The sequence below is a fragment of the Lagenorhynchus albirostris genome, chromosome 9 (assembly GCF_949774975.1).
Source record: "Lagenorhynchus albirostris chromosome 9, mLagAlb1.1, whole genome shotgun sequence".
Taxonomy (NCBI): Eukaryota; Metazoa; Chordata; class Mammalia; order Artiodactyla; family Delphinidae; genus Lagenorhynchus; species Lagenorhynchus albirostris.
This window is the reverse complement of record NC_083103.1, coordinates 14,714,146-14,776,238: the sequence shown is the minus strand read 5'-3', so window position 1 is coordinate 14,776,238 and position 62,093 is coordinate 14,714,146. Positions and strand designations below refer to the sequence as shown.

The 62,093-nt window shown below is 48.5% G+C and overlaps 1 protein-coding gene across 1 annotated transcript; it reads right to left on the bottom strand.

Moving 5' to 3' along the window:
* Positions 1-2,745: 2,745 nt before the first annotated feature.
* Positions 2,746-41,529, bottom strand: SYT13 (synaptotagmin 13). Its single transcript, XM_060157717.1, has 6 exons — positions 41,350-41,529; positions 13,946-14,171; positions 11,195-11,329; positions 9,425-9,726; positions 5,098-5,227; positions 2,746-3,050 (listed from the first exon to the last, which is right to left on the bottom strand). Exons 1-6 carry the CDS (start codon positions 41,527-41,529, stop codon positions 2,746-2,748), a joined length of 1,278 nt encoding a protein of 425 aa, XP_060013700.1.
* Between the last annotated feature and the right edge of the window lie 20,564 nt (positions 41,530-62,093).

Genomic DNA, 62,093 nt, shown 5'->3' with positions numbered 1-62,093 from the left:
CCTTTCAAAAAAAAAAAACCACCAGATGCATTCACACAGACTCAATTACTCTAACGTGGTAGTAAATTGCAAGTGTATCTGGTACAAGGTAAGCTGCTGCAAAGATTAGTGAAGTTTTTTCATCTGGCAGTCTGATATCTCTGGGTAATTTAAAATTCACTGAGATGGAGTTTTGGTGGAAAAGCACAGCTTTTATAATCTCGTCTATCGTTAATTACATTTACATAGTGAGCTATAAATTGTCATTAGGTGAACGGTAATACTCAATGTCATGAATTTCTAGGCCAACTGCTGAGGTGTCTGATGACTTTACCATTGAGAACTCAGCTAGGACTCTGACTTTTATGCCGTTTACATAAAAATGTGTCTTTTCCTGCCTACTCCCCTATCCAGTCTTCATTCATCAATTCATTCAACAAATATTTATTGAGGGTGCATGAGCCAGTTCTATTCTAGGCATTTGGAATATACCAGTGAACACAACAGGCAAAAACCCCTGCAAAATCTGTCTCATTTCTATACAACCTTGTTAAGTGAGGTGATGGCTGACACCTAACATGTTAAGCAGTGACATTTGACTCCCATCACTAAACCTTTGAGATCCAAAGAAATGAATGCCTCATGATAGAATGACTGTGGGTGGAGTTGGTATTCTGGGATTAGGGGCCCCATTAACTCACCTCAAACATCCTTTGGTGTGACTGTAAGGCAGGTGAATGGACTTATAAGGAAGTAGAACCCGTGTCTCCTGAATTTAAGTCTAGAATCCAGACTTTTTTAGATCGGAGTAGAAGATATTACCAAGAAGAGAGTACTGGTCAGCTTACATAGGGAATGTTTTGTTCTGTTTCAGCATGCCAACCAAAAAAGGGAGACCAGAATGGTGAGGGGGTTCTCAAAAACATGTCGTAGGAAACCACTAACAAATGCCTTGTCTAAAAATACTTGGCAGGCTTGGTGGTCAGCCTTAATGGGAGACATTTCCAGTTATGTGAAAGAATTTCCCATTTGAGAGGGATTAGATATTTTTCTGTTTCTTCAGGGGATAGGTGGAAATTATTTCTAAATGCTTTTCTACTTCTGTCCAGAAAGGGAAAAATAATGACAAAACGTTGATATGTCTCTACTCAGATTCTTAGGGAGAGACCAAGAATGATTTGACTTGTTAAAGGACTGAAGGAAAGGAATTCATTTTTAGGTCAGGGGCCTGGGTGACATCTGAAGGAGTTTAGATGTCAGTATTAAAGAGTCCAAATGTAGAATCCATGGTTCTGGAAATGCCTGGGATGACTCTGGCGCTTTCCGGGCATGGTCAGTTGCCAACATGAAGCTTAAAGATGATCTGCTGGCGGCCTCGGAGTTTGTTTCTAGCCAGGGATGCCTATAGCTCTCAAGCACAATTTCATCTATCACATCATTCACAGAGACAGAGCTGCCACGTCACTAGTCCTATTTTATGGATGGTCAACAACAGAACCCAGGAATCCTGGTTCCCAGGCGAAGATTATAACCACTCAGCAAGGCTCATAATATGATTAATGATGTGGACAGCTATTTGGAATAATCAGGTAGTGATTTGAAACCTAGCTGCTCTTTATTTACTAATGAAAGTGATAGGTCCTAAAAACAGAGGGACAGGGGCACATTTGCAAAAGACCTCCTTTCCTTCTCTACCTCCACAGAGCCAGACTAAATTATGTGCCCCAAACTGAACTTCTCCTCAAGTGGCTGGTATACTGAGAAGGGATGCGTTTGACTCAGAGGGTCACTTCGGTGATGCTGGTGGACATGACAACCAGCACCCAATAACTAACGGGGGATCCCACCTATTCCTGGTCAGGGAAGTTCTCCCCAAGTATAATATAAATTGATTTTGAGATGAAACAATACAATTATTCAATAGAAAGCACAAAATTCAGTCCAAGAGCAGGATCTGAAAAGCACAGATGAAAACATTAAGAATTCAAATGATGACATTAAAAACGGAGGCTCCTATATTTTACACGAACAGTTAGGATGTCCAGCATCGACACTGGCAGCCCCAGGGTGTTGGGGGCCTGACGAGGACTGTGAAATCCTGCCTGGGATGTTGTAAAAGGGATCTCTCCAAGTGCGGTGCTCCAACCTTGGCATGCAAACTACTCTGTTTGTTAAAAATGCAGCCTCCTGGGGTGCAGCCGGGATTACGGATTCGGAATGTCTAGAACAGGGCCTGGGAATCTGCTGGTGATTCTCCACGCACTAAGGTTTGAGAACTGCTGGGTTAGTTAGTGCCTGGGGTCAGCAGCACGATGTCATGCTGGCTAAGATTCCATCCGCCCTGACAATCTCTAATTCTTACGAGATGATCCAGGATACACCATTTCTGTCATCCTTTTTGACACACTTATTTTTAAACAGCCACATTCCTTGCATCCATGATTCCCCAGATTAAGCATTCCCTGCATCTGGCCTGACCCCCGGTGCAAAACCTGCACACAGACCGTATACGATAAGCGTCTCTTCAATCACACAGGCAAGCAAGCAAAACGCATTCCTCCTGACCCAAATGTCCCGTCTCCGCCCTGCCCGGCCTTGCTTGTTTTTAAGAAACAGGAGTGTGATGGGAGAGGAAGAGGGTCCTGGTCTTCACACACACATCTGTCTTCTGGTGTCAGAATGCGAAGGGGGCACAAGAGGAGGTCGTGGAGGACAGTGGGGCTGGGAGCGGGCTGCGCCGAGGCGGGTGGCGGCCTGGGCGGCTGGCTACGGGCGCAGCTGGTGCCACATGGCGATCTGCCGGCGCGGGTTCTTCAGCATCTCCTCCCAGTGGCTGCGCTCGGGGCCCGAGGCGTGCAGGCCCAGGCTGCAGCGCCCAAGCGGGCAGCTCTGCCCCTCGGCGCCCTGGCCCAGCACGTCCAGCTCCACACTGGAGGCCCGCAGCAGGTCATCCGGCAGCTCAAACATGATCATCTCGTTCCACACGGGGTTGATCTTGTGCTTGGCGCGTTTCGTCTGCTTCTTCTTCAGCTTCCGAGCCTGGTGCTTCAAGGTCACCTTGACAGAGACATCTGGGGAGAGACAGGGGGACAGAGACAGAGAGAAGGGCCGAGAGTGAGCTTCTGGGGCACGGTGGGGCCTGGGACGATATTCCCTCTTGGGGATGGAGAGACAGGCTCTCTGGCTCAAGATCTGCACTGAGGCACCCTCCCTACCACCCCTCCCCCACCTCATGGGCCATGTATTCACTCAACAGCTATTAAATGCCCAGCATACGGCAGACACTGATCTAGACATGGGGATACGGCAGAAGCTCCTGCCTCAAGTGTGGAGAACAGACCATAGCACAATATATATGGCTGGTCATCAGGCGGCCCATGACTGGGTCACGCTAAGGTACAGCCAGGAAGGTTCGTCATGAGCCCTTCCGAGCGCCTTCACGTCCCACATCAAACCAGGCCCAGGACGATGGCTCAGACGTCCTGAAGCTTCATTTTTTTTTTTTTTTTTTTTTTGTGGTACGCGGGCCTCTCACTGTCGTGGCCTCTCCCGTTGCGGAGCACAGGCTCCGGACGCGCAGGCTCAGCGGCCACGGCTCACGGGTCCAGCCGCTCCGCGGCCTGTGGGATCTTCCCGGACCGGGACACGAACCTGCGTCCCCTGCATTGGCAGGCGGACTCTCAACCACTGCGCCACCAGGGAAGCCCCTGCAGCTTGATTTTAAACTCAGACCAGAAACACTAAGCCATCCCTATGTCTTCATCCCCTCGGTTCTCCGTCCAGGCGTTGTTGTCTGTTCCTAGGATAGCAGGTCTCCGGCTGGTTGGTTGAGTTCTTCTCGTCTGTGCTTCTGCAAGTTTTACTTGAGGATCCCGACCTCATGCGGAGGGTGAGGGCAGCCTGCCTTGACCCCCAGGAGAGCTCTGCACCCCAGGAGACTGGCCAGCAGGCCACTAGACAAGCTTTCTCGTAACATCACGAGGCTCAGGACTCAGACTGTGTTTTCATTAGTCAGGGTTTCCGAAGCCAGTGTGAGCATAATTGTTACTCTGTATTTATTGCTATAATTATCACCCCCAGGTGGTTAGTTTGTTATTTCAGCAGAGATATTTGAGAGATAAAGTGTTGAGCTGTAATTGTCCTGACAGGAGCTATAAAAATTTAAAAAAAAAAACGGAGGAGGAGGCAAAGTATTGTCTGGAAGGGATGAGGAAATTGCAATGAATTCTGACCTTTGGCGCAGGAATCTGTCAGCCAGACCAACTCTTCTGATGTCATTCGCCAAAAATCTCTTGCTCAAAGGTTCTGAATGCAGAGGCAATTCTTTATTTGTTTGCTGCTATAAATATCTATTTATTTATATCCTGCTCTGAGCACTTGGCTCCGGGTCCAGGTATCATAGGGCTGACCAACGTTGCTTTTCTGCTCTGACAAGAGAGGCTGTTTGGTCCTTAAGACTTGGGGCCTGTGCTGGGGTATCCAGAAGGAGAAGCCAAGGCTTCCAGAGTGCTGAAGAGATGTTTATTTGGGTATATGCACAGACGCCACCTTAGCCTGTGCACCCACATGCCGTCTGCTGTCACCCACACTCAGCTGGTGTGGGGATGGCAGGCTGGCAAAGGCTGGGAAGAGAGGGGAGCCTAGGGTGGGTGTGGGGAGTAGAGTGGTGGCTACCTGAAACTGGAGAGGGAGAACCCTGGCTTCCCGACACCGGCCTGGAAGGTGGGTCCAGCCAGGTCCGGTTGATGAGGGCTGGCCTAAGTTTTCCCTACAGCCCAGACACTCCACTCCCTGGCTGCAGTCTGATTCTTGGCTTCCTATGACCCATGCGTAAGGCTGATTCTTCTCGTGATGGGTCTGCAACATAGGGAGCCCCAGGTAGCTCATTCCTGGGCCCCAGTGGGTGGGACTGGCCCAGGAATGAATGCATGTGACTTTAGAGAAGTGAGTGTGTCCTTCCAAATTGGTTTGTATGTTTGGGGTGGAGGACACAGCTGAGGCTGACTCCACAAACGCACTCATGTTCCACATCCCTGCTCACCTGTGCCCACTGCCTCCCAGGTGCCACCCCCCCTCGCAGTGGGAGGGGCCCTAGCTCCCCTCTCACACCTCACTCACCCTTCCCCAGGAGCTCCTTGGACTGATTAGCATGGAGGTTCTTGGCCTTAATCAGCACCAGTAGGAGGCGGTTGGCAGCCGGGAGGTAGCTGATGGAGAGAAGGACCTCTCCCGTTCCTGCAGACGGCTCCTGAAACAGAAGAGGGGATGCAGGAGGTGAGTCTCATTTAGGGATGCCTTCTGACTCCCTCACCATCGCTGAGGCTGGGATCACACTAGCCTTGTATCCAAGGGGCATCCTGGAAAGAATTTACCCATCAGCACTGCTTTCTCCACCCTCGCAGAAGGGAGGAAGGTACAGAGTTCTGTGTAGCATGTGTTTCAATACAAGTTTTTTCATTTGCCACAAAACGTGATTTTCCAAATAGTTTATATTCAAATCCAACGTATAAAACAGATCAAAGAGATGCCATTCAGGATGTGGCAGGGCCAGAGGGCCTGGACCCCCTCTCACCTCCTAGGGCGTCTGTATAGAGCCCTAGGGTTCTAGGGAACAGAGTTTGAGAACCACTGCATTGACTGATCAGGTCCCTGGGGCAGCGGGCTGCTGTAAGACATTACTCTGCTTGAAAAAATAATCCCTTCCAGGCCCTGCAGGGCTGAGAGAGTCAATAATGCGATGTATTAATGCTGAGCAGGGCCTGGCTTGGTCAACAGAATGGCCAACCGTGTCAACAAAAGGCCGGGCCTGTGAGGGGAGGTACCACACCCGAGACACTGGCAGTAACTGATTTGCAGGAGGTGCTGATGCCTCTGGGGAAGCGTCCAGCATGTCCACCTCCCACCGGCAGCTTTACAGAGGGTCTCCACTGAAATTCCTACAAGAGTTTGCTTGGAATTTCAACAAGTCCATTGAGGGACAAAAACGAGTGAAGGAGACACCACAGGAGGCAGGTCACAGCCCAAGGGGAGTGCTAAGAGTATAGACTCTAGAATTGTTTGTCTGGTCTCAGTTCCAATCTTACCATTTACTAGCTGTGTGACCTTAGGCAAGTTATTTCTCTTTCCAAAACTTCCATTTCCTCATCTGTAAAATGGGAACAATAATATCTCCACCCAATGGGGTTGTGAAAATTAAATGAGTAATTATTTAACGGCTTAGAACAGTGCCTGGCACACACGACAGCATCTGTCCCCTTGCTTTGACGATTACCATTAGTTATCAAGAAAGGACAATGACTACTTCTTGAGTTGATTAAGTGGGAACATTGTTTCTGGGTGAATGGGAGCCAGTCTGTGCTTAGGGAGTGAAGCTGGATGGAGTAGCTGGCCAGCCCTCTGCCGGGGTCACACCTTTCATCCAGGAAACATGTCTTCAATAGGACCGGAATGATTCAACTAGCCCTAAGTGGCTAGTTATGTGATGGAATGATTCTGGGAGATGCCAGGAATTTGGTAATGGCATTAAGGGTAGCAGCTAACATGACACACTCTGTGCTGGGTGCAATTACAGTATCTATCCCCCAAGCCTTCGTCTCCACAAAGCCATCCCCAGCACCTAGCACACAGCTGACACACAATACATATTTGTGAGAAGGAAGGGTGAGACGTCCCATTTAATCTTGACAACAAGAGTAAGAGGGATACTGACCTCGTTCCCATTTTAAGCATAAGACCCTGATGCTCAGAGAGGGCCCTTCACTGCCTGAGGTCATGTAGCCAGTAAGTAGCAAAACTGAGCCTTGAACGGGGGTCTGGTTTAATAGCAAAGCCCCAGTCCTAAACCCGTGGTCCTCCAGCATCCTTGGCAGACAGACCTCTCATTTCACAGTAAAGGAACTGAGTTCAGGCATGTGTACTGAGGGGTGGCAGCTGAGCTGGGATGGGCACCAGCCTCCTGATTCAAGATCACGTACTGGAGGTCCACAGTTGTTGGCCTGGGCTGTGGCCACAGGGTGGCCAAGTGAGACAAGCCTGGGCCCATCAGCCCGTGAAGGGCTCGTCACCTCTGTGTAGGGAGCCGCGAGCCCCAGATGAGCCCAGCTGGCTGTGCCGCAGCTGGAGAATTTGAACAGCATCTGCCCCCTCGGCTCTGCTGTTTAAAGTACCTGCTGACAAAAATAACCTGCTTTCTTTCTCCATCTTTTCTCTGTTTTTTCCCGCACGCACCACCCCTGAGTCTTTCTCTTGGGTTCTCAATGAATCATTCCAGCCGCCCTTGGAGTGGGTCACTCTGTGGTCCCTGGTGACGCACATGCCACTTTTGGCTGAGTGTCTTCCGGTGAGAACTGGGGCACCACTGGCACCTCCTTTAACCCATTCTGACCGAGAGAAGAAAACCACGTGGGCTCCAGCAACTGATGGCTCCGCCCACTTCGTTCAAATCGGCCCGCACCCTCCAGCTAGTGGGGGCAAGGGGCTCCCTAGCCTGGCCTTGGGGCTCTCATACACCGAGAGCCCCATCTCAGACTTCTGACTCCACGCCGCCCTCTGAGATTGTTCACATTCGTGGCAAGCAGGCCAGCGGTCCAAGTGGACGTGCGAGTATATTTGCGGAACAGTGACAGCTACGATGAGTGTAACGATCATTAGGATGGATGAGCCGTGAGGGCAGGTCTTTTGTCTTCATCACTGCTGTGTCCCCAGCTCCCAGCACTGTACCTGGCCCATGGTGGGAACCGGGCAAAGTATTTGTGGAATGAATGAATCACTTTTGTTCTTCTAGGGGAAAGGATGGAAACAGGTTAGGTGCCTGGGATTTCTGCCCAGATAGGCTGCATTTCTACGATTGGGAAGCAGCACCAGACTCTCCAAAGCCCTGGGGTGGAGCCCCTCCATCTCCTGAGGAAGCTGGTTTACCAGCTGAACAAACCAAAGTGTCGCGTTCCTCTTCCCCGGGGGGCCCAGGCTGTGCTTCCACACAAGTCCCAAATCACACACCAATTAGAGAGTGTGCTCGGGAACAGCCGGGGTCCAGCTGAGCGTGGCTGTCAGTGTTTATCAATTTGCTGAGGCTGGGAAAGAGAGGAAGATAAGGCGAAGAAGATATCCTAGCAAGAAGTGGAGCAGGTGGGGCGGGAAAGCGTACTCTCCCCTCCCTCGGGGTTCATCAGGAAAGGCGCCGCTGACTGCGTCTCGGGCATTGTCGGACACTTACATCCCACAGCGGCAGGAGGACGACCCGGGATTTCCAACCAGACTGACCTGGCCTCAAGACCGAGCTTGCCAGGTCCCAGGTGGGTGACCCCACGCGGGTCACTGAGCTACTCTAAGCCTCAGTTCTCTTGCCTGTAAATGCCATAGTCCTGGTGTCACTTCCGCCTGGTTGATTAGGGACAGAACTTTGGCAAAGTTCGAAGCATAGCAACTGATAGATGGCAAAAGCTCAAAAAGTAGTGTCTTTGTTAGTATTTTTATTACTCCAGCATGGGAGTCAGCAAACTTTTGCTGACCAGATAGTAACTATCGTAGGCTTTGTAGGCTATACAGTCTCCAGATAAGGCACTGACCAGCTGGTTGAGAGACTGGTTATCCAGAAGGTTCCCTCTTGGCACCATCATGGCAGAGCCTTGGATGAGGCCTGGACCTGGGGGCCTCAATAGCCACACACTATCCTGCAGCCCTGACCTTCCTCGACCCCCCCTTCACTGTCCGGGCCTGTGGGGAATGATGGTTTGCTCTCCAAGGAACCTGTCTCTGAACAGCAAGGCATCTCAGCAGACGCTTGTTTCCCACTCATGGATTCTGCAGCAGCAGAGGGGTGGGGAGAACCGTCCCAGGCTACAACCAACACCCCCTAGCCCTGGTCAGTCCTTCAAAGCCCAGCACAAGCACCACTGCACACCAGGCCTTTTAGAACTCCCCGTCTGAGCGCTTCAGTTAGGTCCCCCTTAGATGCCTTATGTCAGATGTCATCATCATCATAGCCATCATCACCGTCATCGTCATCTGTTCCAACTTCTCCCTCAGGCCTGTACTTCCTACGAGTAGAGGGGCTCTGCCCGGCGCTCCTCTCCCCTGCACTGCCTGGCTCACACTAGGTGCGTGGGGAGTATGAGTGGTTGTAAATGGGGATAATATTGTTAGCACCAGAGCCAATTCACTCACAATGCGATGTTTTCCATGATGGTGAGGCCAGGGGTGGGTGTGTGCGTGGCAAGCTAGAAGCAAAACTAGACACCAGGAATCCCCAGTCCTGAGCTATCAGTCTGCTCCAGCCCCCCACCCTGTTCAAGACTCCACCTTACTTTGATAACCCGCCTCCCTCTCCAGACGCCCGCCCCTAGCCTGGGAAGTTCTCCGAAGTTTGTTCCATGAGCACTGGCCTAGTCCTGCATCCCATGTGCCACTAACAGGTTTTACCTTTCCCGGGGAGAGGCAACCCTACCTTAACTGAAGTCTTCAGCTCGCCCCACTGGGCGGACCCCAGAGGCACCGACACCCCATCCAGGCCCAGGCGCAGCTCCCCGGCCACACTGTGGCGAGAGAAGCGGTCGCAGGTCCTCAGGGTCAGTGTCAGGGTCGCTGTGGGGAGCTCCCCCTCTGCCAGGGGGAGCACGAGGCCTTCCTCCCACGTGGTGTGGAGCTGCCGCTTCTTCAGGGCCGTCTGGGCCTCCACGGAGCCCGTCGTGTTGGCCACGCTGCCCTGGATATAGCAGTCACAGCCTCCGTCATGGTCACTGGTCACAGCTGCAGCCGGGGAGAAAGCAGCCAGATGTAGGACTTAGGAGGACCAGGGGAAGGGAGAAGTAGGGCCCTGCTGTGAGCTGCAGAATCCGCCTTAGTCGTCATGACCTCGGGCGTCTGAAAGACCCCGCCGGGGCTGACGACACTGGCTTCGTGGAATCGCCTTTCAGTAAGACATTTAGAAATGGGAGATCTTCCTCATGACTCTGAGATTTCCCCAAGGCGCCAGGGCCCACAAACTGCTGATGATTTTCATTCGTCTTGCTGCTGATTCCATAATTCGTTTGCTCTCTACATTAAATACTTACCACACAACTACCTGTGACATAAATCGCTTGGCCGCTACCTCATGACTGCTGTCTTGCTTTCTGAACTCTGGTGTTTTTAAGGCTTCCCCGTGTGGAAATTTGCACCTGTGGAGCTTTTAGGACTCGTTCCTCAGTGATCATCTGAGAAGTGGTAGCCGGCGTTACCCAGGCAGAGAAGATGAAGAACTGAGGCCATGTGTCCTAATAGAAAGAGCCCTGCACTGAGCTTCAGGGGAACTGGGCTTAGTCCTGGCCCTGGCACCAGTTAGCTGGAGTGACCTTAGACAAGTCACCTGACGTTGCTAGACTTCAGTTTCCGAACTGTAAAATGGGACTACTGTGCAGCCCAAATGGAAGAAAGTATATGAAACACTAAAAAAAATCTTAAAAGAAGTAAAAACGAAAAACACACCCTCAAAAAAATAAAATTAAGTACAAAAGTCCAGTTTATCCTGTCCCCAGCTTCTAGCTTCCAGGAGCCCCAGAGTGGTGCATTTTTAGCCCCGATTCCTTTGCAAAGTCTTGGCTTTGTTTGCTGATGGTAAAGTGAATTGTCAGGGTAGGGAGACCAGGGACATCCTGACCCTGTAGGAAAGACTACCTAGTTCTAGGACTACAAAAGCTTTGCTGACTATTCAGAATACCCTCTGTGTCTAACACAGGCCCTGTCCAATGTCAAAGGCATCTATGGCAGAGACGACTAGCTGTTCACCAAAACCCATTCCCTTCTTTTAACTGGGCACCTGCTAGGCCACATTTCCCAGCGTCCTTTGCAGTCAGTGGTCATGTGACCAAGTTCCAGCCAATGGGAAGTGAGCAGGCGTGATGCATACCTTACGTAGGATACGGCTTTTAAGGAACAGTTGTGCCCTCTCCCTGTTCTCCCCATCCTTCCACCTGCTAGATACAGATGACAAGGAGGCCTCAGTGGAAGGAGCCCTGTCCCTGAATCACTATTTGGAGGAAAGATGTCCACCAACCAGGAATCTCCACTTTGGACTGGTATATGAGAGAGAGGAAAAACCCCTGTGTGTCTGAGCATCACACACGTCAGGGTCGTGTTTGTTACAGAGTGCTAATCTAGTACCCAGTGCTACCTCCAGCCACAGATGCTCTGGGGAGACAAGCACACAGAAGGCCGTGAAAGTCAGCTAAGAACATACCTTCCAGGTGAGTCACAAATAGTTCCGCCTTTTGCCTGTCGTAGTCCAGACAGTAGTGAAGTTTGGGAGCTTGGTTCCATCTGGCAGCCTTCTCTGGGTTCCAAGTCTCCATGACACAGACATCCTCCACCACACCTGTTAAGAAGGTAAAGCCATTACTCCCACCCACGCTGGGGTCCTGTTTTCCAGATCATGCCTTTTCCATCTCTGCCACAAATCCAAACCCAAAGCTTCCTAACCAGGTGCAAAATCATGGTGGCTGCACCAGGGGACCACCTGTGGTCCCGGGCATTACCATTCAAGGGACCATCACAGCCCAGTGGGCAAGACATGGGCTTTGGCGTCAGACATGAGCTGTTACATAATAGTTATGTGACCCTGGACAAGTTACTTGACTTCTTTGAACCTCAGTTTCCTCATCTTTACAATGGGAATGATAGCGGTTCCTTCTTCCTGGAGTTCCTGTGAGCATTAAATGAAATAAAGTGAGAAAAGTACTTAGCCCAGGGCCTGGCCCCTGGTGAGCTTTCAGCAGGGGAAACTGTCACAGACTGTGTGGTCCTGATCATCCTGTTTCAAGCAAATCATTCCCCAGCCCATCTCCAGCTCCATCTCTCTCACAGAGTCCAATCCCTGCTCCCCAGGAGTTCATGGCTGGAAATAAATGTCAGAGAATTAGTCAGGCAGGAGTAGATACTGGAGGGCAAGGTTGGAGATAGTGGATTTGACTTTAGAGGACGTTCAGTAAATACTTGCTGAATGAATGAATTTAATTCAGAAGTTCTGAAAACTACAAATATTGCTCACTCTGCCCCTCACTTGGACAGGAGCCAAACATCTAAGATTCTCATTAGTCAAGCATAATGAGAATGAAAGGATCCAGCAGCTGAGGAGACTCCACTTGTAGCAAACTGGAATTTAATTTTTTTTTTTGATTTTCAGGACTAATTTAAAGGGCAGAAATATAAAAGAGTATTTAATTTCCAAAATGGTTCATTATTGGGTTCCTGCAAGTAGTGAAGACTCTCCCTGGTGTGTCTAAGCAAGGAATGTGTTGACCAGGATGTGAGCGCAATGTGTAAAGCCAAACAAACACCCACCCAGGCCCCGGGTGGCTTCCAAGGGCAGCACATGGACAGTGTCAGAGGGGGCTTGCCTGGCACCCAGAGCTCTCGGGTCTCAGACTGCTTCAGCCTTCAAAATCAAAACCAAACCGAGACCAAACCAAACCCAGCACCCCTGGGAAATGCAGAACAGCTTCAGCTTCAAAAACCAGGGCCCCGTATATGTATAACTGAGTCACTGTGCTGTACAGCAGGAAGTAACACAACATTGTAAATCAACTATACTTCAATTAAAAAAAAAAAAAAGAATCGGGACCCTGAGCTCTAAAAGGGGCTGATGAGAATCATTGATGGTGGGAGTAGACTGAGTTGCACACATCATGGGGACAGTGTCTAATCGGGCGTCCTCTCCCTCTGCACACCCTGCCTCTGGTCAGTATTTGATGAACCAAACAGCTCTTAGATTTCAGTGGAATCAGAACTTGGTTGTTGCCTTCTGTGGTGGGGAAAGGAATGAAGTACCAGAAAGAGAAAACAAATGGATGTGTTGTGAATTCTTCAAAGTTTCAGACTCTGAAGTACTCTGCTGCTGTCCTTGGTGGAGAGTGGCCAAGCCTGGCTTCACCCCAGCCTCGAGAAGTCTGGGGCTCCCAAGGAGCCCTCCTGTGATTCTGCTTCTGATTCTGATTACCACTCCCAAGGGTCCTCATGCGAATTATTCCCCACCCTCCAAGCTTAAGCTCTCAAGGCCTCAATGGGTTTATTTTAATTTAAAATGTGAGCTGGCAAACCTGGAGGCTAAAAGCCAACCAGGATTCGTTCCTGCCACCAGCACTACCTGTATTTGTTCTTGAAGAAATGCCAGCATAAGCACTGTGGTTCTGGGCTGGGTTGGTGGGGGGGCACCTGTTCACTGGCCAGCGTGGTGCTGGCCCCAGGCCAGAAGATGCCTTAGCCAGTTACGCTGCTTCTGTTTGCACCATCTCCCTCTCCAACCACACAAACCATGTAACGATCCATTCTCCTGGCTGGATTTTTTGTCTCCTTATGAAAGTCTGCATGCTCCCTTGGGTTAGGCGCTGTCTCTGCCTTCATATCTGCCCCAGTGTCCAGCATGGCGCTGTACACAGAAAGGTGTGACATTCTTGATGTTGATGGTGATGAGAAGGAGAATAGAAACAATACTAATGATGATGTTTTGATTACATCCTTGGGCCAGGCTCTGAGTTAAACACTTTCTATGCATTATTATGTTTACACTTTACAACAACCCTACTGGGCAGGTGACAGTATGATCCCATTTTATATACGAGGAAATTGAGGCCCCCAAAAGATTAGCAACGTGACCAGGGTCACACAATGGGTATATAAAAGGGGAGAGATTAAACCCATGACTCTGAAGCCCGTAGTTTGACCGCAGCTCTTTATCCCCTCTCTATAGTGGTGCCCATGTCTAGAAAGGGACTCTCCATTTCCCAGTGGAAAGTTGGAGGCCTTGGGGAGACGCAATGTGGGAACATGCAGGGAATAAAGGGCTAAAGGGCTGTAACTCCAAGGTGCTGTGCCCACTGCTTGCCCAGTGTCCAATGCCACGGACACTGGGGCTGGCCATGCCCACCATCTACAGAGATGCTTTCACCCCTCGCTGAGTACTGCCCATGGAAGAGTGAGGGGCAGAGACCCCTACCATTCTGAGGAAGGACGAACAGCTCCTCTGTGACCTGCCTCTTGAGGCGGCTGTCATTCGGGGCCTGGGGGCTGGCAGGTGCAGCGGGCTCCGCTGTGGTCTTCAGCGTGTAGTCAGCGTAGTTGATGACCTCGGGGGCCGTCACAGCCGGCCTGGGGCCGTAGATATCTGGGAACTTGAGGAGGGCTCGGGGCTGAACGGGCTCTGTGGACTTTTTGACATTGAACTGCACACACAAATCACTCTGATTAGTCCAGGAGAGGATCTCCTGCCTGTTCCCACCCCCAGAAATGACAGTAGATGACCTGAGCTTTCAGGGGAGGCAGAGGGAGGGCTGTGGCTCCTTTCTGCTCTGAGGACCATGACTTGGGAAGGCAAAATGTCACCTCCAAGCACAGCAGAACCCCCAACATCATGAATCACGCCGGGGCCTGCTGAGATGTCAGCCCTGTTCGTCCATCCCCCCTGCATCCATCCCCCATGCACCCTACAGCTGTGCCCCAGGCCTATCACGGTGGCCTTCCCTCCACTGCTCTCATCTGTGCCACCTGCCTCTTTGTTTTCCCTCCTCCTAGTTTTTCTCTCTTATTCCTCCTCCCCCTCCGCTTCTCCACCCAATGGCTCAGAAATGTCTGTGGCCCCACAGACATTTGCAAGACATCCAAACTCCTTGCAGTGACCGATAAGTGCTTGCCCAGCCTGGCCCTGCTCATCTTTCTGACATTGCCCCCAAACCCCTTTCCAGCCACTGAGCAACCTGCTTCTCAAACAGGCTGAACTCTTTCTGGGTTTGGCTTCTGGCCCCCAACTCCTCCCCGCAAACCACTCACCCCCACCTCCACCAGCTTTAAATTAAGTCCCTCCTCCAAGCCTGTCCCTCCTTATCACCACATCCAGCTTTGCTTTACAGCATCTCTCTCACCCTGTATTGTTTTCACCATAGCCTGACCTGTTTGTGGTCAGTCTCTCCCACTAGTATGTGAGCTCCACAAGCACAGGGATTATGTCTTGTCTTGTTCCTGCAGTGTCGGCTCACGGGGAGCACACAATACATACTTGTGGCTAGGGCTGCCATGTTCAGTTGTGTGCTCTGTGCACTGCACAAAGATGTCTGGATGCGGAGCAAGTGGGGGCTGAAATGCAATCTGTGCGCCCCTTGCCCAGCTATGTGCCCTGGGGTAGGGCTGAGTCCACCTGGGGGAAAGTCCATCTTTTCTTTACACAAAGACCCACCTGCTTGTCAAGTCTTAGGTGAGCAAGGCTGCCTCATACAGGAGTGGAATCTCCTATCTTTGCCTCCACTGGGGACTGAGATGTCTCCTACTTGAGGGATTCAAAGTTATTTAACAGGCAGCAATACCGAGGACCCGTCCAGTCCCCAGGAAATTGAGGGTGGACGACCGGATCTAGAGTTTGAGTTGCTGGCGCACTGGCTAGGCAGCCCACAAAACGGCCCTCAGCTTGAGGCAGGTAACAACCCACAGCAGAGCCCCCAAGGAGCTGCCTGCCCTCCATGCTGTCCTGCTGTCCTGCCCCTCCGGCTCTGCCGCCGTTGGAAGGGCTGGCCAGGCGTCAAGGCTGCTCTACCCAGTGGCAGGAGTGACTGAGAGGCTGGGAGGAGTGTGCAGTCCTGGAGGGGGGCGGTGGTTACACTGTTTCAAAGTTCAGGTTTAGTGTGTTTGCTCTCTGTACATTTCACTGCCCCAGGACAACTCCTGGACATTCTTCCCTGGTTGAGACTCGGTCCCCAACCTTCCTGAAGGAGGCTGGAACTTGATGACGGGAGCATTCCTAACTATCCTCATTGACTGGACAATGGACGGAGAGTCCATGAGAAGGTGCGAAAGGGGTGAGAAGCACGAGCCAGCCTCTCCTGAGCACCCACTTCCTGCGGGCACCCTGAGGGCTGCAGCCCCTGCATTGCCTCATGTATCCTTCAGAACTCCCTAAGGGGCTTAGAGAGGATAAAACCCTTCATTCCCCGCTTGGAAACACTGCCCAGTAGGCTATAATGCAGCCCAAGCTAGGACACCTCCATCCGGATCTCTGCTGAGCGCACCTGGCACGCATGAGCTCGAAAAGCACTTCCGACTTCAAAGGACCAAGGTTGCCCTGGACCAGACAGTGCGGGCAGTGACAAGATCAAGCCTAGACCAGCCTGGCCCCAAAGCCCACTGCCCCAGTGGCCCCCAACCTTTCTTCTGCCTTCAAGCCTTTGCCAGGCAGCACCCACCCTTCAGAGACGCTTGTCATTATTACACATTTCGACTAGGCACCCTGGGAGGAGCTGTATGATTTGTAAAGTCAGGCCCCTCTTTGCACCTCCACCACATTGAGAGTGTCGCTGGGCATCCAGGGGCCTGGCTTCTAGTACTGACCCAACCGTCTGAGCTTGAGTAACTTTTGGCAGGTCATTTCACCTCTGAGTTATTGCTCAAGAGGCAACGTGATTTCAAGGCTTGTTTCACTCCCACAAGCCAAGCTACAAAGAGGTGGGAGACTCTGTTGTTTATTTACCGGTACAGGTGAGTTGGGGAGACGATCACAAACAGGAGAGTAAATAACAGTATATTTGGGGCTTCCCTGGTGGCGCAGTGGTTGAGAGTCCGCCTGCCGATGCCGGGGACACGGGTTCGTGCCCGCGGTCCGGGAGGATCCCACATGCCGCGGAGCGGCTGGGCCCGTGAGCCACGGCCGCTGAGCCTGTATGTCTGGAGCCTGTGCTCCACAACGGAAGAGGCCACAACAGTGAGAGGCCCGCGTACCACAAAAAAAAAAAAAAGTATATTTGACAGTTTGGGACTGCCGTACAGAAGCAGGTGGCAGACAGCCTGTGTAAATAACAGGTGGGAGAGAGCAGAGGACACCTGCAGAGGGCAGGCAGAGGAGTCCTGGAGGTCAGGGAGGAGGCAGGGCGTGAGCTAGACCTTGAAGGACAGGGGGTCTGGAAGGCAGAGGGAGGGCTGGGGAGGAAGGCTGGACCCCGGGAGGAGACACACAGAGCAATGGCCGATGTCCCCATGTCTTTTTGTCCTCCACAAAGTGTTGCCTGCCTCTAACATTTCATCCGAGTTATGCTAATTATACTATTTCACAATAAAGAAACGGAGAATGGAGGAAGTTCAAGGTCATACCACTGATGCGCAGTCTATAACCAAGCCTCCAGAGAGTTCTCACTTCCAATTTGTGTCATTTCCACTGCCTTGCAGCTGTTTTTCAAAAAAATAAGTCCTTATTTGTTTTGGATGCTGGCAACTGCAGCATCACGGGGTTCGGGCTGCTAAGACTCCCTCCTGTGCGGCAGCTTCCCACAGCTTCCCGCAGGCCACTGGACCACATCCTCTTCTCAGAGTCACCCTGTTCTGTCACTTCTGCGGCCAGAAGTGAGGCGCTTGGGCTGGTCTAGGGAACACTTTTACATTTACACTCGGTTTCATCTCAGTTCAATCATTTTAGAAAAGGGCTATATTGATTAATTCCCAGTTAGATCAAATTTGGCTGACTTTGCATTTTTAATGGGGAAATAATCACTGGGCTCAGTTTTGAGTGAGGTCCAGTCTGTGTCACCTCAAGTCTCTGCAGAGCCTGAGTTCGAATTCCTCCCTACACAGTGGGTCTCACTTTGTGTGCCCCTGAGAACCTCAGGAGCCTGTAACGGGCTAGGCTTTTCTTGGGTGTCCGTCAGTATCCATTCCCTGCTCCCTCTACCTTCCCTCCAGGTCACCAGTCTTTCTGGGACCCACCCCAGCTCCGGGGCAAGGGTGGGGAGCGGGGTTCTCTTTGGTCTGATTCCAATCGTTCTTGGCATCATCTTGGGAACTGTTTCTGCCCTGGGGAAGCCACCCCAGACAGAATGAAAGGACTTGCTTTGCACGGCACCAGAAGAGATTCTCTCCCCTGCTGAATACGAGGTATGTGGCCCTGCCTCGTGACAGCAAGGTGAGCCGGTCTTAGAACAGAGCCGACAAGGTGGACCACAGAGGAGAGAGACAGAAGGAAGCTATGTCTTTGATGACAGTGTCATTAAACCACCGACTCAACTGAGCCTGAAAGCTGTCCTACCTTTGTACTTCTGGTTACATGAATAATGTTGTTCTTATTGTTGAAGCCCGTTTGGATTGGGGTCTTTGTGAATTGCAGCCCAAAGCATCCTGAACTGATGCAATGCATTTTTTATTGAGCATCACAGGAGATCATGACCTTGGTGTAGAGAAACTCTACCTAGGCTCAAACATCTCCCTGAGACCCTCTGCATCCAGCCAAACGCATCCTCTTTTACTGTTTATCCTCGTCCTGCCTTGGTAAGATCCTGTACGGCAATGGCTGCCTTTAGTGGAGAATGATTTATAGCCCTTGACCAGGCGAGAAGCAGAGTCTGCTGACCACTACATGAACCTCTCCAAGTAGTGAAAGCAGCAGCTGATTACCTATCTCGTTCCCTTGTACAATCTTATTTGTTACGTTTCAAAACCCTGGTTCCACCCCATCTTTCAAATGCGTCTATGTTTCCACTTAAATAGCTTAAACTTCAAAGCCCGAGAAGCAGAAAAGAGGTTTGGGACTTGAGGGAGGGAGCCTGGGAAGGGATTATGGTTGGAGCGGATGAATGCCTGGGAGGAACGAGGTGCTCAGCAGGGCAAAGCCCATGGGAGGACCTGAGTTCAAGCCTTACACCACCAGTGTAGGAGCGGCAAGATTTCAAAGTGGGATTCTCTTTCTAAATGCCCTTTGAACCCAGAAAAGAAGGTCTGGAAATAGAGATGCAGGATGAATCAGGGAAGGTTTCCAGTGGAGGCAAGTGTTCAACGATTAGGGAATGCCCAGCTGTGCTTGGCATTGCAGGTACAGAGATGCGAGAGCCACCCTCATTGGAGCAGCAGCCCCTTCTGATTCGTATCGTTGGCTTCTCCCTCCTCACCTGTCTCCGGGGCCATGAGCCACTTCCTTCTCCCCACGTGGCCAGCTCTGCGTGGACACCGACCAGCTTCACATAGGCACAGCCCCAAAGTGTCTTATGTCACACCCGTGCCACACTCCTCTTGCACCTGCCCTGGACTTCTTTGTGGCTGCTGAGGTGTGAGACACCCAGGGGCACTCTGGGTCCACTCAAGGGCAACCCGGATGTGTCAAGAGTTAAAACTCCGTGGGGGGAATTCGACCACTGTGGGCTCCTCCCTCTTCCTCGCGATTCCTCCCAAACAGTTCAGTGACATTTCAGAAGATGACACCTCGAGATCCAGCGGTCGCCCTGGACACCAGCTGGTGGCCGGCTCAGTAACGCTCCCTGTGCGCCTCCCCCCCCGCTCCCTCCTGCATCCCTGGATGTCACTTGCTGATGAAGAAAAGCCCGGAGGCCTCTGGCAGTCTCAGCTTTCCTGTCATCCAGGCTAAGACAGATGGCATGGGTGGGGAGGGACAAACCTTCATTTAATGAACAAGTATTTATTGATGCCCTACGACAGGCCAGGTCCTACGCTAAGTGTTAGGAACATCGAAGTGAACGAGACAGATGCTGTCCTTTTTCTATGGGGCTTATGTTGATAAAAAGGAAATTAATTATGTAGTTAATGATCTGTAAACAAATGTTTAATCTTACTAGAGATGTTAGGTGACCCCTTTTGTGACATGATTAATTTTTCACCTACAGACTGTTTATTAATTCGGGTTTTCACTCTGGGGCATCCACATTAAAGCATCACAGCAACCAGAAGTTACGGGTGGGGGAAACAGTCCCAGCTGGAAATGGAAACGGATGGCTTTGCCCTTTATACTTGAACTTTAAAGAAAGAGATGGCAGAGTAAGAGAGAGTTGAATATAGAGTTTTCAGACGAGGCCAAACATGGGCCATTGTGGCTGGGGTCTGAGGCTCAGCACAGCAAAGCCCCCCTCAGAGGGGAGCTGGGTCAGAGGACAGGGACCTGACAGCCTCTGTCACTCTGGGCTCTGATACTGGTAATTATGCATACTAACATGTGTACAAGAGTTTGAAATACAGCCTTGTGGTCAGAGTTCATGCTCTAAAACAAGACAGCTTGATTGGAGTCCAGGCTCTGCCAGCTACTCGCTGTGTGATCTTGGGTCTGATTAATTAACCTCTCTGTGCCCCCGGTTTCTTCATCTATAAAAGGGAGTGTTAATAATAGTACCTATCTCCTGAGGTTGGATTGAGGAGTAGAAAAGACAACTGGGTGTAAGCTCTTAGCACAGAGGCTGGCATGGCAAGCCCTTGGCCAATGTTGGAAATACTTATTTGACCCTGGAGTCTATGTAAAGTTTTTGATTTATGCATTGGGGCCAGTATCTATATCCTTTTTCATATTGTTTAGCACAAAAGAATATATATATTCTTTTTCATATTTTTCCCATTATGGTTTATTATAGGATATTGAATATAGTTCCCTGTGCTATACAGTAGAAACGTGTTGCTTATCTATTTTATATATAGTAGTTTGTATCTGCTAATTCCCAACTCCTTATTTATCTCTTCCCCAACCCCCTTTCCCCTTTGGTAACCATAAATTTGTTTTCTATGTCTGTGAGTCTGTTTCTGTTTTGTAAAAAGTTCATTTGTATCATATTTTAGATTCCACGTATACGTGATATCATATGGTGCTTGTCTTTCTCTGTCTGACTTCACTTAGTATGATCATCTCTAGGTCCATCCATGTTGCTGCAAATGGCATTATTTCATTCTTTTTTATGGCTGAGTAGTATCCCATTGTATAAATGCACCACATCTTCTTTATCCATTCATCTGTTGATGGACATTTAGGTTGCTTCCATGTCTTAGCCATTGTAGATAACAACCGCTAGTTTCTTAAAAGTTAAACATATATCTACCCTATGACCCAACAATTCCACTCCTAGGTATTTTTCCAAAGAAGATGAAAATACATGTTGACAGAAAGACTTATACGTGAATACTGACAGTAACTTTAGTCGTACTAGCCCAAAACAGAAAGCAGCCCAAGTGCCCATCAACAGGAGAACGGGTAGGTACATCGTGGCGTATTCTTACAATGGTATAGACTCCTTAACAGTAAAGGAAGCAATTGTGAATATACTCAACAACAGGGTAAGTTGCAAAAACATGGTCAAAAAAAGAAGGCATAATACATAAGCATCTATACTGTGTGATTCCATTTATATCAGAGTTTCTCAACTCAGGGGACATTTGCGATGTCTGGAGACATTCTTGGTTGTCACGGCTAGAGGTGGAGGCTGCTATCGGGTAGAGGCCAGAATGCTGCTAGCCATCATCCTACAATGCACAGGACCGCCCCCCACAACAAAGAATCATCTCACCCCAATGTAAATAGCGCCAGGATTGAGAAACACTGATGGAGATGAAGTTCTAGGACAGGTGAAACTAATGAATGGTGATAGAAATCAGAACCGTGGTTCTGATGGCTACTGGGGAGAACTGAGTGGTAAGAGGCATGGTAGAAGTGTGGGTTAGAGCCTAGAGGACAGATTTGTCAAAATTGATCAAACTAGTGACTTGGGATGTGTGCATTTCACTATATGACAACAGTACCTCAATAAAATTTAGATAGACACACACACACACACACACACACACACACACACACACACACGTGCCTCTTGCCCACCTGCTGAATTAGGCTTTCTGGGGTGGGCATAAGAATCTGAATGTTGAGTGTCCCAAGTGATTCCTACACATGGCCAGCCCAGAACCTGTCTGTGGACCTGTAGTTAGGATCCACTGGTCTCTGGGTCAGTGTTTCTCAAACTTTCCTTCCAAAGCAGCACCAGAGGAAGACGAAGGTAACACGTACTCCAGAGAATGGGAAGTCTTCTGGCGTAATTGGGATTCTTTCTTAAAATATCCAGTTCTATCTTAAAGTTCATGTGACTTTTTGTATTTGACTCCATATTATTGTTTTAGTATTAAAATGTTTTAAATTACCATCAGGACAGAAAAGTTTCGCTTATTTATTTTGTGACTTGGGATATTTCACAGGACACTGGCTAGTACCACATTCCCTCTGCTCCCCAACACACACACACACACACACACACACACACACACATACACACACACACACACACATGCGTGCTCTAGTGGAGAAGCAGGACTCTTTCTTCCTATGTTGGACAACATGCAATAAATCAAGCTAGAAGTTAACTGAGAAAAACAGTCATTTTTCTTCCAGGGAAGGACCAACTCCTAGAGTCTGTGTGAACAACCATCTGTCCAAATTTTCATTCCAACTGTATAGATAACTCCTCTAAAGAGAATTTGAAGTGCAGCTATAGAAGCTCTTAACAACCCAAAGCCTTGATCCTCTCTGCCCATTCCCTCTGTGGAGCATCCTTGCACGCACCTACAACTGATTGAACCTCTTGGCTAGCAGGACACTTGTTCATGACCTTGTATTAGTCAGGCAAGACCACCTGCTATGTAACAAACAACCCCCAACTTCAGTGGCTGAACACAATAAAAGCTGATTTCTCTCAGTCTTAAAGGGTCTGCTGGCTGTTCTCCAAACTCAGAGTCCTCCCAGCCTCTTCCATCTTGTGGTTCTGCCCACCTGTGCCCTGTACTGTTCCAATATGAGCTCACTGAATCCTCATAATAACCCTATCAGGAAGTGCTGCTATGATCAATCCCATTTTACAGGTCAGGATGCACAGCCAGCTAGTGAGTAGTAGAGGCAAGGTTCAAACCCGGGCTGGCTCTCTGCAGAGTCCTCTGTTTACCCGCTCTGTCGTGCTTCCAGCCCTTTCCCACCTCCTCATATTTGTAGTCATCCTTTACTGTTCACCCATGATTTGTGCCCCTTAGACTGTTGCTTGGGCCACTGCCTGGCCCCGCCACCCCTTACTCTGCCCCTGCATGCCCTGTAGTCAGAGGAAGAGAGTTGAAGTGCTGGTTCCACACTTCAATGTATAGAAATTTCACCTGGGAGAATGTAAAAGTCAGATTCCCAAGTGCCTCCCCTGCCTTGACTCAGAGGTCTTAGGTGGATCCTAAAGAATCTGTGTGTCTAAGAAGCTCCCTAGGGTGACTGTGACACAGGTGGTCCCTGAGACTCACGCGGGAACGCCCTGGTTTTGGGGAGGTCCTAGAATGCCAGGCAGGGTAGATGGAGAAACGTCCTCTTGTGTGGTGAGCTGCTCACAGGCACGACCTCCTTCTGTCACGTCCTCTCAGCTCCCCACAAACAGTTCAATGATGATTGATGGAATCAATGCGTGGATGGCTGGTGAAGGAGGGTGGGTGGTGGGGCGATTAGTATAATAATAATCACTATGATGGAGACCAGAGAAACACGAGACAGAGTGCGTAGAAGCACACCAAACTTTGCCCAGGGAAGCGACAGGGTGGGATGCGGTGTATAATGGGAGGAGAATTTCATAACGATTCAGAGACTCTGACTTTTGTTTGCTGCCCCCCAGCCCCACCCCGAAGCCCGGGCAGCAGTTTGACAGGTGCAGAAGTGGGGGAAGGGCTTTCTGGGTCAAGGCAGCTGCATGAAAGTCTGCAGTGTGTTCAGAGAACAGCGGGTAACACCAAAGCTTAAAGCCCTACGAGAAAAGGAGGGGCGATGAGTGTTGCCATTATCCCCATTCTTCTGGAAGACACAGAATTCAAACGCAGATTTTAAAAACTATAATTCCACAGGGCTGGAAACCACACAATGGCAAGATCCCACCCAGAGAATCTTGTAGGTGGTGCTGCATTGACTCCATCAGTTACATCACAAAGCCTGAAAGGGCAATATGGCCACCATCTCTCTACCACTTCCTCTGCACCCGACGCTCTGCAAAGCGCAACAGACTTTACTGCATTTGACCCTCACACAACCCTAGAGATAAGTGCCCACTGTTTTCTCTTTTCTATACCCTAGTGTTAATAAATAAAAATAACTTAATTCCTTTCTCTACAGAGGAGGAAGTTGAGACTCAGAGACATTGAAACTTGTCCAGGATCCCACAGCTAATGTATGAGAGCTCTAGGCGTGGACCACGAGTCCACCACGAAGCCAGTGCTGCTAAATGACATTCCACAACATGGTTCCCTGCGGACTATGTCTCTGGATACCAGCCATGAACTGGTAAAAATGGAAACGTCCAGATCATTGCACTTGATGTGCTGTCACATCTCACATCATTAGATTGATGACCCCATGCCCCTCCCCACCTGGTAGTGGTGTAATGACCTGCCTGGGTGTTTGGGCATCAGCTTTGTTCCTGCTCTCAGTTTTGAATCTGGATTTGACATTCCTTGTGCAGAAAATGTGTTTCACTTGTGACCTGAGCTACGATAAGGTCAAGACTATATTATAACCTAATCAACACTTGTCAGAAGCGTTGTTTCAAAGCTAGGTTATTTTAAAGGGGCACAGAAAACTCCCCTGGTCAGTAAACTGGGGCTCAAACCCAGCCTTCCCTCCCCATCTATCCATCCTTATCCTCCCATCTCCAGCTATCATAGCACGGCTGTTGACAATGGGTTTCATCTCTGAGCCAAGTCCTTCAACCAGCCTTTAACTTTTAAAATTCCGCTGCCCCCTCCACTGTATTGGTTCACTAGAGACTTAAAAGTCTTTCTTTAGGGACTTCCATGGTGGCGCAGTGGTTACGAGTCCGCCTGCCGATGCAGGGGACGCGGGTTCGTGCCCCGGTCTGGGAAGATCCCACATGCCGCGGAGCGGCTGGGCCCGTGAGTCATGACCGCTGAGCCTGCGCGTCCGGAGCCTGTGCTCTGCGACGGGAGAGGCCGCAGCGGTGAGAGGTCCACATACCGCAAAAATAACAACAACAACAAAAGGTCTTTCTTTAAACTGAGTCCATGTGTAGGAGGGGGATCTCAGCCCTGTATCATCATCAGTTTGGATAAGATGGGAACACACATGCTTACTTGGTATTGGTCTCATGGTCTTAAGCAACAGTGTCCATTTGGATACTTTAGAATTTTTTTCTCAGTTTCTGATTTATGGGAGCCATGTTTTTAATGTAAGACAGGCAGTTTGGTATTAAAGGTTGGAAAATATGGTTATATACCCTTTTGACATTGAATTCAGGATCTTGTTTCGGAATAGTTATACAGGATTTCTTGATTCTATGATGCTTGGATAATTGATGAAACCATTGACAAAAGCAACAATTTCCAACCTTGTTATTATGCCAATGTACTGCATATGATGGCTGAAGTACTGATATTTGATAGTTTTTGACTCATTTAAAAATTGATTAGAGCACATTCAGGGTTTCTCTTATAACAATACCTCTTTCACGCATTTGTGTTCTAATACACTTTTCTGAGTGGGAGAGAAAGGAGATGAATTCTGCAGAACCCGTCAAGTATGTGAATAGCACCCATCAAAGGTGATTCAGCTCAGAAAAAACATGCAGAAAACCACTAATTGAAGACTTCCTTCCACTCATGTGTAGACATTTGGAAAGCACATCAATTTCTAACCAGTGGTATAAAAATCTGCCAAGTTGTAAAATGAGCCTTCAAAACAGGACAGTGATTATTTAACTAGATTCTCCTTATATTTTGGTTTTAAGCCAAAACCCTCCAATTAACCAACCTTCAGATTTCTGCCCAAACAGAAATCAGCACACACTTGTTGCCTGCTAACTATGTAGTCAACCACCCTACGTACCACGGAATAATTCCCTGCCCTTGGGAAGTTTACCATCCAATGGTGGAGGTGAGATAGTCCATAAATGGAAGTATGAGGCTCTGATGCTACAACTCTTCTACCCTCTGCCCATGGCAGACATGACTAATCGATCAAAGTGTTCTTTCCTGCTGTGATCAGACACAGCTTGTTCAGCTCAGGGATCCAGGAAGCCACTACCAATTAATAAGAATTGATATGCAAGATGAAACCTATTTGCTCCTCCTGATGCATACTTTACAAAAGGGAAATAAGTAAAGAAGGTAGAATTAAAAGGCCAAAGGTCTGGACTCTGTGCTACAGAAGACCTAAAGAGGAGTTCCTCAAAGTCAGTGAGATCAGAAAAGGCTTCCTGGAGAAGCAGCTTCAGCCCAACATTCAAGGATAACTATGGAGAGGAGAGGCAGAGGTATCTCAAATGGAGAGAAAGGCAGCAGCCTGGGTACAGAGGGGAGCATGCTCAGGGTGTGGTGGGTCTGGCAAACCAGCTGAAGAGAAAAGTTGGGGCTGAGGGATGGATTTGCGAAGGAATGGTGAGGCCAGGCTGTGAAGGGCCTCCAATGCTGAAGACTTCTCCCAGGTAGTAGAGTTGACAATGCTTAGGGGTGGAGCGACGTGTAGGGAGAAGGAAGAATCCAAGAGAGCTGCATCAAGGAAAAGTACCTCCATTATTACCTCTCGGGTCTCTTTCTTTTTCCAAAAAAACAATCCCTGAGTGTCATTGGATGTCTACAGTCACAGCAATGTTTGGGCAACAGATTGGTTCTTCCATGTGACTTTCTTTTTTTTTTTTTAATTGAAATAGAGTTAATTTACAATGTTGTGTTCATTTCTGCTGTAAAGCAACATGATTCAGTTATGTATATACTTTTTTTTTTTAATTCTTTACCATGGGACTTTCATGGAAATTTCAAGGGACGGCAGCAAGGAGATTTCAAGGAAGGGACAGCCACTAGGGGGCTTCTTCTAATATTCTCTTCCCAGCTGTCACTTTGGCTGACTCAAAGCTGGTGAGTATCATCCCTAGATGTAGCTGTTCCTTCTCTTAAATGGGATCCAAATATATTGGATTTCCCTTCTGCGTGACAAGGGCCAACATTCGAGCAGTCTACACAATGTTGTCACAAAATACGATTAGATCATGGAAGGTCCATAATATCAGAATATTTGGCTCCCATTTACTATAATGGTCAAATATTTTTCCTCAGCTCATTTCAAGCTTCAAGCCCTGAAGCTTCCAACCCACAGGTGTGTCTGTTTGGCAAGCACGTATTCAAAACTTCGAGAGGGGCAAAGCACCATACTAGATGCTGGATCAAATGAGAAAATGGGCCATGATGTCAACAATACCCTCCCTTGCCTCCCCATCCTTTCCCTGATGCCACGTGGTGAAACTCCAGTGGTGGATGAGCCCTGCTAAACCATGATGCTGCATCAGATAGCCCTGTGCTGCAAGAGAGTCACCTAGACAGGGTGGATGGTTCCATGATAAATTCATGATCTGCAACCTTAAACTCAGTCCTCTCCGGAAATCCTGCTGTTTCCCTAACTCCTCCCTCAAGTCCACATTCTGGAATTTCTCTCTCTCCTCTGACTTCCTTCATAGAGAAAAAGGAAACCAAGAGAACGGAAGCCCCTTAGCGTCCTGTTAAGACACAGCGACCTGCCCTTCTTCTCCAGACAGATGTTGTGTGCGTCCCTGTTCTGTGACACTGCAGGAGGTGTCTCCCACTCTCCCTCCCTCCAGGACCAGTCCTTCCATCAGAGCCTTGCGCCCCATCTGCTCATGTGGGGGCCTTACACTAGCTGTTTCTTTTTTTTTAATCTCTCTCTCCCTCTCTCTTGAATGTTCATCCTCTCTTTCAACTGGCTCTTTCCCATCAGCTTTCAACTGTGCTCAATATTCCTTTGACCTCTTTTCCCCTGCTCAGCCCCAGCCCTAGCCCTCTCCACCCCTTTGCAGTCATGCATCTCAAAAGAACTGCCTATACTCAATGCTGTTCTCATTCTTCACTTTCCAGCCACTCTACAACACTTTCCCAGAGGCCCCGTCAGCCCACTGAAGGTCACTGTTGGTCTCCAAGGTCACCAGTAACCTTCACTGTCTCATTCCTATGGGTTTTTTCAGTCTTACCTTACTTGAGTTCTCAGTGATTCCCTTCCTCTTCAAAAGTTTTTCTCTTGTTATTGTTATTATTTTGATATCACATTCTCCAGGTTTTTCTCCTTCCTCTCTGGCCACCCCTCCTTGTCTCATGAAATGTTGGCGTCCTCGGTACTTGTTCTTAGGCCCTCTTCCCCCTCATTCTGCACTCTTCCCAGGCGGTTTCAGCCATACTCATGGCTGTGGTTGCTATTCCCCAATATATATCACAGCCAGACTGTGAGCTCCGGACCTGTGGAACCACCAGCACAATTGATATCTTCATGGAGACAGCTCGAAGGCTCCTCACACTTGCCCTGCACAAAGGTGAACTCATGACTTAAAATCCATGGCCTCATCCTTGTTTCACTGATTGCAACCACCATCCTAAGTGAAACACTTAGTGTCGTCCCTAACTGCTCTCTCTTCCTGAAGCCCACACCCAAGCATCTCTCCAAACTACTGCCGCCATCATAGTGGCTCAAGCCATCATGGTCTCTTTCCAGGGTTTCCTTGGTATCCGCATTTCTACTCTTTCCCCACCCAAAAGGATGTTTTCACGGTCTAAATCTGACCACGTCGCAACTCACTTAAGACCTTTCAGTAGCTTCCATTGCTCTTGGGATAAATATCCAAATATTAATGGTGTCCCAGAAGGTCCTGTGTGGTGCTCTCTGGCCTGACCCACCTCGCCTGCTTGCAGTCACTCCCTCCTGTGCCCTCTGTGCTCTACCCTCTTTGACCTGCTTTCAGTCCCTCCTAAGTGATATTTCTTCTTTCCACAGGGCCTTTGCACATGCCCTATGCCTAGAAGACTTCAAACGCTTATCCCCAATACCTTTACCTAGTAAATAGCACTAACTGTATGCTACAGGGGTGTGTAAGACAGTCCATCTGGTGTATGGAAGAAAATTACAGCATCTCATTTTATAATTTATTTTTGCATTATTGTTTTAAAAGGGCCATGTTTGTGCATGTTTTATGATGGACACAATATATTAGTAGAGCAATATGTATACATAATATGAAACCTACATATGCTTCACAAAGAATTAAGTATACATGTGTAAGGGGTACAAGCTCAAAATGTTTTTACTGAAGGGAGTCTCCAAATATGTTAAGATTGGAGCACTAATGAGTTATCACTTCTTGAGAGAACTCTTGCTTCCCTTACCACACCTAATACAGTTAGATTCATATTCATTTGTACGACGGTGTAATGAAGATCTCTACCTGTAGAACATGAGCTGCAGGAGGTCAGGGATGTTGTCTGCCCAGTCACTGTGGTGTCCCTATTGCTAACTCAGTGTCTTGCACGTAATAGGTCATCAAGAAATATTTTTTGAATGAATGAATATCCTAGAAGTGTAATGTTCATGCCCAGCCTTCCCATCCCAACAGAGGGCTTTCATTTTTCACATCTGGAATACTTTTTATGAACTCTCTCTTTCCTATGCAATGAACATACAGACAAGTCATTGCTTTGGTAAAGGATAAATAAGAAAAGGATTCAGGGATACCTAAAATATACTCTGAGTAGTGACTGGTGCCGACAGTGTTGGGTGCTTTCAAAAGCGTTATCTCAATTAGTCTTTAATACTACCGTAGAGAATCTTATTGTTATCACCTCTGTTTTGTCCATGAGGAAAGTGGGATTTGGAATGGTCAAAGTCATTTAGCTGGAGGTTGAATTCATATTCAGGTTTCGGGTCTAAGTCTAATTTGCTTCCTGTTATATCTCAGTGGCTTGATGCTGAAATGAACATTTTCATTCTAAGAGGTAACTTCCTCTTTTGAGTCGTCTCAAAAAACTAGATTGTTCTTACCTAAAACTAATACTGGTGGGTATCCAAAAAGAAACACAAGTCTACCATGTAGTGGTTACCAATGGGATACCTATGCTCCTGTTCATTCCTTTCCGTCCTTTGTCTCTGCAAGTTTTGTAATGAGGCTGTCACACAAAGGGCAACAGTCCTGTTGCTACTTGAAGGATCCGTCCCACTTGCAAGGTAAGAGACGGGCTTATTAGATGATGCATTTGCAGGGAATGTGTCAAAATGCCCTGAGACCACGTTGACATTTTCCCACGGAGTTTCGTCTCTTGACTACCATCACTGCCTTCACTGTATGTACGTCTCTCCGGTATCGTTGCTCTTTCTTTGTGAACAGATGGTGCTGGAAATAAAAACACATTCTAAGATGCTTGGGGAGTGCACTGTGAGAAGAGGTGGAGGGGAGGCGGGATCTGAAACACGGAATGAGCTTAGAGCTCTCTGAAGTTATTCTAAGCTTCATTCTGCAGCTGTTTCCAGCAAGTCTTCTAGTTGCCCAACCAAACTGCTCTTCCCCAACCCTCTCTTCATCTTCAAATGCATTCCTCTCCAAAACATCATTCTTTTTTCTTTTTTTGGCCACACTGCATGGGATCTCAGTTCCCCGACCAGGGATTGAACCCACGCATGGTGGTGACATTGCTGAATCCTAACCACTAGACCATCAGGGAACTCACCAAAACATCATTCTTAATTCTGTTTGAAAAGCAAAGTCTTCACTCTCCTGCCTCAGTAACTTACATCCCTCTCATCAGGCCACTCTTAACAGCAAGTCCAAAACTACGTGGTTTATAATGATTTTCCAAGTAAAACGTGGTCCCCCCAGGGTATTATCTCATTGGTCTTTGCAACGGGAGATTTTTTAAACTGTCTCCAATGTCAGCTGCAGGAACAGAGGCTTGAAGGGAGGGAAACTAATACAAAGCGAAGCCACCACGCCCTCCAGGCTTGTCTTGATCCCATGCGGTGTCACTGAAGGTGAGCACAGGGATTCTTCCACAAGCTCAGCACCTTCCCCTGCATTTCTGTGCTTGTGATTTTTATTCTGACTGCAAGCAGAGGCGGTGGCCCCATGAATCTCCTCCCCATTCATCTATCCATCCGTCCAATGACTCATGCAGTCATTCAACATTTCTCCTCACTTCTCTTGCTCTCTGCAAAGCCTGCTCAGTTTTTCTATGAAGGAAAATTATGTCTTGGATTTAATGAGTGGAGGGTGGAGGGAGTCAATGAAATATGTCAAGGTACCCTAGGGTCTCTGCCAGATGGACTGACTCAGTTTCACAGATTTTCCATGGGCTGCGCCTCCCCTTTCTCTCATTCATATATGCATATGTGCATATTCACATTTACACATGCATATGCACATAGTCAAACATGCAACCACCCCTCATTATTTGACTCTAATCTGCTCATGGAAACATGCTGGCTAGTGAATTTCAGAGAGCAGTCACTTGTATTCCACTATTTGAAATGGAGAAAATTACAATGCATTCCAAGTCCACCCAAAACCTCAATCAGCTTCCCAAAATACCACTGTGTATTGCTGCAATGCTCTTAAACACCATGTAAAACTCTCCCAGGAATGTTCTATAATATGAATCAATTAAAACACCCTTTGTTTAATTAGCACTTAGGGAACTCCTTGGTGGGAATGTTTGTGTGTGTGGAGTGAATGCATACGGTAGGGGACCAAGGCTCCTCCTCCTGGCATCACACTGCCCTGATGATGCCAACATGAGGAAATGATGTTGAAAGGTAGTAAATAGCATTCCAATTGGACCTGGGTTTGTAGGGCCCCCAGGAACCTAGGTGAAGCAGATCGGGACCCATGAGGGACTAAAGCTTGGGGCAAAGAATGAGGAAGGTGACAGTGATAACATGCCCCATATTTAAAGAATGGAGTAGCAGGTGCAAATTTGCTGGGAGAGCAGGGGAGCCAGCACCGCTGCACACTCCACTCCTCTTGTGAGACTCAGGAGCCATGACATGATTTCACGGGTGTGCCCATGTGGATTCTCTGTAACTGGCATTCAATACAGAGCAGAAATGCTCATTGAAAACGTACAAGATACTGATGAAGATTTTAAAAATCAGAGTTTGGATTTTTTTTAAAAATTAAAAGCCTAGAAAGTACTTCACACCCACTAGGATGGCTATAATAAATAACAAAAAATAACAACAAAAAATGGCAAAATAATAAGTGTTGGCAAAGATGTGAAGAAACTGGAACTCTCACGCCTTGCTGGTGGGAATGTAAAAGGTGCAGTTGCTGCGGAAAGCAACTGGAGGTTCCTCAAAAAGTTAAACACAGAATTATCATAGGACCCAGCAATTCCACTCCTAAGTATATACTTGAAAGCGTTGCAAACAGGTACGCAAACAAATACTTGTACAGGAATGTACGTAGCAGCCCTATTCCAATAACCAAAAAGGTAGAATCAACCCAAATGCTCATCAACAAATGGACGGATAAACAAAGTGAGGCATGTACATATAATGGGTTATTATTCAGCCATAACGAGAAATAAGCTCCTCATACACGCGACAACATGGGTGAATCTTGAAAACACTACGCTGAGTGAAAGAAGCCAGGCTCGAAACATCACCGATTTTAAAATTCCAAATACATGAAACGTCCAGAAGAGGCAAATCCAAAAAGACAGAACACAGCCTAGTGGTTTCCAGAGACTGAAGGCAGAGAGAGAGAGGAACAGCGTCTGCTTCATGGGGATGGAGTTTTCTTCAGGGGGAATAAAAATGTCTTAGAACTAGATGGAGGTAGTGACTGTACAACATTGTGAATGTACTAGATGCTACTGATTCGTACACTTTAAAATGGTTGACTTTATGTGAATTTCACCTTAACTTTAAAAAGCTTTGAAAGTAACTGTAGCCTTCGCACTGTCAGTACACAGGTCAGTGTCCCTCACGTAGGCCTTAATAAATGTTTGATACATAAATGAATAAAGCAATGGAGGAACCTGCCCATGGTCTGCAATACCCTGCTTGCCCAGGCTCCGGTCCACCTCCCAGCCTCATCATACACTGGGCATCCTTTCTCTCTGCCCTCCAGGCACACTGACTTCTCCCTGGGCCCTCCTAAGTGCTAGGCTGCCTCCTGTCCCAGGACCTTTGCACGGCCTCCTTCCTATCTGAAACCCCTCACACCCCTCCCCATTGCCCTGGTTAACTTCCCCTCCTACGCCAGCTCTCAGCTTGGCCATCACTCCCTCCAGGAAAGGCTTCCCTGACCTGTTCGCCTGTATCACTTCCACCTTACCCTCTCATAGCACCAGAATTTTCTCTTTAGGTCACTTGCCACCATCACACATTTTCATTGATCTGTGCTCTTCTTCTGCTAACTTTGGTTTCCCTCATTACAATGTAAGTTTCATGAAGGCTGAGAAAGGTCACTGTGTCATTGAGGAGGGGGCGGTTCCTGCATCCCCAGCCCCAGCGCAGTACCCGGCACAGGTCTGCGCTCAATAAACATAATTGAGAGAGATGGGAGGAAGGAATAGATCTAGCTTTTTCATCTGTTTTCCTTTAGAAATCTCCTAACTCATGATTTCTTAACAAATTGGCTATAGGGGGCCCTTTGTATGCACGTGTGTGTTGATTCAGACACGTACATTCAGAATCCCTCAGTTCTCTTTTTTTTAATTAAAGCTTTTTTTAAAAAATTATTTTATTTTATTTTATTTATTTTTGGCTGTGTTGGGTCTTCGTTGCTGCGCGCGGGCTTTCTCTAGTTGCAGCGAGCGGGGGCTACTCTTCGTTGCCGTGTGCAGACTTCTCATAGCTGTGGCTTCTCTTGTTGCGGAGCATGGGCTCTAGGCACGCAGGCCTTAGTAGTTGTGGTTTGCTGGCTCAGTAGTTGTGGCTCGCGGCCTCTAGAGAGCAGCCTCTGTAGTTGTGGCACATGGGCTTAGTTGCTCCGCGGCGTGTGGGATCTTCCCGGACCAGGGCTTGAACCCGTGACCCCTGCATTGGCAGGCGGATTCTTAACTACTGTGCCACCAGGGAAGTCCGAGAATCTCTTAGTTCTTAAAACCTGTTTCTGTGAAGGTCTTCTCCTCCATCCTCAAAGTGGGGTTTCCCGATGTGTGTTAGCAGAAATAAGCTCCGGACGTAGTGGATGCAGTAATATCGAGGAACAAGTCGGACATGAGCTGTTACTGGTTTGGGGGAAATTGTAGGTCAACAGCGTGGACGGGGCAGGGATCATCCACACATATTCTGATTCCTCCCTCTGGCGTCTGACTCCGGGACAGTCAGTCACTCTTTAACTTGTCTCTTCTTCTTTGTCTTCTGGGTCTGCTGCTTCTCCATCCTGCCAGTCTCTCCCCTTCCTTCTGCCTTCAACTTAAGCCCCTCTGATTTCTCATCCAGGTGTTTCTTCCATTGTGTTCTGATGGGCTCTCTGCTCCTCTTCTTGTACCCCAGATAATCCGGGCTAGTACCTGAAAATCTAAAAATGTCAAAAGATGCAGCAGTGGGGCTTCCCTGGTGTCGCAGTGGTTGAGAGTCCGCCTGCCGATGCAGGGGACACAGGTTCGTGCCCCGGTCCGGGAAGATCCCACATGCCGTGGAGTGGCTGGGCCCGTGAGCCATGGCCGCTGAGCCTGCGCGTCCGGAGCCTGTGCTCCGCAACGGGAGAGGCCACAGCAGTGAGAGGCCCGCGTACCGCAAAAAAAAAAAAAAAAAAAAAAAAAAAGATGCAGCAGTGCTTTCTGCTGGAATTAACAAAAGGTGCTAGTGAACCGTCAATCACATGAAGAGAAGAGCCATGAACATGAATTATCTACATGCTGAACCAGAGGAGAAACTAGACAGGGAAAAAGATGTGACGGGTTTTGGACCTGCCACCAGGAAGGGATTGATGGACACAGACCAAAAGTCCACATTATGTATGTTTCAAAGGGCCAAGGGTTTCAGATGGGTGTGCACTCATCTCCTTGAAGTAATCTATGCTAATTTCTTGACTCAAAATTCATACTGTCTTCCCTGTTGCTAAGCGACCAGCCCAAACATGTTTACTGTGTAAATTTCTCTGGAGGGCCCGGGGCTGCACCCAGTGCTGGAAGCATGGTGGAAGCAAGAGGCAGCAAAGACATCCAAAGCTTTGGGAAAGGTTTCTGCAGATCTTTGACCTGCAAAGATTCATACATTGTAGACACTTTTATTTCATATCTGGGGAAACGCAGTGGCTCAAGTAAAATTTTGACTAGTTTTTTCTGCTAATCTTCAGCCTAGTGGTCAGACGTGTGGGCTCTGGAACCAGAATTCCTAAATTTGATTCCCAGCTCTGCCACTAAGTTACTTAAGCACTCTGTGTTTTACTTTTCCCATGTGTAAAACGTAAGTAATAACTGTGCCTATTTCATAGGGCTATCGTGAGGATAAAATTAATATGGTTAAAGAGCTTAGAACAGTGGTTGGCACATAAAGAACTCAATAAATGTTAGCTATGCTATCACTATTCTTTATTATTCTGTGGAAACGGGTCTATTTTTTGGTTGTTTGTTTATATGAACAGGAAAGTTTACCAGCCAGGAGATCAGCTGAGAAATCAATTATTTAAAAGGACTGAGAATCCAAGGAGGTCAGACCTTACGGCAGTCCAGAGTCAAATCAGTTCCAGGAGTGGGGTTAGCAATTCATGTTGGCCTCCTGCGATCACTGATGTAGAGGGGAGACCTCGTCAGAATAGCCAACGAGAACTGGAGAAAGTTCTACTTTGGGCCCATGGCCCCCCATACCCGCCTGTCATGGTAGCACTGTCACACGCTTCACGGCAACTGCTGGCTTTACTGTCTACCTCCCCACTTGCAAGGAACAGCATGCACCTGTCTTTTTATTGCTGCATCCCGGTGCCTAGCATGTGTTCATTAACCTTTAGTGAATGAGCTTATTAGCTGATGAAATGCAGATTGGGGCTCTGATCCATCCTCACTCTGACAAGTCTGCATTCAGACAAGTGATCTGAGAGGATGTTGCTCCAGTGCTCTAAGGAAGAGGAAAACAGGTGGGAGAGTTAATCAGGCCACGTTGATGTTCTCCAGTCCCTAGTCTGAAGGAGGAGGTGGCCACAGGAGTAGCAGAAGAAGGCAGACAGGGCCAGGGAGGTGATGCATAATGGACCACAAAAACGAGGGCCACGTCTCTTGATTATAGTCCCCAAATCATCCTGGTATTAAAAATACTGGCTTGACGGGGAGGTGGAAGGGTAAGCTGGGACAAAGTGAGAGAGTGGCATGGACATATATACACTATCAAATGTAAGGTAGATAGCTAGTGGGAAGCAGCCACATAGCACAGGGAGATCAGCTCGGTGCTTTGTGTCCACCTAGAGGGGTGGGATAGGGAGGGTGGGAGGGAGACTCAAGAGGGAGGGGATATGGGGATGTATGTATACATACAGCTGATTCACTTTGTTATAGAGCAGAAACTAACACAACATTGTAAAGCAATTATACCCCAATAAAGATGTTAAAAAAAATACTAGTTTGATGCTAAATCAGCATTCACAAACATTCCATCACAACTTGACAAATAATAAAAACTTTACTGAGTTATAACTACATACAGAAAAGTACACAAATCATAAATGTAGAGCTGGATAAATTTTCTTTCATAAAGTGGACACAGCTGTGTAACCAGCGCCACATCAAGAGGCAGAGCTTATAAACAAAAGCTGGGAAGCTCCCCGACTCTGCCCCAGTCATTACCTGCCCCCAGCGGAAACCCCAGACATAAATGGGCTTGAATTCAAATCTTGTGGAAATGGAAGCTTAACCACGTGCATTCTTTTGCATCTTCACTCTCTTATTCAGTGTTATGTCACGATATGATGATTTAACTCAAAATATACATTGAAGGGTTATCATGTGCCCGTTATCACACCGGCTATAGTCAGGGATACAAGGAAAATGAAATACACTCCTTGATCTTGGGGGTGTGGGGGAGGACTCCACTGTACATATGTTGTTTGATAAAAATACAGCATATGTTTAAATTATTTCTTAAAAACTTTGAATCTATTAGTGTTTGCTGTAGTCTGAATGTTTGTGCCCCCTTAAATCAAAGATGACACAAACAGATGGAGAGATGTACCACATTCCTGGATTGGAAGAATCAATATTGTGAAAATGTTAGGAGGTGGGGCTTTAATCCATTTTGAGTTTATTTTCGTGTATGGTGTAAGGGAGTGTTCTAATTTCATTCTTTTACATGTAGCTGTCCAGTTTTCCCAGCACCACTTATTGAAGAGACTGTCTTTTCTCCATTGTATATCCTTACCTCCTTTGTCATAGATTAGGTGGGGCTTTTGGGAGTGAGTAGGCCATGAGGGTGGAGCCTTCATAAGTACGATTAGTGCCCTTATAAAAGTGGAAGGAGAGAGCTCCCTTGCCCCTTCCATCAGGTGAGGTTACATCCAAAAGTCTAGGAAGCAGGTCCTCATCAGACACTGGATTGGCCAGAACTTTGATCTTGGACTTCCCAGCTTCTAGCTCTAAGAGAAATAAATTTTTGTTTATAAGCTACCCACTCTGTGGTATTTTCTTATAACAGCCTGAATGACTAACATCGTGTTCCATCAAAAGCCACTTCCCTTCTCAACTCTGCTGGAAGGAGGGTAGGATTTTATAGTTTGGTAGTAAGTAACATTGGGAGCTAGGAGCTTTTGACCACATAACTTCAAGGGGACAGCAGCAGGGTTACTCTGAGACTCATTTGAGAAGATTCATGTAAGCAAGGTAAGCACCAGATGGGAAGAAAAATCAGACCTGAAATGAAAGCTTTCTGAGAACAGGACTGCAACTCGTGCTAAAGTGTCAGGGCACTGAGCCGTGGGGAAGGGCAGTTCCCCTTACTTGCTCTGTAGTTATTTAGGTTCGTCGAAAGGAGGACTTCCTCTGCAAGGACCCAGAAATGACATCCTGTGCAGATGAGCATGAAAAGGAAATTCTGGGGGAAGGAACCAATGGGTCTGGCTGCTTCTCGCTAAGAGATGCGGCAGCAGCGGTGAAGCGAAGATGATTACACACACACACACACACACACACACACACACACACACACACACACACACACACACACACACACACACCCCGTGTCTGCCTCTCTGCTCTGTCTCCTGGCTCAAGCATCCAATAATCACTGCATAATAACCGAGCTTTGAAAGATGGGCTGACCACAGGGAGGGAGGTCCCAGGTGGTGCTGCCAGGTCACAAGGACAGCGCAGTGAAACTGAATCCCTCCCTCCCTGGAAAGGCTGCACGCAGGTGAGGCTGAGGGATTGTGTAAGAAGGCAGGATAAAGGATCCACAGTGTATATTTCAGAAAAGCCAAGAAAAATAATGAACTGAAGCTAGCTGGAGGCATGAACAGCGGTGACTGAGGGTTTGCACCCTCTGCCACCTCCCACATGGTGGAGATGCTGGATGGATCCCTTCAGCTGTCTGGAGAAGAACGTCTGAAAAGCAGCAAATAAAAGACACAGGACTACGACAGTACATCTAATAAAATCAGTCGGGGAAATGGTTATCTGTGTGCCTCTTTATTCTTTCATTAAATAATAGAATCTAGCGGGGGATTTAATAAGTACATAATTTAGAATTAGAGGCGAGCGTCAATGGTATCGTAAAGCATCTGCGACAGCTGTGATGTGCTCGGAAACTATCCGTGATTTCCCTCGAGGACCTAGTCACAGATATGGCCAATATTCCTGTGGTGTGTTGTTTATACTCCTACTTACAGAAAATGCTAAGTTTCATGTAGACGTTAATGAAAAGAAAGATACAATTTCTTCCTCTCCAAGACCAAGAACCCCTTACAGTCTAGCTACAGACTCCTTGTTGGGGTCTGTGGACCTCAGGTTAAGAACCCTCAGGGAAAGCTTCAAAGTTCTTTTCAAAATCACTACAATTCATGACCAGAAATTGGACTCCCAGGCATGGCCAACAAATCCAAGGAATTTTTCCAGCAACCACAATCAGCGACTTATAGAGACACGGGCAGTCACTCTATATCCCAGAGAAATCCCAGTGGCTACAGGAATCTAGAACCCTCTTCCCCAGCCCCCATGCCCTCTCTGTTTAAGGAACATCTTCAGAGAGGCTCCCTTACCTGACTCTCCTCCTCTCTGTCAACATGTGCCACGCCCATCGCCCTGCTGCCATCTGCCACCCCTAATACCCACCTCCTTTACTTTTTTTGAAATGTCCACATAGTGTCTTTTCTCTGTGTACTTTATCTGGGTCAGCAGCTGAATCAGTCTGAGCACAATGGTAGCCAAAACGACATTGTGAGACCTCAATTTCATCACATTCACACCTACACATTCAGCCCCAGGGGCCCAAATCCTTGTCACTGAGGGAACCAAGTGAGGGATGTGAATGGATGGGTCTCAACAAATGTTTATTGTGTCCCTACGAGCTAGACCTGGGTTGCACAGGGGCTGCAAAATGCATCCACATTTTAAGAAATAACCCAACGGCTGGGCACTGGGATGCCTTTATTTGTCAACAATTGCTAATTGGCACCTACTAGGTTCCAGACACTGAGCAGGTGCTGGGAATAAATATTGTACAAGTGAGCAGATACGAAAAATCACATCCAACCGTCCCAAGTGCTACAAAAGAATTGGGAAGGAATGGTATGGAGAACGTAATGGGGGCGGGAGGGCTCTGTTACATGTGGCCGTAGACAAAATCCTCCCTGAGGAGGTAAGATCCTAACAGAAAGAGACCTAAAGGATGAGAAGGAGCCGTCTGTGTGAAAAGCCAGAGGAAAATGGGAAGGGTTGATGTCTTCAAGAAGGATCAAAAAATCCAGGGAAGCTGAGACGGCCCGTGAAGCGGGCACCTGGCCTGAGCTTGGCTGGGGAGGTAAACACCTGCCACATCGAGTAGGTGAAGGAGTGCAGTGGCTAACAGCGCGGACTCCAGAGCCAGACCAGCTTGACTAGGATCCGGCTCTGAAACTTCTCGAGCTGTGTGGCCTTGGGCAAGTCACTCGCCCTCTCTTTAGCTTTTTCAGCTTGAAGTCGGACTCATCATATATGTCCCTCATTGAGTTGCTAAATGCATTAAGTGTAAAGCACTTAGAACGGAGCCTGGCGCAGAGTACGTGCCAGGCTCCAGTTTGCTGCGTTTGCTCCAAGCTCAGTGAGAACTTGTGGAGGATTTTAAGCCAGGGAGACGCGTGATCTGGTTTGTCTTTAACGGATCATTGGCCATTGCGTGGGCTACTGGTCCTCAGTAAGACAAAGAGTTGGAAGGGACCCCGGACGTCACTTACACCAACACTGTCCGCAGCGGTTCTCTCTGGGAAGGGGAGGAGACAGTGCCTGAAGAGCACCACTGTGAAAGGCAGACGAGTGGCTGTCCCTGAAGCGTGCCGGGTGGGAGAGGAGGTTGAGGACCCAACGTCTGGAGAAGGGCTCATCCAACGCCCCCTCCTCCGCCCTGTGCCCGCCTGGAGTGGGTAGCCCACTACTCCCATTTCAGACGGTTCTGGGTCCCACATCCCACTGCCCAGTTGCCTCCTGTTCTTGCCGGTGTCAATGTCACTTTTCTCGGATCGTAAGTGTGTCAAGGACAGCAGCCATTTCTTTCTACACTCAATGACTGACACAGGCCCCGAGCAACTGGGTCTGAGCTTTTGAATAATTAATTGGCAAAGGGAAGGTGGAATCACAGCTTTATAGTGCCTCCCCTGGAACTCTAAGCTCCGGAAGGAATCTAGAGGGCCTTGGGAAGTCATTAAGTCACCCCTGCCCTAGGGCCTGCCTTCCTCCAGTCCTTCCAGCCCTACTTCCTTCCGGGTCTCCAGAGAACATGCTGCACTCACCACCTTGGGAATGTGTCCTGGAGATCGCAGCCCATGTAGCGCTGTCCTTCCAAACCTTTCCCAGACCCCTTCTGCTGCTCTATACAATGGGGACACCACCCATTTCCTGCCCAGAGAGGCTCTGGGGACAAGCTGATGCATGGGATAAAAGCCCTCCTGTCTCCAGGGGCACCTCTAGACACACCTTCGGGGAGGTCTCAGCTACTCGCTCAGTCTGGCTGGAGCTGAGAGCTGCCAGGACAGGGCGAGGGTCCTCCAGGCCCCTCCATATTCATCTGCCTCTCCAGACCCCAGGCACACCCAGCACCACTGCCCCTCCCCAGCTCCCACTGCAGCGACAGCGGCGCCTCCTGTCTGGATTGTGGTGGATTTCCCCCTTCTCCACTCTGTCAGCGCTCTCCCTGCGCCAGCCCGCAGCTGCCCCGTCTTCTCTCTCACAGACCCCCTTCTTCTTCCCCCCAGTTCGAGCTTCTCATTCTGCACATTCCCTTCTCAGTCTCCCCTAACCCTCACCGCCCGCCCCCTCACAGCTTCCCGGTCTTATCACTCCTCCCAGATCCCCACGCTCGCCTCCCAGCCCCCAGCTCCCCTCCCAGTCCCATTCCCATCCAAGCCCGCTTCCCTATTCCCTCCCATGCCCGCCCCTTTAGCGCTCGCTGTCCCGGTTCCTCTCCTGTCCCCCCGAGCCCCCCATACCCTTCATTATCCTCCCCGACCCCTCCTCCACCCCCAGGCCTTCAGGGCGGCCCCCCCTCCCACCCAGGGTCCCCGAGCACGTCCGCCGTCCCCACACCCCGCCATGCTCTATCGCGCAAAGAAGAACGCCGACCATTCCCTGCCACCCACTCCCCCGCCGCTGCCGGGGAGACCCCACCCGGCCCGGGGAGACCAAGGCGCCACCCCCTCTCACCTGCTGGGACCGGAGCACGCCAGGCTTCGCCTTCTCCGGATCGGGGTCCAGGTCCCGCTGCAGCACCCCCTTCTTGGGGTGCATGTGCCGGCACAGGCAGGTGACCCCGCACAGCGCGAGGATGCTGGTGGCCGTGCCCAGCGTGGCACCCAGAGCGATCACGGGCACCGACAGCACCATGGTGCCCGCTCCCCGCGCGGGGCTCGGTCCCGCCGCCGCGCACCTCCCGGGCCTGGGATCCGGGCGCGCCAGCCGCTCTCCAGCCGCCGGGGGCGCGGGGAGGGAGGGCGGCTCGAGGACGTCAGAGCAGGAGGCTGGACCCGGAGCGAGCTGGTGCGCCCGCACTCAGCTCCGCGTCAACCAGCATCCCTCCCCTCCAGCATGTGACCAGACCCCCGACCCTAACCGGAGCCGGGGCCGTTCAGGTGGAAGGAACGTGAGGGTCGTCTCGGGCCATCCTTCACGCTTTACGTAGAAGGACACTTGGGTCCCAGAAGGGCAGGAGCTGGCCAAGGTCACACTGTGCGTTAGGTTAGCAGGGAAACCGGGACTCAAACCCAGGCCTGAGACTCCGTCCGGGTAGGGGGTCGTTTTACCAGACTGCTAACCCTTTGTTCACCCTCTCTGGCCGAGGAGGCTGGAAAATCAACAGGAGCTTTTTCAAACACACAAAGCTGGAGATTTCCTTTCTCCCGAACTTGCCCTGTGTTCACCACCAGGGAGAGGGGCTGTACCGCATCCTGGTGGAGATGACTGCAATGATTCTCTTCACATCTGCACTTCCTTTAGCCGTGACCCGGTACTCGACCATTATTACCTAATCAGATTTGCAGATATTCTCATCTCCATTTACAGATGAGGAAGCCAGAGGCTCAGAGGGGATGTGGGGCAGCTAGAAAAATCCAGTCATCCTGAACCCAAACTCAGGTGTACAGATTCCAAGTCCACATGCCACCCTCAAGGAAAGGACTTCTCTTAGAATGATAAAAGAGTATCGCATGCAGCAGCTCGGAGTACACACGTTGATTCAGAGAGGGGGAAAAGAAGTGTGCTTAGAGTGAGGGGAAATTAGAATTCCAGGCATGAGGAGGACTGTCTCAAATCACAAAACAGGGATTTCCAGTGTTTTTCATTGTGCAGGGTTTCATTTAATTCAGCAAGCATTTGCTGCGAGTCGGCTGTGCTCTAAGCATGCCGGACATGCGTGAGGAGGAGTGGAGGTGATTTCATTTGAAACAGGGCTCTCAACTTCCCGCGAAGCTGATGACTCCCAAATCTATGATCATTCCAACCACACCTTTTCTGCTGAGCCCAAGACATGACCACCATCTGGTACCTCCCAGCGTTTATCTACTTCTTCAGAATAAACCCGTGACGTGGTAAATAAACCCAAGAACGATTCTTTTGTGACTTCTCATGTTGACTGGGCTCAGCTGGGCGGTTTTGCTACTCAACTTGACATCTTCTGGGACATCCAAGATGGCAAGCAGCAGGTGCTGGCTGCTGCCCAGAGCACAACTGGGCTGTGTATTGAGCACTTGGGCTCTCCTCCACGTGGCTGGAGCTTCTCCCAACATGGCAGCCAGGTTCTAAGAGGAAGGAAGCAGAAGCTGCCAGTTCCCTTAAGGTCTGGGTTCAGCAGTCCTAGAACACTGTTTCTTTGGTCAAAACAATAGTCTCCTTCTAATCCTTTCCCTACAGGGCATCAAAAAGGATGTTTCTGGGGCTTCCCTGGTGGCGCAGTGGTTGGGGGTCTGCCTGCTGGTGCAGGGGACACGGGTTCGAGCCCTGGTCTGGGAGGATCCCACATGCCACGGAGCAACTGGGCCCGTGAGCCACGACGACTGAGCCTGCGCATCTGGAGCCTGTGCTCCACAACGAGAGAGGCCGCCATAGTGAGAGGCCCGCGCACCGCAATGAGGGGTGGCCCCCGCTTGCCGCAACTAGAGAAAGCCCTCGCACAGAAATGAAGAACCAACACAGCCAAAAATAAATAAATAAATTTATTAAAAAAAAAAAAAGAAGGATGTTTCTGAAATGCAGAGCTGATCCTGTCACTCACATGCATAAAAGTTTTCAAAGTTTCTGCAGCAATAAACCCGAGAGACTCCAGTTGAATCCAGAGCCCCTTTGTGATGTGATCCCTGCCCTCTACATACTTCCCAACCTGTCCTCAAGCCCCAGACAGTCCCGGGGACATGGGATTCATTCAGCAAATGAATACCTTTAGAGCCTCCGTACTATCACCCATGGGTGCAGGCAGCAGGCACTCAGGAACTGTTGAAAAGGGTCAATGGTTCACATGATCTCATGCAGGACTTCCAGTGGCTCAAGAGGAATCCCGTTTGCTAAATGAGCTCCGCTGGATTAAACTGACTCTTTTGCAAGTATTCATTTTGTGCTTGCTGTATGCCAGGCATAGTTTCCTACTGAGCTTCATTTGCTGCCAGTTGTGGAGCCGGAGTGCCTCTTTCCCTGGCTGTAGAGTTAGCATCCTCTCTCATAAGAGCTTCCCTGGGAGGTTTTCTTGGCTCCCGGGCCTGGCAATGCAAAATGTTCTGGGGAAATAAGAGGTTTAATTAATGCTCTCAGTCCGGATTTCCCATGCCTGAGCTGGTCCCCTGGGAGAACTTCAATGCCACCTAACAAGATGTGTGTTGGGAGGGGCTGTGAGGGAAAGGATGAAGAACACTTAATACCAGATATTTTCTGATAGAGATCAGACATCTGTCACGTGGTCCTGTGTTACTATGGTTACCGAGATGTTAGCAGCTGCAATGACCTTCATTTTTAACAGGAAGAGGGACCCCAGCCCAAGGAGAGCAGCTGGGCTTTGGCCTCTTTCACACACAGTGAACCCACGGCAGAGCTAGGCTAGACCTCAGGAGATCTGAAACACAGTTAAGTCATTAGGACTCTGGGTCACCTTGGCTACCTCTCATCAAAGATGTGACTTTTGCTTCTTGGTTACTGATATCCAGGCAGCAGCCCTTAAAGACAGCTCTCTAAGAAAAGGCATTAGTGGGATCCTTTGAGAAATGAGATCGTCTCTATCGAGAAAGGCCGTTGAGAGGGTTGGCTAAACACAGAGTCTGAGGATGAGGCTTGCAGATAATTGGAACGCTGGGGCCACCAGACCGCCAAGGGAAGACAGAGCAGGATGCCTGGGGGCTTCTGGAAGGCTGAGGAGTAGATCTCTGGCAGTGCCGCAGCCTCTTTTTTTTTTTTTTTTTTGCGGTATGTGGGCCTCTCACTGTTGTGGCCTCTCCCGTTGCGGAGCACAGGCTCCGGACGTGCAGGCTCAGCGGCCATGGCTCACGGGCCCAGCCGCTCCGCGGCATGTGGGATCTTCCCGGACCGGGGCACGAACCCATGTCCCCTGCATCGGCAGGCGGACTCTCAACCACTGCGCCACCAGGGAAGCCCCCGCAGCCTCTTGATGAGGATAGCACCGTGCGATTTTGATGGCTAGTTTACTTGCTGGATGCTGGATGTTGTTGTTTAAATATTCCGAGCGACTGCTTTGAATTTCTAAGATATTAAAATGCTTTTATCTGTGGGGAAGGATTTCAAATGTAAGAGGTACTCTTATTTAGCAAACATTTATGGTGTCTGCCTATAGCGTTAGGCAGGAGGGAGGAAATATCCAAACAGAACAACTGAATTTTAACGTCAGAAGGATTTCAGAGATCACTGTGTGGAATCCTTTCATTTTACCAAGAGGAAACCTGGGGCCCAGAGAGATGGTGGCTGGCCGCAGGGTAGAAGGAGTTAATGGCAGAGCTGGGAAGGTGTTTTACGTTAGGGTAGATTAGGTTGTGCCACAATAAAAAATAACTCCAGACCTCAGGGATTCATTCAATAAAAGTATATCTTGCTCCTATCACAGTTTAAGGAGGGTCAGGGGACCTGTGTGAGCAGTTCATCTCTAATCAGTGACTCAGGAATTTGGGCTTTTTCTGTCTTGTGACTCCTTTGCTTCCAGCCATGCAGACAGAGAAAAGAGAGGGAATGGAAGACCACTTGTGACATTTCAGAGGCCATAGCTGGAAACAGTACATGGCTTTCACCCCATTGATGAGTCAGAATTTGATAACATGACATCCCATAACATAACAGAGGAGACTGGGAAATACAGAGGAGAAACAAGCCAAAGTTGTCTTTGCCACAGAAGCCAGAGCTTAGGACTTCCTGTCCAGTGCATATTTCTCTAACTCATTCACTCACTCAACAACATTTTTGAGTTTCTACCATGTACCAGGCACCGTGCTCAGTGATAGAACAAAGCTAGGGGACAAAACCAAGCATGGTCTCTCTTGCCATGGAGTTTACATTCCCACGGGAAGGACAGACAATAATCATTCATCACACAAATACACGTGAAATGACAACTGTGATATAAGCTAGAAGGAGAGGTTCAAGGTTGAGATTTGACTTTGAGACACCAATGAAGGCTTCCCAGAGGAAGTAGCACTTGGACTTCGGTCTAAAAGAGTTAAGTTAATGCAGCTAAGAAGGAAGAGTGTTCTAGGCAGAGAAACAGTACATGCAGGGACCCTGTGATGGAGCTGCACAGCGGGCAGGGGGCAGCAGTGTGCTGGCCAACCCGCTGGGGGGCAGGGATTGATTTTTAGCATTTGTTGATTACTCTGGTGTAAATACTTCCACCATGGTCAATTTCCAGCTGCCAAAAGGTTCCTGAGTATTCACCAATAGGAGCGGCTCCAGCACACAACTGGCAGAAGCTCCGCGTGAGATGAGCCTGGAGGGAGAGGTGCGGGCCGGGCTACAGGGCCTGTGGGCCATGAGGGAGGGGCATTCCGTGTTTTCAGGCAGGGGAGCATGATGCGATCATATTCGTGTTTTGAAGAGACTCTTCTGGCTGCAGTATTGAACACAGATCAGATTCGTGTTTTGAAGAGACTCTTCTGGCTGCAGTATTGAACACAGATGGAAGAGGGACCATGTGGATGCTGGTGCACTGGAGAGGAGGCCACAGCGGGCATCCAGGAGAGGGCTGCCAAGCTTCCTCCACGACACGTAGAGCCGTATGACAGGCCGGCACTGTCTGTGGCATAAGCAGAGGGACGTATGGGGGGCCCGTCACTTTCCCTCTTTGCCGGAGCCCACTTTTCAGCGCTGCATTGTTAGCTCGCTCATTTGGTGACCTTGTGGTTCTCCAAGCTGGGCCACTGCTAACCGGGGGTTCCCCAAGCCCTGGGCCCCGCTAAAGGCAAGATGTGCAGCAGGAAGCTGCCTGGGATAAGGGGGTGGGTATCCTGGGCCCCCAGCTGAGTGATGCAGCCCCCGGAGGGCTAGACGCTGGCAGAGGGGCAAGGAGGTGAGGGACTCCATCGAGGTCCAGGAGTGAGACCCACTCCCAGGATGACGGCGGCCAGCTTCGAGCAATTCTGGGGTCATATCGATAGGCAGAAAGGAGGAAGGGGTTGGATCTGTGGGCCCCTGATACAGAAATCCAAGTCGGCGAAAGGCAGAAAAATATTCTGGAGTTGAGCAAATCACAGCCTCGCTTATTGACCACTGCTGATGCCACGTGCCCTGGCAGGTCACCTTCAACAACCCAGTGTTCTTTCAAACCCCCCGATTCCATATCAGCACACGATGAAGCAACATATTCCTATTCTCAGGGGTAGAGTTCCTCAACTACATCCAATATCTCATGGAGCTGACCTAAAGGCTCCCTTTCTCTCTAGATTTCTGGAATATATGAAGATGACAGGGCTTTGTCTGGAGGATTTTTCCTGCCTGGTTGGGAGGAAGAGTTGAACAAAAGCTATTTCCTTCTTCAGAAAAGTGTTTGTATGCAATATATATGAAATTTTGTATGTAACTCTAAATTGTTCAAGGACCATGTGACACCTTCTAGAAATTCATGGACCCCAGAGCCCCAGAGAAATCTTTGGCATGACTGAAAGAATAGTGGACTTGAAATCAGAAGAAATAGATTCAATTCCCTTGTCTTTGTGTTCACTAGACTATATGATCCATTGGCAGATAAGCTTAAGTTTTCTTAGCCTTGATTTCCTCATCTGTAAAATGGGGACAATCATCTTCACTTCACGAAGATGTTGTGAGGATAATCTAAAGCTGTGTAAATAATAGAGGATACTCAATGAATATTAAAATGATCCCGTTTGCTCCAGACCCTTGAATTTCTCAATAAAACAGCTTAGCTTCGTGGAAAGAGTAGTTATTGAAGTCCCACAGGCATGTTTTATTCTAGGTTTCTCATGAGCTGGGAGACCCTGGATAGATTAGTCAGCTTAACCTGCCTGAGCTTTAGTTTTTTCATTTATAAAGTTAGTGTGGTATATTTGCAGAGGTGGCTGCAATTATTCCCCTTCCTATGCCCATAATTCTTTGCAATATTATGACTTTCCAAAAAGGTGAGGGTCTCTTGCTTCACGCTTTCATCTGGGCTGGCCTTGTGACTTAATTTGGCTGATAGACTGGTGGAAATGACATTGTGCCAATTCTAAGTCTAGGCCTAAGGAGACCTTAGATGCTTCCACTGTCTGTCATGGAATCCTGTCCAGCCAGCATGTGAAGAAGCCCAGGCTGGCCTTTTGGAGGATGAGCGATCCAGTGGCCCAGTTGTCTGCATGACCCCAGCCCACACAGAAGCAGAGCTGTGCAGCTGCCTGGCAACTTGCCACAGACACAGGACTGAGCCCAGCCAACACTAGAAGAGCCACTCAGCTGAGCCCAGCCAACGTGCCAACCCACAGAATTAGGAGCTAAATGAAGATTATGAGTCATTTTAAGCCACTGACTTTTGGAGTGTTTGTTCCACATCAAGAACTTCAAGTGGTAGATGATATTTTAGCCCTCACAGAATTACTGGGAGGGTGTGGAAGACACCTAGTACAGGGCCTGGTGCACAGAAGGGGTGTAATGAATGACTTTGATCATTATTCCTGTCTCCCAAAGGCAACCTTGCCAAGCACTTTCAGCAATGCCTGATGGGTGCACTAACCCGTTAATAATCGTGTAAGAATCAATCCTGGGGACCCTAATACTTAAAATGGTAAGTAATAGCTCTCTGATCCAACCTCCATGGAACCAACTTTCCAGATTAGTCCAAGTCCTCCAGTCCCATTGTGTTCATCTCCAAATCTTTTTATGCCAGTTGATCTCATTATTGAATTACATACTTTAATTACTTTATATGTCAACTAATGAGATAGAAGCGTGAAGAGAAATACTTTGGAAAGACCTATAAAGGTAAGTTGCCTTCAGAACTTCTATTATAATAAGTACCAGCAAATTATCTGCAAAGGGTTGGGGGGAATTGTAAAATTCTAGGATTCTGCCGTCCAATTGTCAGGCAAGAGTATCTAAGCTCTTCCTCCACTGTAAAGAAAGTGAGACTGGACATCACAGGTGACCCATCACGGTGTGTACAAAAGGAAACGGTGCTAACGTTTATGAAGTGCTTCCTACATGTCATGCAGGGCTCTGAGCATTTTATCTGTACTAATACGTTTCACAAACTTTAAGGAAGATGGCACGGAGCGCTAATTAACAAGAGATGGGATAAATAATAAAAACTATGATTGACATTAAAATAGAATCCTTGAGTTGTGTGTGTCATTTTTAACTTTTTATTGACGTATGACCCATGGGCCATAAGAGCACAGATCATGAGTATGACTTAGTTCATTTTACAAAATGAACACACCCGTTCTATCCAGCACCCAAATCAAAGCACAGAAGAAAACTCACACCCCAGGAGCTCTTTGTGTATTGTTTTCTAGGATTCCCCATTTTAACCAGCATTTTTCGATGGGCCCAGCAGCCCTGGTTCCCAAAGTGTCAGACTTAAACAAGCTTCCCCGGGTTAGTAAGCTGGGGCTGTGAAGAGGACCCGCCAGTGCTGTCCACGGATGGGAGGATGCTGCCACCTGGAGGACACAGGGGGAATGGACTCTCCCTTCCAGGGCTTCACTCCCTGCATCACCCTCTTTCTCTCTGTTCTAAAATGACCAGCCCTCTGCCCTTTGCCCCATCACTCCCTACTCCCCTTTCCTGCCTTACTTTTAACATTATTTAATAGTCCACATAATTTTCCTTACCTTTCTTATCTGTCTTGATGGCCTGAGTCTCCACTTTGGAATATAGGCCTTAGGAAGTTAGGGATATGGGTCTGTTATCCTCTGATGTATCCCAGCCCTGTAACAGTACTTGGCACATAATAGCACCTCAGTAAATATGGCGAGTGGGCAAAGAGGACCCTGATCTGCCCCACAGCCCTGCCTGTGGGCCTTGACCCAAGCCCTGAGGCTTTGCTGCGCCCTCATGCACAGCCCTAGGCAAGTCCCCTTCACCACTGCACTCCCTCCACCCCAGGCCCTATTCCCACCCTTGGGAGGGCCTGGAACCCCTGGACACCTGGTGTGCGGCAGTCTGGGCCAGTGGTCAGGCTGGTAAGTAGTACCATGAGTGGTCAAGCCAGAGGGTGGTACCAGCTACCCCAGAGGGAATCCAGGCCCCATTTGGGAACCAGCTGGGTGGCCCCTGGCAAAGCACTTTATCTTAATGAGGCTCAGTTTTTGACATCTGTAAACGGAGAGAATTAAGTAATATAACGGATGGGAAGTGCTTGACCCCATGGTTAGCACTGGACTGTTAGAAATTATTACCTTTCTATTGAAATGCTACGGCTGAAAGGAAAACTAGAGGTTGTATGGTCCAGGAGAAGCATTGTTTATTGTTGTTATTAAAAAACATTTCCACACACACAGTTTTATGTGGAAATTCAACTTGTGAACCAAAGACAAGCTGCTCTGGTAGAAGGGGGAGCAGGGAGGAGAATCACGTGGGGCCCTACATTACACAGCAGCACCTCCGAGGAGCTTCAGAGCCGCTCCTAAGAACCCATGAAGCCACTGATGGTGGTTGATACCCTCATTTCACAGTTGGGGACACCAAGGTCCAGAGAGGAGAGGGGCCTTGTCCGGGTCACAGGACGTTGTAGCTGAGCTGGGCCGAGCTTCCAGACCTTCTGACTTCACATCCAGGGTTCCCCCCAGGCTCTCTGCTGCCCCCCAGACCTTTCACAAATTTACTTTTTGGCTGTTTAGTGAAGGGCCTAAGGGGTCCTCATGAAGAATAATGTCCTTTCCCCTCATTCAAATCACCGTGAGCTTCCAGGTGGAGGTAGAGCAGGAGGAAGTGGGGAGGTGTTTCGGAGGAGACTTAATGCCATGTTGGAGAAGAAATCTCAGAGGCAAAGTCAAGTTGGTGAATTCGAGGACCTCTGTAGACAAAGCCAGGGTCAATCTGATGTCACAGAGCGAAGACACCAAAGGAGGTTTGGGGAATTATTGTGAAACAAAATTGAATAAGCGGTGAAAAGTACTTTGAAGGTAGCTAAGTGCTAAATAAATAACAAGACGTTTATTGTCATCAATATCATCTTGACACTTTCTATTAATCAACAGGCCTGGAAGGGATTCTAATTAGGAGAATTAATGCTATGAATAAAAACCGTGAATAAAGATGACAGAGTGCCAATTTCTGGGCCCCATCTCTACTATGGAGGCTGCTTTCGGGTCACTGGTGCACCCAGTGTTAAAGATGAATGAGATCTCTCCCTTACTTTGCTGCTCATAAGGAAAATTCCTTACCATCTTTTGCTCTGGTTCTGTCAGAGAATTGAGAGTTATTTATTGATCGCTTGTAACACTAATTACATTCTAGGTGTTACCTTCAAAGTTTGAAGTGTTCATAATTAACAAAAGTATCTCAGAAATGAATGAAGGTGACGTCCCCTCTTTTCTATAATTATAGCAAGAGTGAGGTCTTTCTTCTGCAAATCATCTCATTTGATACAATGTAAAACTGAGATCATTTATGAAGATACCAATCTTGGTTCCATGCATTGTGGAGACTGGTGGATGTGACTGATAATCTCCAAAGATGACCATCAATTCCTTCCCTCCCCACCATTGCTAGCTGCCCCATATCGAGAGGTGGAGTCTATTTCCCTCACCTGTGATGTGGGCTGGCCTTGGTGATTTGCCGGATAACACAATGCAGGGTAGTAATGTTCTGAGACTTCCAAGACTAAATGATAGGAAACCTCCCAGCTTCTGCCTGGGCCTCTTGGAATGCTCACTGGGGATACTCCCTCCAGGAGCCCAGCTTCTAAATTCTGGGAAAGCCACGTACATGGAGAAGCCTTGTATAGAAGCTCCAGTCAACAGCCCAGCCGAGCTCCCAGCCGACAGCCCATAGAGGCTGCTTTGTGAGTGAGCCACGTGGGATGTCCAGCTCAGTCGAGCCTTCAGATGACAGCAGCCCCAGCCGCTATCTGAGTGCAACTGTCTGAGAGAGTCCAAGTGAGACCTGAGTCCAGTCAACACAGAGACATGAGACGTAATTGCAAAGTATTGTTTTAAGCCACTGAGATCTGGGGCTATTCGTTGCATCACAATAGATGACCAGAGTACGTCAATATTTGTGACCCTATTGCCCATGTATTCTGTTTCCTGTTGATATAAATCTTTCTGCAGAAATATAATTTGAACAAAAGGATTTTGTAAAACTCCTGAGACTTCGGAGATTTTTTTGCCATGTCCTGTGAAAATAAATCTTTAAAGAGAAACCTGCAATTTGGACCAACCATTTCCCTGACGATAATGCTGTAATGGACATCTCTGTATTTGTAAAGAGCATAAACGCTTGTAAGATGCTCTGTCAGATCAGGACAGGACCGCTAGACTTTCTTCTCCCACTTACATAATGGGACAAATATACAAGCCCATGACTCTGTAAGATTTCTTATTTTAATAAATAAGTCTTTTGTCATTTAAATTCACATGGGAAATATATGTTTTCCAGCGAACTGCTCAGGTGGTGCTGATGTGGGCGGTCCATGGACCATAATTTGTGAAACGTCAGTACGTTGTCTGTGCCTGGGGAAGGGGGCAGAGCAGAGCCCTGGCTTCTTTCTTGTCGTTGTCTCCCTACACTCCACCAACTTCCTAGCTCCATCTTTGCACACTACCCGTATCCCTGCCTGTGTCTTGTCTCCAGGCTTTTGCTAGCTGCCCCGAAGGAAAGTCACCTGGATTCAGGATAGAATCAAGGACCAGATCCTCTCTGCTCTCCTGGGGCCCCCACCTCACACTCTGTCCAGAAAGCTTCACCCTCCCTCCACTGCCTTCTGCTACTATTGCCTTTGCCTCAGTTCTGGGCATCTCACTGTGCCCTCCATCCATAGCCACCCGCTCCTTGGGAGCTCCATCCGCTGACCTCAGAGGCTAAGAGATACCCAGCACGGGCCTGAGCTTGCACCCTCTCTGTGGGTCTCACTGCAGGAAATGATAGCAAAGTCACTTCCCTCTCCCAGCCCCTGATTGCCTTAATCAACCTCATAGGGCTTTTTAAAAAAAAGAAAAATAATATTTATTTTATAGTTAAATAACTAGGATTACTCAGTAATGAGAAATGTGCATCTGTGCACACTGCCCAATTTCTTAATCCTCATTTTCTTTCTTTTTTTCAAAATAGATTTTAGGGTATAATTGATATTTTAAAACTGCACATATTTAACGGGTTTTTGTAAGGATTAAATGAGTTAACACAAGCAAGGGGCTTGGAACAGCAATCGTTGCACGTGAAGGGGCTCACGAATACTAGTTGTTACTCTTATTGTTGTCGTTATTATTAATCAGAGTTTCTCTAAGGATTGCAGTAAACGTACGCTTTCTTGGAAGTCTCAATAGTTTTATCCTAAAGAAGTAATGTGATTTTGCACTTTCATCCACCATAGATTTTTACTGGCCCTGAAATAACGTGTTTTAAGTTAGACCAGGAGGGGAAACAAAAATGGGTCCCAGGTTTCTTCTATGGCTTCTGTCATTGCCAGCGCAGCACCCGAACTGGAAACGCTCACCTTTAAATTGCCCATCTCTCTCGCTAGTTTGCCCTGTGCTTTCCTGTCACAATCTCATCACAACTTCTTGACATCCTGAGGGTGCGGTTTAGGCAAACACACTGCGGTTTACAGGGCCAGGTCCGGAGTCAGACTGCCTGGGTTCAAATCTCAGCTACTCTACTTACTAGCTGTGGTGAGTTGCTTAACTTCTTTTAGGCCTCAGTTTCCTCATCTGCCATATGGGGTGAGGATGGTTAACATGGGGGTTGTCACATTGTAAGGAATAAATCAGGTAATCTATGCACAGTGCCTGGCAACAAAACAGTGTTAGCTCTGGTTAGTAAGAGTCCTGATGGCAAACCCTGGCACCCAGCATTTGTCTAAGACCCTCCGTATGGTGAGCCTTGTGTTAGATGTATTGTCAGGGGTGCGTGTGTGTGCGCGTGCACGCGTGAGTGTGTGTGTGTCTCTCCAATCCAGTGGTTCCCAGTTGGGGGCAATTTTGCCTTCCCGGGCACATTTGGCAATGTCTGGAGACATTTTTGGTGGTCACTATTGGAGAGGGGGAGCAGGTACTGGGTAAAGGGTGGAGATGCTGCAAACATCCTACAAGGCACAGGACTGCCCCTACACTCCAACAAAAAATTATCCAGTCTAAAATGTCAATAGTGCTGAGGTTAAAAATCCCCGTTCTGATTAGAATATAAGCTCCACGAGGACAGAGGCTGCTTCTCTGTCCACCGATGTATCCCCAGACTGTAGCAAAGTGCTTCGTCCTCAATAAATCCCTGCTGAATGGATGACTGACATGAATGAATGACAGTCAAGGCTCTCGGGGGTAGAGACCTCTGTGGGGCGGGATGAGCCGCGCACGGTTTGACTGCAGACCTTTTCCCTTGATGAAGGATTCATCAATCCTGGGACAAAGGGTCCCAAGCCTGAGTCGGGGTAGAGGGCTGGGCTAGGGTGAGCCCCGGGATGCAGGCCTCTCAGGGGGCTGGCTGGCGGATCGAGGGCTCATGCAGTCTACACCAAGCATACAATTCCAGGAAACCAGTCAGAAAACTCTCACACAGCAGCCCTCAAGAGCGGAGAGTCACCTCCACGTCTCTGGTGTGCAGGCCCCTGGGAGACATCAGTTGGGTTATTTTTCCATCAGCAATGTTGAGTGGTCTTGATGGGGGCTGGACGGGGTGCTAGGGTTGGTTGCAAAGCACTTAGGACAAATCCTCTAGAATCTGCTGATTCCAGCCATCTCCCTGGTTGTTTTTTTTTCTTCCTTTGGTGATCACTTCCTGCCCTGGAAAGTGCTACCTGCCAACATTTCTGCAAATTTGAGAAGAGAATCCACACCAGCGAGTTCCAGCAACCCCCTAAACTCTGGCCCAGAATCCTTTTCATGGAAACCAGCAGGCAGAGGCCTGGCTCCTCCCAGCCCCAACCTCTCCCTTCCACTTCCTCTGCTCCTTCCCACAGAGCCGTGAAACCCAACGCACCGTGAAGGTGCAAGGCGGAGACTAGGGGTGCTGCCCTTAGAAACCGCGCCTTCACGAGCCTCCTCTCCAGATCACATGACATCGGCTGACAGACAGGCCTTGGAAGTGGACCCAGAGCATCATTCAGCCAAGTAGTGACTGAGGGCTTTTCATGCTCGTAGTGGGATCCCACTTGCCTCCTTGCACTTTTCCGGGGGTGCAGGTCTGAACTGATTTACTTTCAGGCTCTGAGAAGTGCAAAGTAAGCTCTGAGATCAAGATGTGCATGCGTCAAAAAAATTTTCAAGAACTGAATTTAATTTTACTTGAATTTAACAGAAGAAAAGGAAATTGAGGTTATGCTAAATGAATTGCTGAACTTCAGATAAATTGCTCTTCTCTACAAGATATTAATTGAAGAGATTCTTTTAAGGTGATAAAACAGAGCATGGAAAAATTAGGAGATTACAGTCATTATAGTGTTTTTTAAAACTCCATGTTTCATTTTGAAGCAGAAGAGATTGATACCCTGCTAAGAAAGAGGAGGAAATTAACACCCTTAATAATGTTCACACTTTCCTTCCCCACCTCTGAATACTATTATTATTCACTTTGTCCAAGTTTATAGCATCGACATTCTGTCTGACACCACAAGCCTCCTGTGACAGATGTTGTTCACCAAATCATTCACCCTTTCTTTCTTCCTTCACAACTGGACTACACTCCCCAGTGTCCTTTGCGCTCAGATGCACCTGCACTTTAGATGATGGCCTGTGAGCAGGAGTGCCGTGTGCCAACTCCCTGGCCCGTGAAAACGGCAGTGGGTGATCCTCCATGCTCCTTCTCATCCCATTGGCTGGATGTATGCAAACCCAGGGCACCTGGATGCCCATGCTGACTACCATGGGGCAGACACCTGGAGCCCTGAATCACCAATTAAGGAAGAGCTGCTGTCGAGGAGGAAACAACTCTTTTGGAATGCATGTGATCCAGACAGAAACTTCTATCATGTTTGAGCCCATATATATTTTGGGTGTGTTTGTTAAGATAATTTACATGACCTTAACCAGTACTCTTGTTCTACAATTAAATGGACACAATAATCACTACAGTTTTTCCAGTTCTGAGTGTTTTATTTTGATTGGTTGGTTTTATTCACCAATAGATTCTTTCAGGAAAACCCATAATAATAATGGCTAAAATGTTCTGAGCTCTTACTATGTGAGAGACACTGTGCTAATTACTTACATGTATTGATTCCTGTAATTTTTTCAACAGTCCTATTTTGTATGACTGCCATCCCCATTATACAGATGAGTAAACTGAGGCACAGAGAGGTTATGTAAGATAACACAGCTGATAAGTTCCAGAGCTGGATTTCGCCAGTTCAGGCAGTCTGGCTCTGAGTTCATTGTCTTCCCCTCTGTATTAAACCTTTCAGGGAGTTATATTCCTTAACTTCTTGTTTGGTTCATTGTCTTACTTTTTTTTTCTTTGTAATTGCTTGTAATACCCTTTTATGTGGTACCAAATTCTATAAATATATAAAATCTCAACTCCCTATTTTTCTAGGTATCTTCCTCTTAGAATCGTCCCACTTTTTCTTTCCAACTGTATTAATTGCTCTCCAGGCCAGCTCTTTTAGCTGGAATTCTGAAACTTTCTTCAATCAACCTCCTAGGTTGTGTGCCACATTTTTCTCTTTCTTTAGTCCAAGGAAGAAGACTTCATTTGCTGGAGCACATCCTCAAGTAACTTCCTCAGAAAAGTGACTATGAGAGACAAATGTTCCGGGTCCTGGTAAATCTGAAAATGTCTTTTTTCTGAACTTAAGACTCTAATAAGTGCTACTGACCACTTGAACATAGAATTCTAGATTGGAGATTGTTCTCTCTCACAATTTTAAAGGTATGCTCCATTTTCTTTTCTACTCTCCAGTTTCTGATGCCGATCTGAGTTTAATTCCTTTGATAGCAACCTTTCTGTTTGTTTGTTTCTCTTTAGAAGTTCTACTCTTTACAAGATCTACTCTTTGCACTTGGGGTTTGGAAGCTTCACCACAGTGTATGTGGGTCCCTTCCCGTTCATTGTGCTGGGCATTCTGGGGGCTCTTCAGTCTAAATACCTGGTCTGTTGCCCTGGGGAATACTTTTGTTCTTTTCATTTTCCGAAGTCTTTTTCTGGAACTCCAATTAGTCAGATGTTGTGTTTTCTGAATGAGTCTTTCCTGTCACTTATTTTTCCTCATACTTTCTATCCTTTTGTCTTTTTGTTCGACCTTCTAGGGATTCCCTTGACTTTATAAATCAACCTTTTAATTAACTTTTAATTTTGTTTGATCATTGTAGCAACTTTGCTTTGCTTGGTTGCCACATCTTCTCAAAGCTTTCTTCAGAAATTTTGACAACTACTGTCTGTTACCTGCACCAGTTCCATTTCCTTTAGAGTCAACTTTACCATTTATTTATCACATGCTTTCTGAATGGCTGGTAGCATAACTGATGCCATCTTGGGCCCTTACTGTTTCTCCTGTCCTTTCACTGACCCTACCCAGGACTGTACTGTGCAGTAAATCACTTCTCTGTCATCAAGAGCTTTCTAGTTAATAGATTTTGTTTAATAATCATTAGGACCAGGTGGCCTTTACGCTCTGTTAGTCCCCAGACAATGAAGAAAACCTTCCCTGACATATTCCCGGCACCCACGAGACTAGTTACCCGTTTGTAAATCTTGACTTAGGAGTGCATGTCCTGTTTCCAAGCACCTACCCCCATACCCTAGGTTAACCAGAAAATTGTCCCAGTGGCCCCTTGGCAGTGCGGAGTGCAGCTGGGAATGCTCCTGGATCCCTGTCTGCCTAATCCAGATCCCACCCTGTGAGTAAGTTACCCTACAATAAACGGACCCATTGCTCTGTGGAGCTGCCCGTCCCGTTGTTCGGTCTCAGTACACCTTCTCAGTTCGGTGAGCACTTTTCCTTCTCTCTGTCCTCCAACACTTTCTCTTCCATGTTGCAAGTTTTTCTCTCTTTTCTCCCTGGGGGCCCACTTGTTTTTTAGGATAAAGCAATAAAAAGGTGATAGAGAGCTATATACCTAACTCATTGACTGGTGAACCTGATCTCACTGTCAAAGGGCAAGGAGCTAGTTTTTCCACCAGGAGACTCTGAAATGACAGGTTGCAGAGCCCACGGACTTCATGAGTGGCCAGAGCACAGGCCTGGGCAGCCAGCATATCCCATCCCCATAGCTACAGTGACTGCTTCGAAGTAGGCGCTTGGTCCAATGAGACCCAACTCCAGGAATTCTACTGAGACCAAAGGAAAAAGAAGCTCTTTCTACTGGGATTTATGACTGTTAAGAATAATGCAAATCAGTACTTGCCAGATGCCACCTTGTAGAGGGGGTCTGTCTGAGACACAAGCCCACAAAGGAAAGCAGAATCCAGAGGTGAGAGGAAATGACAATTCCTGGATTCAGTTATGCCTGAAATCAGCCCAACCTTTGGTTACATGAGTCGCTGAATTTTTTTTTCCTTGTCTTATCCAGTTTGAAAAAGAAATTCTATTATGTGCAACCAACAGAGTCCCAAATAACGTAACTAACCAGTTACATACTGACCTTTGGCAAGTCCTTCCTCCTTTCAAAACTCAGTTTCCTCATCTGCAAAATGAAGGTGAGGATCCCCGCCTCCCTCGCGGGTTGCAGTGAGGGCCGAGTGAGAGGCTGAGTGTGCTCACCCTTTAAAAACTGTAAAATGCTATAAAATGCAAGCAGTCGATACTGTAATGATTCATCCTTTGATTTCATCCCTTTGGTGGAGTAGGTTTTTCTTTTTTTTCCAGCCAAAAGCATCGTTACATCTTTGTTTCTATGGAAAACTAAAACTAGCTAAACCACACGAAGAGGACTTGGCCCTCCAGCTCCCACTGGAAGGAAGAAGGCTTGGGCTGGAGTATTAGGCGGATGCGCTTCTCCAGAAGGGAGCTGGGACGATGGGTTTCTTACTTAATATTTGTTCAGTGCTCTGGGCCTGTGAAGGGCCGTGGAGTCTCTAACTGGGTTTGTTATTGATGTTTAGTGAGCCATAAAACTCCAGTTTCCTGCCTGCGCCCCCCAGCCATAAAATAACGATTTGCTGCAGCCTGTAAACACCCCACGGTCAGCGGGCCGCACTCCCGGTGCCACGGGGCTGGTTAACAAACATCCTGCAAAGGCCTGCTGACAGCACCTCCCGCCCCTCGGCTCGGCCTTGCAGGCTCCTCTGACTTGCTACCCAGCTGTGGATGCGACAGGCCTGGTTCTTCCACTAACCAGTGTCTGGAGACGCAGCCTTGCCCCCAGGACGGGCAGGACTGTGTGTTGGGAGTGGTGGCCTCGAGGGCCCGGTATGTCTGACCCTGAACACGTAGCATCAACCCCCTCCACTCGCCACACGGTACATAAGTGGGCCCATCTCAGGGCGAAGCGACGGCAGGAGCCGCCGACCCCAGTAACGCCTCAGCCTTGGTGACGCTGTGCTCGGGTCGCACCCCTTGGCCTCACGTTAGGAAGCCCCACTGGGGTGAAAGGTCTCAGAAGCCTGGCCCACACCTTCACCTTCTCTCTAAGGGCCCCTGTCTCTGGCAGCCCCTCTGCACACTCCCCTCTACCCTGCAGCTTCTATAGCCTCCACTGGAGTCAATCCTATGTTGCGCTTTCCCACCAGGCGTGATGCTAACCGCCCACCTGAAACAAGAGGACAGGTCTAGGCGCCCGTATGGGACCTGCCTTCCTCTGCTGGGTTGAGGGCGCCTGAAGGGCATCCAGCTTGTCTTATGTGTCCCCGCGCCTCCAGCGTCAGGCTTCGGTTCGGGTATTCGATGACTTTCTGAGGGAGATAGAGATGGAGCAAAGGAAAAAGATAAGCAAGAAGCAAGGAAGATCCTGAGCCAGACAGAAGCCCCTGGGTTTCTAAGACAGACCCACTGGGTATCCTATGGTGTCCTGAATATTGTTTATTTCCTGGAATATATTTCTCTGGGGGATACGATTAAGAGAAAGTTTGGTGTACAGTTGAGGGCACACTAAACAGCGAGCCAGGAGTCTCTGGGTGACCTCTGGCAAGCCACCTTCTTTTTAGGGCCTCAGTTTCCCTGCCCGTCAAGGAAGAAGTTGGCATTTCTCTCTTGACTCTTCTTTGCCTGACACTCTGAGAACGAATAAAAGGTGGCCAATGAGGCTAGTCTTTATTCGTTCATGTTTCGAGCTAATAATCATTTACGAAGCATCTTTATTTTCAGCAGCTCAAGTTCCATGAGCTCCGTTATCTGGCCAAGGCGGGCATTTGTGTGTGCATTTGCCATCAGCTCCATTTCACAGATTGGAGAAACCCAGGCCTGGAAAGGCAGTATATAGGCAGCCTCCTACCCCATCACTGACCACAGTCCAGGGGGGCAGTTTGGAGCACAGGCTCGGAGTCAAGCAGATCTGGGTCAAATCCAGCTCCACCCCTTACTAACTACAGGACCCCTGGCAAGAAGCTTGTCTCAGAGCCTCAGTTTCCTTATCTGTAGAATGGATTAATAATACTTACCGCATAATTGTTGTCAGGATCAAAGGAGGCAATATGTGAAATGTTCTTAGCACATGGCCTGGCACCTGGTTAGCAATCAGAAAATGGTAGCTAGCAATACTAGTAGTAACCAGTGGTGACAGTGGTGGCATTGGAATGGGGCAGGAGCTGTGTGATTATCCTGTGGATCCTCTTACAGGGGGCAGCTGAGATGAGCAAAGTTCTCTGACTTCTTGCAGACCCTCAGAGACCTGCCACCAATGTCTTTTTGCATGTGACACCAGGCAGTGCCCTGACAGTGATGAAGAAGCCACAGTCTGCGACGGGTATTGAGGACTCGGCATGTAAGGCAAGAAGAGGTGTCTGGGGTGAGCTAGAGGTCCAGAGAGTTAGAGCCAGAGGGAACTTCCCGGGCACCGTCCACCAGGACGGCTCCCTACAGATGTCTGTAGGGCTCTCCAGAGAGTGAGGACATTTGGTCCAGTTCCCTCCAAAGAGATTGGGAGAAGTGATGGGGGAGGCTGATTCTGGCTCATTCCAGCCTGAGGAGAATCTTCCCACATCCGAGCACCCACAAACAGGACAGTCTGCCTTGTGGGCAGTGAGTTGTCTGTAATTTTAAGAGACAAGGGACAGAAACCCATCTTAGCCTAGTTCAAGCAAAACTGGAAAACTGTTAACTCACCCACCCTACCCAACGAAAGGCAGGGGCAGAATTATCCTGAGGGTCTGTGGGATCCAGGGATGCAAGCAGGATCAAGATCCTTTTTTTCCATCTCTCCACGTTTCATCTTGACCTCCCCTTCCTTCAGAATCCTCTGGAAGGTCTGGAGGTCAATCCTGAAGCGCCTGGTTTAACAGGAAAGAACAGTCTTCTCTTTGCCAACACCCATGTGCAAAATCCTAGGGAAGATACCTGATTGGCCCAGCTTGGTTGGTGTGCCGGCCCCTTGGACCAATCACAGGGCCTGAGGGAAGGACTATGTGAGGGTCTGTCTCTTCATGAGAAACATGTGGAGAGGTGGCAGACCCGAGATCAAAGGAATGGCTGCAGGCCTTTACCAGACAAGAGGGGACGCAAGCACTAGGCAAGCGCTCCAAGTACCTCTGGAAGCTGTGAGGGAATTTCTACCAGGGGGCAGTTGGCATAGACATGCTGTAAACCTCTTTCAGCTGCTCTCCGGACATCACATTTCACGCTCTGCGGATGGGCACACTGTCCTCCTCCCTGTCACTCCAGAGACTGCAGAGGCAGTATGGGGGTGGGGGGTGGTGCCTGTGGATAGATGACCAGAGTGCTCTCCACAGTGGGAACCTCGGAGTTTTCACAGCAGTGAGTCTGGAGAAGTCCTCAGAGGTTCGTCTGTCCTGGCAGCAATCACACACCCAGTCCCAGGGAGCTGTGAGCTCGGACTCGGTCATCCGCTCTGCAAAAGCAGAGATGCCTGTGGATGCAAGACCACCTCCCTGCACAGCTCCCGGGCACCGCCTTCACCTTGGAGTACAGGTATGAATGTGTCCTGGAGCTGTGCGTCACGGTCAGAGCCCGTGCCGTTCTCTGCATCGGCCCTGCTCAGTAGAGCCCTGGCCTTTTGGTTTCATTCTCAAGGACACTCAAGGTGACTCCCGTGGGGGTCCTGTAGGGCCTCCTTATGCTCTAAAGCCAACGGTGACAAATTAAATGAACTCTTTCTCTGGCTCACCATCCCTCATGCTGGCAAGTGGATGAGCTTTTTACGAGACTGAGGTGGGTAGATAGATGGGTAATTAACATATACAGACAGGCAGGGTGTCATCCCAGGACATATTAC

Excerpts from the sequence above, each read along its gene's own strand:
- SYT13 (XM_060157717.1), bottom strand. The coding sequence starts at position 41,529 with ATGGTGCTGTCGGTGCCCGTGATCGCTCTGGGTGCCACGCTGGGCACG. Across the intron at positions 11,330-13,945 it reads GTTCGTCCTTCCTCAGAATG|GTGTGGTGGAGGATGTCTGT; the intron begins GTAGGGGTCTCT and ends CCTTCTTAACAG. Across the intron at positions 9,727-11,194 it reads ATTTGTGACTCACCTGGAAG|CTGTGACCAGTGACCATGAC; the intron begins GTATGTTCTTAG and ends CCCCGGCTGCAG.